Genomic DNA, 70,983 nt, shown 5'->3' with positions numbered 1-70,983 from the left:
ACAGAAGCTGGAGTGGCTGACCGTTATAAGCTGCCGCCGGATCTCTCAGGAAGGCGCGCAGAGAGCTGCCAAATCAGTTCATTACTCTGCGGAGGCTGAAAGCCATGACAGCCTAAAAGGAACGATCGCCAAAAGTAGGGCTGGAATTCGAGCCGAGTCGAGCAAGCTCGGCTCGACTCGCTAGAGCTCGTTTCATTAACGAGCTAGCTTGACTCAACTCATTATTATAACAAGCTCAAATCCAAGATTGGCTCGACTCGTATAACTCACGAGCTGGCTCGTTTAGCTTGTTAAGCTCGTTAAAAATATGAACATAAAACCCTCAAATATTATAAAAATGATTGTGTATATATTAAACATATATATATCACTAACAATAATAATTTCCTTGTAATGCATGAGTCTCCTAGGCGGTTGGGCCTTCAACAGCTAGGCCTTGTGTTGTGCGTCTAGGATATAGGGTGCTGAGTGGCTGATCTTTTTTTGTATTGGGAGTGACTGATCTTTTGTACCGAGCCTAACGAGTTACACGAGTACTCGTGAGATTGGCTCGTTTAACTTGGTCTATAAACGATCTTAAACTAAAGCTTGGCTCGACTCGTTATTCTTCGAGTTCGAGTCGATTCGAGCCGAGTCACGAGCTACTCGTTTAGCTCATGAGCTTCGAGCTTTTTTTCTAGCCCTAGCCAAAAGGAAAGGATAGCAGACACACCAATCATTGTTGGGTTTATCCTTTAGCCTTCACTTCGGAGATTGAAGCTGTATCTGTCATTTTCTCTTCTGATGAGTTCCTGCACTCCAGATTTCTTCTTCTGATGAGTCCGAACATGCTTCTGCTTCTATGTGCACCTTTGCGTTGTTTCTGTTTGTAAGGTCTCCTCCTTGCCCTGAGATCTCAAAACATGGCACCCTTTAATTTTGTTTTATAGCTGTGATGGGGTTCGGATTTTGAAAGAATGCCAGGATCTATTGGCTGCTTGAAAATGCACGTGTTATTGTAATATTGTCTGGTCATCACGTAGTCTTGCTTTTTTTAAGATTTATAATCATCTTTGTAATCTTGGCTGCTGCTTTTGTTATCAGAGACTCTTTTGTCCCTTGTTTATGCTTTGTGCCTAATAATGGAATGCAGAAAAATCTGGAGCACATTTAATAAAAATCCGAAGGTGCCACTGAAAGAAAGAGGAACTCCTCCATGAAATCGATTCCGGTCGCTAGGAAGGGAAGGGGAGCCAAGAAATGTCACATACAGAGGGTGACAAGAATCTGGAATACTTGGGGGCGGTTGCTTTTGGTTTTAGGTACTCGCCCCCACACGGTCATCTAGTAGCGCAGAAAGGTGCTTTTACTCGTCCATCACCGGCCGAAAGAGAAGAAAGACGATCGCCGGGTTCTATCTGTATACTATCATGGCCAAAAGCCAGGAATGCGATTCCTACCCTGTCCTGCATTGCATTTCTCTTTCTTTCTTGCTTGCTTTCTTTCGTGCAGCGTTTCCACGTTCTTCACGGATCAATTTCGATTAGTTAACTGGCAGCAAAATCAAACCTAAAGCGATCGGTGTTTGCTATTAACATATTGTACTTTGCTTCCTTTTCGGGAGAGAAAATGCATTCAAAGATTCGTCGTTTAAAAGTACTCAAAGTAGTACTTTGGTTAACCGGTTTGGTTCTTATATTCTTTGCAAGGGTTCGTGGTTTTAAAAGACTCAGTGTATGTTCAGAGAAGGAGTGATTTCGCTCCAGTTTTTGTTGGCCTGAACTGCACTTTCTCTTGCGACATCCATGTCTGAAATTCTGAATTTCCACTCTGGACATAAGCAGATGGGGCATGCCTCATAGAGAACCAAATTAATATGCATACATGATACATTACAGTTCGAGTAGCATTTCCTAGGTTGGAGAGCAATTTGTCAGCTAAAAGACCGAAATAATTTGATAACTGCGAAATGCAAGAATTCTGCTCTTTATTATTATTATTTATAGTACTATATCACAACAGTTTACTGCAGTTTACATCCTCCCAATACTGGTGATAGTTTTCTGACGGCTAAGACATCTGACGGTTTAGACAGCAAAATCCTGCTCTGCCAATTGCCGATAATTTTCTTGCCTAGTATACTCCCTCTGAAGAAATATAATACGTGACCAAATGCTGTGCCTAGTTCTAGCTGCGCGCGCGCGAACGATCCGATCCGATCCGATCGACGGAGCTCAGCGCCGGCGGCGGACGACCGGGGACCACCAGTACTGGAAGCACGACTGGTAGGAGATGAGCAGCAGGACGAGCGCCAGCGCCAGCGCCACGCCCCACGGCGACGACGCGCCGCCGTCCCGCTGCCGCTGGTCGTACCAGGGCGGCTGCTGCTCCCACGACACCACCGGCGCCGGGGCCGCCAGCAGCGACGACGACGACGGCGACGAGTACGAGTACGACGACCGCCAGCGCCGCCCGGTCGCGGACCAGTACTGCGCCGCGAGGAGGAGGACGAACGGGGACAGGACGACGGCGACCCGGAGCTGGTCGACGAGGCTCTCCATCGCGGACTCGCAGTGCGAGTAGAGCGACGCGGCGCCGAGGAGGCACGCTGTGGCCAGGAACAGGCACATGTGGAACGACGCCGCCGGCGATGGAGACGGCGCGAGCTGCTGCCGCGGGTACGAGTAGCCGTAGCCGTACCGGTCGCCGTGGTAGTAGCCCCCCGCGCCGCCGCTCGCCATGCTCGATCGCGTCACATGAACTCTGCAGAAACCCGCGGCTTGGGCGCGCGCGCGCGTGGCTGTTTCCTCGTCTCGTTTCGTCTCCGTCGTCGGTGTTTGACGGCGTACGTGAGGCGAGGAGCGGAGGGTTATATAGACGGGGGGAAGGAATCATGGAGAGGGAGGGAGACTGGGAGAGGGACGCTTGCGCACTGAGCCTTGCTTTGCTTTACTTGGCGCGGGGGGATGCCGGCCGGCGCGGATACCTTCACGAGGGGGTGAAGGTGGGGGCGCGGGCAAACCGCGCGGCGACGCGTGCCGTGCGCCGCCGCCGACCAGGCAGGCCGTGGGTGGAGTGGAGGCGTCGGGATGGCATGGAAAGCGTCCGCGAACACGTCGGCGTCGATAAGACGGATGGATGCCCCTCTCGGAGATCGTTATGCACCGTAGGTGGCTCAAGGCAAAATATACGGGGATCTTTGCCGTGCATATGCACTGGATATTTTTTTGCTGTGTTCGGGCCTTTTTCTCTGTAAAACTTCAAGAAATGTACATGCAAAGACGAATATAAATAAATACGGATAATAATAGAGGGGATACCCACCACACCAATGCACATACGAAGGTGCAAGGAAAAAAAATGAACATCCATGCAAACAGTTTTTACCAGCGCTTCTCGAGGATCTCACTGCTTCCCCGAGAACATCACCGAGTTCACCCACCGTGATAGTGAAGGCTATTGGCGGCAAGGATGTGGGTCTTTTTATAGTGGTGGGCGACAGGAAAAAGTGACGATAAAATTGCCACGGGCTAGCGCAGTAGGTTGATGAGGGAGGTGAAACTTTTCTCCCGCAAGAGTGGCTGGTGGATGGGGTGTGCTCGAGGCCAAAACCCACAACCTCCAAATATGGAGGCTCACGGGCTCGATATGAAGCGCCCTACATAAGTTATGGCAATTATGCTAAAGTGTCATTTTGGCACACAATCGTCAGAGTGACGGTTGCTATGGCTCCTCTGCTAGAGTTTTTCTAAGGGCATTTCCAATGCCAATTACCAAACGGACACCACCAAATGGGTGCGACTATGTGGAGGCCATCCAAGCGAAATCATCAATGTCTGCCCTTGTCCGGAATCCTCCCTTTGATAAATTTTGTCTATATCAATAACAATTCAAGCTAACGTACATTTAAATAGTTGCAAACAAATGCAAGTAGTACCAAAACCACCAGATGTTGAACAAAGTTTTTACATATATCAATCCCAAAAGCCTTTAGTCCGGCTGTCCGTGCCAAAGACCTTAATTTTCGGCATCCTTTTCACCTTCCTTTTGCGCAAAGCATTTGTACATGGTAGTACGAAAGTCTTGAACAAACTTCTCAACATTGGGATCCAAGTTTCGTCGCCTTCATGACTTTTGCTCCTCGGAAGCGGCCTTAATAGCAATCTTCCTCTTCTCTAACTTAAACTTTTTGTTTTGCATCTCCATGAACACGTGAAACCTCTCTGCCTTCTTTTCCTCCTTCATCTCATTGTGCTTGACATATTCCTCCTCCTTCTTCGCCATGACATCCTCGAACTTGTCCGACATCTTGGCCGCCACCCCTTCTCACTTCTCTTTCTCGTCCCCCATCCCCCCTCCCTCAACCTAGCCACAAGGGTGGCCGGTGCTTAAGGAGATGTGCCTCAATGGTCGTAGGTTCACATGCTCAAACAAGCAACAAAACCCAACCGACGCAAACATTGATCATGTTTTCTGCTCAAATGATTGGGAGATGCTCTTCCATGTGGTCCATATGCAAGATCTGCCTTCCTTATGCTCTGACCACATCCCTTTGTTCCTTTAGGGGGACTATTCTACATCACATGTGTCCTTTTCAAATTTAAGGAATTTTGGATTAAGGTTCAGAGATAGATGGAGATCGTTCAGGCAGCTTGGGACAAAACCACTTCCAACCATCGCCCTCTCCGTAGACTTCATACCAAGCTATGCCGCACCACCAAAGCTCTGAAGAAATGACAATATGAAAACTTGGGTACCATGAAGCTTCAAATAAAAATTGCAAAGAGATCATTTGCCGACTCAACACTACTTAGTAAAATAGTGGCATCTCCGTCTTGAGCACACCATTTGCGCCAACCTCAAAACCAAGCTCCCAGGCCTCTACACTATCCAGAAGTCTCTCATAGGCAGTGTTCCGGGATGACTTGGATTAATAAGGGGGATGTAAACAGTAAACTCTTCCACATTACCACAAGTGCTAGATGCCACAGGAACTTTGAAAGAACATGTGGTGCCCTCATGTTTGGTTTTGGTAATTGATGACAATCTCTATGGACTAATGGTTGCCTTGAGTTATATTTGAAGGTTTTGTCCATAGGCTTTTCTTGGAGTACATGTGTGGTTTCAAGGAGAGTTTGTGTCGACCAAGGTGCTATTCAAGGAATTATCCAAAGATTGGTCATGTGAGTGTTGGGCTTATTGCAAGTATGTCTTGAAGAAGAAGATTGTGTGATCATTCATGCCTACCTTCAAGGCTGTTGGGGAACGTAGCAGAAATTCAAAATTTTCCTACGTGTCACCAAGATCTATCTATGGAGAGACCAGCAACGAGGGGAAGGAGAGTGCATCTACATACCCTTGTAGATCGCTAAGCGGAAGCGTTCAAGTGAACGGGGTTGATGGAGTCGTACTCGTCGTGATTCAGATCACCGATGATCCTAGTGCCGAACGGACGGCACCTCCGCGTTCAACACACGTACAGCCCGGTGACGTCTCCCATGCCTTGATCCAGCAAGGAGAGAGGGAGAGTTTGATGGAGATCCAACAGCACGACGGCGTGGTGGAAGTAGCGGGATTCCAACAGGGCTTCGCTAAGCGCTGCGGGAGGAGGTAGATGTGTCACGGGAGGGAGAGGGAGGCGCCAGGCCTTAGATTGGTTTGCTCCTCCTTTTCCCCACTATATATAGGTCCAAGGGAGAGGGGGAGGCGCATCCCTTGCCCCTTCCTCCAAGGAAGGGTGCGGCCAAGGGTGGGGAGGAGTCCATCCTCCCCAAGGCACCTCGGAGGTGCCTTCCCCCTTTAGGACTCTCCCCTTTTTCTCTTCTCTTGGCGCATGGGCCTCTAGGGGCTGGTGCCCTTGGCCCATATAGGCCAAGGCGCACCCCCTTCAGCCCATGTGGCTCCCCGGGGCAGGTGGACCCACCCGGTGGACCCCCGGGACCCTTCCGGTGGTCCCGGTACAATACCGATGACCCCGAAACTTGTCCCGATGGCCGAAATAGCACTTCCTATATATAATTCTTTACCTCCGGACCATTCCGGAACTCCTCGTGACGTCCGGGATCTCATCCGGGACTCCGAACAACTTTCGGGTTACCGCATACTAATATCTCTATAACCCTAGCGTCACCGAACCTTAAGTGTGTAGACCCTACGGGTTCGGGAGACATGCAGACATGACCGAGACGTTCTCCGGTCAATAACCAACAGGGGGATCTGGATACCCATGTTGGCTCCCACATGTTCCACGAGGATCTCATCGGATGAACCATGATGTCAAGGACTTAATCAATCCCGTATACAATTCCCTTTGTCTAGCGGTACGATACTTGCCCGAGATTCGATCGTCGGTATCCCGATACCTTGTTCAATCTCGTTACCGGCAAGTCTCTTTACTCGTTCCGTAACACATCATCCCGTGATCAACTCCTTGATCACATTGTGCACATTATGATGATGTCCTACCGAGTGGGCCCAGAGATACCTCTCCGTTTACACGGAGTGACAAATCCCAGTCTTGATTCGTGCCAACCCAACAGACACTTTCGGAGATACCCGTAGTGTACCTTTATAGCCACCCAGTTACGTTGTGACGTTTGGCACACCCAAAGCACTCCTACGGTATCCGGGAGTTGCACAATCTCATGGTCTAAGGAAATGATACTTGACATTAGAAAAGCTTTAGCATACGAACTACACGATCTAGTGCTATGCTTAGGATTGGGTCTTGTCCATCACATCATTCTCCTAATGATGTGATCCCGTTATCAACGACATCCAATGTCCATGGTTAGGAAATCATAACCATCTATTGATCAACGAGCTAGTCAACTAGAGGCTTACTAGGGACATGGTGTTGTCTATGTATCCACACATGTATCTGAGTTTCCTATTAATACAATTATAGCATAGATAATAAACGATTATCATGAACAATGAAATATAATAATAACCAATTTATTATTGCCTCTAGGGCATATTTCCAACAGTCTCCCACTTGCACTAGAGTCAATAATCTAGTTCACATCGCCATGTGATTAACACTCACAGGTCGCATCGCCATGTGACCAACATCCAAAGAGTTTACTAGAGTCAATAACCTAGTTCACATCACTATGTGATTAACCCTCAATGAGTTCTGGGTTTGATCTTGTTGCTTGTGAGAGAGGTTTTAGTCAACGGGTCTGGACCTTTCAGATCCGTGTGTTCTTTACAAATCTCTATGTCATCTCCTAGATGTAGCTACCACGCTCTATTTGGAGCTATTCCAAATAACTGTTCTACTTGGAGCTATTCTAAATTGTTGCTCCATTGTACGTATCCGATATCTCTACTCAGAGCTATCCGGATAGGTGTTAAGCTTGCATCGACGTAACCCTTTACGACGAACTCTTTTACCACCTCCATAATCGAGAAAATTCCTTAGTCCACTAGTTACTAAGGATAACTTTGACCGCTGTCCTGTGATCCATTCTTGGATCACTCTTGTACCCCTTGACTGACTCATGGCAAGGCACACTTCAGGTGCGGTACACAGCATAGCATACTGTAGAGCCTATGTCTTAAGCATAGGGGACGACTTTCGTCCTTTCTCTCTATTCTGCCGTGGTCGAGCTTTAAGTCTTAACTTCATACCTTACAACTCAGGCAAGAACTCCTTCTTTGACTGACCCATCTTGAACACCTTCAAGATCATGTCAAGGTATGTGCTCATTTGAAAGTACCATTAAGCGTTTTGATCTATTCTTATAGATCTTGATGCTCAATGTTCAAGTAGCTTAATCCAGGCTTTCCATTGAAAAACACTTTCCAAATAACCCTATATACTTTCCAGAAATTCTATGTCATTTCTGATCCATAATATGTCAACAACACATACTCATCAAAAATTCTATAGTGCTCCCACTCACTTCTTTGGAAATACAAGTTTCTCATAAACTTTGTATACACCAAAATCTTTGATCATCAAAGCATACATTCCAACTCCGAGATGCTTACTCCAGTCCTCAGAAGGATTGCTAGAGCTTTGCATACTTATCAGCATCTTTCAGGATTGACAAAACCTTCCGGTTGTATCACATACAACCTTTCCTCAAGAAAATCGTCGAGGAAACAATGTTTTGACATCCTATCTGCAAGATTTCATAAATAATGCAGTAAGCGCTAATATAATTCCAACAGACTCTTAGCATCGCTACGAGTGAGAAAGTCTCACCGTAGTCAACTCCTTGAACTCGTCGGGAAACTTCTTAACAACAAGTCGAGCGTTCTTAATGGTGACATTTACCATCATTGTCCGTCTTCCTTTTAAAATCCATATGAACCCAACAGCCTTACGACCATCAAGTAGTTCTTCCAAAGTCTACACTTTGTTTTCATACATGGATCCTCTCTTGGATTTTATGGCCTCGAGCCATCTATCGGAATCCAGGCCCACCATCGCTTCTCCATAGCTCGTAGGTTCATTGTTGTCTAGCAACATGACTTCCAAGACAGGATTACGTACCAGTCTGAAGTAGTACGCATCCTTGTCATCCCACGAGGTTTGGTAGTGACTTGATCTGAAGTTTCATGATCACTATCATAAGATTCCACTTCAATTGATGTAGGTGCCACAGGAACAACTTCCTGTGCCCTGCTACACACTAGTTGAAGAGACGGTTCAATAGCCTCATCAAGTCTCCACCATCCTCCCACTCAATTCTTTCGAGAGAAACTTTTCCTCGAGAAAGGACCCGATTCTAGAAACAATCCCTTATTGCTTTCAAATCTGAGACAGGAGGTATACCCAACTGTTTTGGGTGTCCTATGAAGATGTATTTATCTGCTTTGGGTTCGAGCTTATCGGCCTGAAACTTTTTCACATAAGCGTTGCAGCCCCAAATTTTTAAGAAATGACAGCTTAGGTTTCTCTAAACCATAGTTCATACGGTGTCATCTCATCGGAATTACGTGGTGCCCTATTTAAAGTGAATGTGGTTGTCTCTAATGCTTAACCCATAAACTATTGTGGTAATTCGTAAGAGACATCATGGTATGCATCATATCCAATAGGGTGCAGTTATGATGTTCGGACACACCATCACACCATGGTGTTCCAGGATGTATCAGTTGTGAAACAATTTCCACAATGTCTTAATTCTGTGCCAAACTCGTAATTCAGATATTCATCTCTATGATCATATCATAGATATTTTATCCTCTTGTCACGACGATCTTTCAACTTCACCCTGAAATTACTTGAACCTTTCAATAATTCAGACTCGTGATTCATCAAGTAAATGTACTCAACATCTACTCAAATCATTTGTGAAGTAAGAACATAACGATATCCACTACATGCCTCAGCACTCATTGGACTGCACACATCAAAATGTATTACTTCCAACAAATTGCTTTCTAGTTCCATTTTACTGAAACCGAGGCTTTCAGTCATCTTGCCCATGTGGTATGATTTGCATGTCTCAAGTGATTCAAAATCAAGTGAGTCCGAACGGTCCATTTGCATGGAGTTTCTTCATGCATATACACCAACAGACATGGTTCGCATGTCTCAAACTTTTCAAAAATGAGTGAGTCCAAAGATCCATCAACATGGAGCTTCTTCATGCGTTTTATACCGATATGACTTACGTGGCTGTGCCACAAGTAGGTGGTACTATCATTACTATCTTTTGGCATGAACATGTGTATCACTACGATCGAGATTCAATAAACCATTCATTTTAGGCGCAAGACCATTGAAGGTATTATTCAAATAAATAGAGTAACCATTATTCTCCTTAAATGAATAACCGTATTGCGATAGACATAATCCAATCACGTCTATGCTCAACGCAAACACCAATCTCGATGGTAGAGGGAGCGTGCGATGCTTGATCATATCAACATTGGAAACACTTCCAACACATATCGTCATCTCACCTTTAGCTAGTCCCCGTTTATTCCGTAGCTTTTATTTCGAGTTACTAACACTTAGCAACCGAACTGGTATCTAATACCCTGGTGCTACTAGGAGTACTAGTAAAGTACACATTAACATAATGTATATAATATACTTCTATTGACAGCCTTCTCATCTACCAAGTATCTAGGGTAATACTGCTCTAGTGGCTATTCCCCTTATTACAGAAGCACTCAGTCTCGGGTTTGGGTTTAACCTTGGGTTTCTTCACTAGAGCAGCAGCTGAATTGCCGTTTCATGAAGTATCCCTTTGTTCCCTTGCCCTTCTTGAAACTAGTGGTTTCACTAACCATCAACAATTGATGCTCCTTCTTGATTTCTACTTTCGTGGTGTCAAACATCGCGAATATCTCAAGGATCATCATATATGTCCCTGATATATTATAGTTCATCACGAAGCTCTAGCAGCTTGGTGGTAATGACTTCGGAGAAACATCACTATATCATCTGGAAGATCAACTCCCACTCGATTCAAATGATTGTTGTACTCAGACAATCTGAGCACAAGCTCAACAATTGAGATTTTCTCCCTTAGTTTGCAGGCTAAGAAAATCGTCGGAGGTCTTATACCTCTTGACGTGGGCACGAGCCTGAAATCCCAATTTCAGCCCTCAAAACATCTCATATGTTTCGCGACGTTTCAAAAACGTCTTCGGTGCCTCAACTCTAAACCGTTTAACTGAACTATCACGTAGTTATCAAAACGTGTATGTCAGATGTTCGCAACATCCACAGACAACGTTCGAGGTTCAGCACACTGAGCGGTGCATTAAGGATATAAGCCTTCTATGAAGCAATGAGGACAATCCTCGGTTTACGGACCTAGTCCGCATAATTGCTACTATCAACTAAATTTTCTCTAGGAACATCTCTAAACAGTAGAACTGAAGCGCGAGCTACGACATAATTTGCAAAATCCTTTTTGACTATGTTCAGGATAATTAAGTTCATCTTATGAACTCCCACTTAGATAGACATCCCTCTAGTCATCTAAGTGATTACATGATCCGAGTCAACTAGGCCGTGTCCGATCATCACGTGAGACGGACTAGCCAACGTCGGTGAACATCTTCATGTTGATCGTATCTTCTATACGACTCATGCTCGACCTTTCGGTCTTCTGTGTTCCGAGGCCATGTCTGTACATGCTAGGCTCGTCAAGTTAACCCTAAGTGTTTTGCTGTGTTCCGAGGCCATGTCTGTACATGCTAGGCTCGTCAACACCCGTTGTATGTGAACGTAAGGATCCATCACACCCGATCATCACGGCGTGCTTAGAAACGACGAACTGTAGCAACGGTGCACAGTTAGGGGAGAACACTTCTTGAAATTTTAATGAGGGATCATCTTATTTACTACCGTCGTTCTAAGCAAATAAGATGTATAAACATGATAAACATCACATGCAATCAAATAGTGACATGATATGGCCATCATCACTTTGCTCCTTTTGATCTCCATCTTCGGGGCTCCATGATCATCATCGTCACCGGCATGACACCATGATCTCCATCATCATGATCTCCATCATCGTGTCTTCTTGAAGTTGTCACGTCATCTATTACTTCTACTACTACAGCTAACGGTTAGCAATAAAGTAAAGTAATTACATGACGTTTATGTTGACTCGCAGGTCATAAATAAATTAAGACAACTCCTATGGCTCCTGCCGGTTGTCATACTCATCGACATGCAAGTCGTGATTCCTATTACAAGAACATGATCAATCTCATACATCACATATATCATTCATCACATCCTTTGGCCATATCACATCACATAGCATACCCTGCAAAAACAAGTTAGACGTCCTCTAATTGTTGTTTGCATGTTTTACGTGGCTGCTATGGGTTTCTAGCAAGAACGTTTCTTACCTACGCAAAGACCACAACGTGATATGCCAATTGCTATTTACCCTTCATAAGGACCCTTTTCATCGAATCCGATCCGACTAAAGTAGGAGAGACAGACACCCGCTAGCCACCTTATGCAACTAGTGCATGTCAGTCGGTGGAACCTGTCTCACGTAAGAGTACGTGTAAGGTCGGTCCGGGCCGCTTCATCCCACGATGCCGCCGAATCAAGATAAGACTAGTAACGGCAAGCATATTGAACAAAATCAATGCCCACAACTACTTTGTGTTCTACTCGTGCATAGAATCTACGCAATAGACCTAGCTCATGATGCCACTGTTGGGGAACGTAGCAGAAATTCAAAATTTTCCTACGTGTCACCAAGATCTATTTATGGAGAGACCAGCAACGAGGGGAAGGAGAGTGCATCTACATACCCTTGTAGATCGCTAAGCGGAAGCGTTCAAGTGAACGGGGTTGATGGAGTTGTACTCGTCGTGATTCAGATCACCGATGATCCTAGTGCCGAACGGACGGCACCTCCGCGTTCAACACACGTACAGCCCGGTGACGTCTCCCATGCCTTGATCCAGCAAGGAGAGAGGGAGAGTTTGATGGAGATCCAACAGCACGACAGCGTGGTGGAAGTAGCGGGATTCCAACAGGGCTTCGCTAAGCGCTGCGGGAGGAGGTAGATGTGTCACGGGAGGGAGAGGGAGGCGCCAGGCCTTAGATTGGTTTGCTCCTCCTTTTCCCCACTATATATAGGTCCAAGGGAGAGGGGGAGGCGCATCCCTTGCCCCTTCCTCCAAGGAAGGGTGCGGCCAAGGGTGGGGAGGAGTCCATCCTCCCCAAGGCACCTCGGAGGTGCCTTCCCCCTTTAGGACTCTCCCCTTTTTCTCTTCTCTTGGCGCATGGGCCTCTAGGGGCTGGTGCCCTTGGCCCATATAGGCCAAGGCGCACCCCCTTCAGCCCATGTGGCTCCCCGGGGCAGGTGGACCCACCCGGTGGACCCCCGGGACCCTTCCGGTGGTCCCGGTACAATACCGATGACCCCGAAACTTGTCCCGATGGCCGAAATAGCACTTCCTATATATAATTCTTTACCTCCGGACCATTCCGGAACTCCTCGTGACGTCCGGGATCTCATCCGGGACTCCGAACAACTTTCGGGTTACCGCATACTAATATCTCTATAACCCTAGCGTCACCGAACCTTAAGTGTGTAGACCCTACGGGTTCGGGAGACATGCAGACATGACCGAGACGTTCTCCGGTCAATAACCAACAGGGGGATCTGGATACCCATGTTGGCTCCCACATGTTCCACGAGGATCTCATCGGATGAACCATGATGTCAAGGACTTAATCAATCCCGTATACAATTCCCTTTGTCTAGTGGTACGATACTTGCCCGAGATTCGATCGTCGGTATCCCGATACCTTGTTCAATCTCGTTACCGGCAAGTCTCTTTACTCGTTCCGTAACACATCATCCCGTGATCAACTCCTTGATCACATTGTGCACATTATGATGATGTCCTACCGAGTGGGCCCAGAGATACCTCTCCGTTTACACGGAGTGACAAATCCCAGTCTCGATTCGTGCCAACCCAACAGACACTTTCGGAGATACCCGTAGTGTACCTTTATAGCCACCCAGTTACGTTGTGACGTTTGGCACACCCAAAGCACTCCTACGGTATCCGGGAGTTGCACAATCTCATGGTCTAAGGAAATGATACTTGACATTAGAAAAGCTTTAGCATACGAACTACACGATCTAGTGCTATGCTTAGGATTGGGTCTTGTCCATCACATCATTCTCCTAATGATGTGATCCCGTTATCAACGACATCCAATGTCCATGGTTAGGAAACCATAACCATCTATTGATCAACGAGCTAGTCAACTAGAGGCTTACTAGGGACATGGTGTTGTCTATGTATCCACACATGTATCTGAGTTTCCTATTAATACAATTATAGCATAGATAATAAACTATTATCATGAACAATGAAATATAATAATAACCAATTTATTATTGCCTCTAGGGCATATTTCCAACAAAGGCATCATCCAAATGAAGAGAATTGGAAAGGTTCAAGGTTGATCAAGACTAAGTCAAGAGTGAATCAAGTTGATCAACTCACAAAGCGCAGAAGATGTACCGAGGGGGATCAAGTGATCCCATGGTATGGTAAGCATTGTCAATTACGCTTTGTGTACTAACCCATGGTCTTCGTGAGAGTTCTTTGTGGGGTTAGGTTGCCATGTGCAAGTTCAAGTGATGCATCACGAAGAGATCAAGTGCTTGAAGCTTGTCGTCCATTGTGGTGACAATGGACTTGTGAAGATGTGCGGAAGAGTGGCTCACCCATAGTGGAGTATGGGGGAGTGCTACCTCTTGAGCACTGCGTTGGTTTTCCGTTGAAGAGGAAAGGGTGATGCAGTAAAGTAGCGTAAGTATTTCCCTCAGTTTTTGAGAACCAAGGTATCAATCCAGTAGGAGATCACGCTCGAGTCCCACGCACCTACACAAAAAATAAGAACCTCGCAACCAACGCGATAAAGGGGTTGTCAATCCCTTCACGGTCACTTACGAGAGTGAGATATGATAGATATGATACGATAATATTTTTGGTATTTTTATGATAAAGAGAAATAAAGATGCAAAGTAAAATAAACGGCAATAGAAATAGCTAAGTGTTGGAAGATTAATATGATGGAAGATAGACCCGGGGGCCATAGGTTTCACTAGTGACTTCTCTCAAGAGCATAAGTATTACGGTGGGTAAACGAAATACTGTCGGGCAATTGATAGAATTGAGCATAGTTATGAGAATATCTAGGTATGATCATGTATATAGGCATCACGTCCACGACAAGTAGACCGAAACGATTCTGCATCAACTACTATTACTCCACACATCGATCGCTATCCAGCATGCATCTAGAGTATTAAGTTCATAAGAACAGAGTAATGCTTTAAGTAAGAAGACATGATGTACAGGGATAAACTCATGCAATATGATATAAACCCCATCTTTTTATCCTCGATGGCAACAATACAATACGTGTCGTTTCCCTTTCTGTCACTGGGATCGAGCACCGCAAGATTGAACCCAAAGCTAAGCACTTCTGCCATTGCAAGAAAGATCAATCTAGTAGGCCAAGCCAAACTGATAATTCGAAGAGACTTGCAAAGCTAAACCAATCATACATAAAAGAATTCAGAGGAGAATCAAATATTGTTCATAGATAAACTGGATCATAAACCCATAATTCATCGGATCTCGACAAACACATCGCAAAAGAAGATTACATCGAATAGATCTCCAAGAGAATCGAGGACAACTTTGTATTGAGATCCAAAGAGAGAGAATAAGCCATCTAGCTAATAACTATGGAACCGAAGTTCTGAAGTAAACTACTCACACATCACCGGAGAGGGCATGGAGTTGATGTAGAGGCCCTCCGTGATCAATGCCCCCTCCAGCGGAGCTTCGAAAAAGGCCCCAAGATGGGATCTCTCGGGTACAAAAGGTTGCGGCGGTGGAATTAGGTTTTTGTGGTGCTCCTGGATGTTTTGGGGTACGTGGATATATATAGGAGGAAGAAGTAGGTCGGTGGAGCAACGAGGGGCCCATGAGGGTGGAGGGCGCGCCCAGGGGGGTAGGCGCGCCCCCTGCCTCGTGGCCTCCTTGATTGTTTCTTGACGCCCACTCCAAGTCTCCTGGATCACGTTCGTTGAGAAAATCACGTTCCCAAAGGTTTCATTCCGTTTGGACTCCGTTTGATATTCCTTTTCTGCGAAACACTGAAATAGGCAAAAACATCAATTTGGGCTGGGCCTTCGGTTAATAGGTTAGTCCCAAAAATGATATAAAAGTGTAAAATAAAGCCCATTAACATCCAAAAACAGATAATATAATAGCATGGAGCCATAAAAAATTATAGATACGTTGGAGACATATCAAGCATCCCCAAGCTCAATTCCTGCTCGTCCTCGAGTAGGTAAATGATAAAAAAAGAATTTTTGATGTGGAATGCTTTCTAACATATTTCTCAATATAATTTTTCTTTATTGTGGCATGAATGTTCAGATCCGAAAGATTCAAGATAAAAGTTTAATATTGACATAAAAATAGTAATACTTCAAGCATACTAACTAAGCAATTATGTCTTCTCAAAATAACATGGCCAAAGAAAGTTATCCCTACAAAATCATATAGTCTGGCTATGCTCCATCTTCACCACACAAAATATTTAAATCATGCACAACCCCAATGACAAGCCAAGCAATTGTTTCATACTTTTGATGTTCTCAAACTTTTTCAATCTTCACGCAATACATGAGCGTGAGCCATGGATATAGCACTCTATGTGGAATAGAATGGTGGTTGTGGAGAAGATAGTCTCACATCAACTAGGCATATCAACGGGCTATGGAGATACCCACCAATAGATATCGATGTGAGTGAGTAGGGATTTCCATGCAACGGATGCACTAGAGCTATAAGTATATGAAAGCTCAACAAAAGAAACTAAGTGGGTGTGCATCCAACTTGCTTGCTCACAAAGACCTAGGGCATTTTGAGGAAGCCCATCATTGGAATATACAAGCCAAGTTCCATAATGAAAAATTCCCACTAGTATATGAAAGTGATATCATAGGAGACTCTCTATCATGAAGATCATGGTGCTACTTTGAAGCACAAGTGTGGAAAAAGGATAGTAGCATTGTCCCTTCTCTCTTTTTCTCTCATTTTTTGGGCCTTCTCCTTTTTTATGGCATTCTCTTTCTTTTTTTTCGTCCGGAGTCTCATCCCAACTTGTGGGGGAATCATAGTCTCCATCATCCTTTCCTCACTTGGGACAATGCTCTAATAATGATGATCATCACACTTTATTTACTTACAACTCAAGAATTACAACTCGATACTTAGAACAAAATATGACTCTATGTGAATGCCTCCGGCGGTGTGCCGGGATGTGCAATGATGCATGAGTGACATGTATGAAGAATTATGAACGGTGGCTTTGCCACAAATATGATGTCAACTACATGATCATGCAAAGCAATATGACAATGATGAAGCGTGTCATAGCAAACAGAACGTTGGAAAGTTGCATTGCAATATATCTCGGAATGGCTATGGAAATGCCATAATAGGTAGGTATGGTGGATGTTTTGAGGAAGGTATATGGTGGGTGTATGATACCGGCGAGAAGTGTGCGGTATTAGAGAGGCTAGCAATGGTGGAAGGGTGAGAGTGCGTATAATCCATGGACTCAACATTAGTCATAAAGAACTCACATACTTATTACAAAAATCTATTAGTTATCGAAACAAAGTATTACGCCCATGCTCCTAGGGGGGTAGATTCGTAGGAAAAGACCATCACTCGTCCCCGACCACCACTCATAAGGAAGACAATCAATAAATAAATCATGCTCCGACTTCGTCACATAACGGTTCACCGTGCGTGCATGCTACGGGAATCACAAACTTCAACACAAGTATTTCTCAAATTCACAACTACTCAACTAGCATGACTCTAATATCACCATCTCCATATCTCAAAACAATTATCAAGTATCAAACTTCTCATAGTATTCAATGCACTTCTATGGAAGTTTTTATATTATTCCAGTATTCCTAAAAGCAAATTTCCATGTTGTTCTAAAGGACTCTCAAAATAATATAAGTGAAGCATGAGAGATCAACTATTTCTATAAAATAAAACCACCGCCGTGCTCTAAAAGATATAAGTGAAGCACTAGAGCAAAAACTATATGGCTCAAAAGATATAAGTGAAGCACATAGAGTATTCTAATAAATTTCAAATCATGTGAGTCTCTCTCAAAAGGTGTGTACAGCAAGGATGATTGTGGTAAAATAAAAATCACAAATACTCAAATCATATAAGACGCTCCAAGCAAAACACATATCATGTGGTGAATAAAAATATAGCTCCAAGTAAAGTTACCGATGGACGAAGACGAAAGTGGGGATGCCTTCCGGGGCATCCCCAAGCTTAGGCTTTTTGGTGTCCTTGAATTTTACCTTGGGGTCCCATGGGAATCCCCAATCTTAGGCTCTTGCCTCTCCTTGTTTCATAATCCATCAAATCTTTACCCAGCCCTTGAAAACTTCACAACACAAAACTCAAAATAGAAAATCTCGTGAGCTCCGTTAGCGAAAGAAAACAAAACACCACTTCAAGGTACTGTAATGAACTCATTATTTATTTATATTGGTGTTAAACCTACTGTATTCCAACTTCTCTATGGTTTATAAACTCTTTTACTAGCCATAGATTCATCAAAATAAGCAAACAACACAAGAAAAACAGAATCTGTCAAAAACAGAACAGTCCGTAGTAATCTGTAGCTAACTCAAAACTCTGGAACCCCAAAAATTCTAAAATAAATTTCTGGACGTGAGTAATTTATCTATTAATCATCTGCAAAAATAATTAACTAAATAGCACCTTGAAAATAAAAATGGCAGCAATTCTCGTGAGTGCTAAAATTTCTGTTTTTTACAGCAAGATCAAAAAGACTTTCCCCAAGTCTTTCCAACGGTTCTACTTGGCACAAACACTAATTAAACAAAAAAAAACAACCAAAACAGAGGCTAGATAAATTATTTATTACTAAACAGGATCAAAAAGCAATAAATAAAAATAAAATTGGGTTGCCTCCCAACAAGCGCTATCGTTTAACGCCCCTAGCTAGGCATAAAAGCGAAGATAGATCTAGGTATTGCCATCTTTGGTAGGCAATCCATATGTGGCTCTCATAATAGATTCATATGGTAATTTTATTTTCTTTCTAGGAAGTGTTCCATGCCTTTCCTTAACGGAAATTGGAATCTTATATTCCCTTCCTTCATATCAATAATTGCACCAATCGTTCTAAGGAAAGGTCTACCAAGAATAATAGGACATGAAGGATTGCAATCTATATCAAGAACAATGAAATCTACGGGCACATAGTTCCTATTTGCAACAATAATAACATCATTAATTCTTCTCATAGGTTTCTTAATAGTGGAATCCGCAAGGTGCAAGTTTAAAGGACAATCATCAAAATCACGGAAACCTAGCAAATCACATAAAGTTTTCGGAATCGTGGAAACACTAGCACCCAAATCACACAAAGCATAACATTCATGATATTTAATTTTAATTTTTATTGTAGGTTCCCACTCATCATAAAGTTTTCTAGGGATAGAAACTTCCAACTCAAGTTTTTGTTCATAAGATTGCATCAAAGCATCAATGATATGTTTAGTAAAAGCTTTATTTTGACTATAAGCATGAGGAGAATTTAGCACGGATTACAACAAGGAAATACAATCTATCAAAGAGCAATTATCATAATTAAATTCCTTGAAACCCAAAATAGTGGGTTCATTGATATCTAAAGTTTCGACCTCTTCAATCCCACTTTTACCAATTTTTGCATCAAGATCTAAAAACTCCGAATTTTTGGAACGCCTTCTAGGTAAAGGTGGCTCATCTTCAGTCCCATCATTACCAAGATTCATATTGCAAAACAAAGATTTAATAGGAGGCACATCAATAACTTTTAGATCTTCATCTTTATTTTCATAGAAACTAGAAGAACACACTTTCACAAAGCAATCTTTCTTAGCACGCATCCTAGCGGTTCTTTCTTTGCACTCATCAATGGAAATTCTCATGGCTTTGAGAGACTCATTGATATCATGCTTAGGTGCAATAGATCTAAGTTTAAAAGAATCAACATCAAGATAAATTCTATCAACGTTCGTAGCCAATTCATCAACCTTAAACAATTTTTCTTCAAGCAAAGCATTGAAATACTTTTGCGAATTCATAAAGTCCTTAACACTAGTCTCAAATTCAGAGGGCATCTTATTAAAATTTCCTTAAAAATTGTTGTAGGAATTACCATAATTATTAGAGGAATTACTAGGGAATGGCCTAGAATTAAAATTACCTCTATAGGCGTTGTTACCAAAATTGTTCCTACCAACAAAATTCACACCCATAGATTCATTATTATTATCAATCAAGGTAGACAAAGTCACATCATTAGGATCAGAGAAAACACTCTTATTAGCAAACAATTTCATAAGTTCATCCATCTTTCCACTCAAAACATTAATTTCTTCTATCGCATGCACTTTTTTACTAGTAGATCTTTCGGTGTGCCATTGAGAATAATTAACCATAATATTGTCTAGGAGTTTAGTAGCTTCTCCTAAAGTGATTTCCATAAAAGTTCCTCCCGCGGCCGAATCTAAAAGATTTCTAGAAACAAAATTCAATCCGACATAAATTTTTTGTATAATCATCCAAAGATTCAAACCATGTGTAGGGCAATTACGTATCATTAATTTCATCCTCTCCCAAGCTTGTGCAACATGTTCATGATCAAGTTGCTTAAAATTCATATATCGTTTCTAAGAGAGATGATTTTAGCGGGAGGAAAATACTTAGAGATAACAACATCTTTGCACTTATTCCATGAATCAATACAAAGACGAAAACCAAGCTTTAGCACGAACTCTAAGGGAAAAAGGAAATAGCTTCAATTTAACAATATCATTGTCCACATCTTTCTTCTTTTGCATATCACACAAATCAATAAAGCTATTTAGATGGGTAGCGGCATCTTCACTAGGAAGGCCGGCGAATTGATCTTTCGTGACAAGATTCAACAAAGCAGCATTAATTTCACAAGATTCAACATCAGTAAGAGGAGCAATCGGAGTGCTAAGAAAATGATTGTTGTTGGTATTGGTAAAGTCACACAATTTAGTATTATCTCGAGCCATAGTGACAAGAAAGCAATCCAACACACGAGCAAACAAGAAGCAAGCGAGAAAGAGGCGAACAGAAAGAGAGGGCGAGAGGAAAAGAGGGCGAATAAAACGGCAAGGGTGAAGTGGGGGGAGAGGGAAACGAGAGGCAAATGGCAAATAATGTAATGCGAGGGATAAGAGTTTGTGATGGGTACTTGGTATGTCTTGACTTGTGCGTAGACTCCTCGGCAACGACGCCAGAAATGGCTCGTTGTCGGGAGTAAAATCTTGACTTGACTTGGCGCGAATCTCCCCGGCAACGGCGCTAGAAATCCTTCTTGCTACCTCTTGAGCATTGCGTTGGTTTTCCCTTGAAGAGGAAAGGGTGATGTAGTAAAGTAGCGTAAGTATTTCCCTCAGTTTTTGAGAACCATGGTATCAATCCATTAGGAGATCACGCTCGAGTCCCACGCACCTACACAAACAAATAAGAACCTCGCAACCAACGCGATAAAGGGGTTGTCAATCCCTTCACGGTCACTTACGAGAATGAGATCTGATAGATATGATAAGATAATATTTTTGGTATTTTTATGATAAAGAGAAATAAAGATGCAAAGTAAAATAAACGGCAATAGAAATAGCCAAGTGTTGGAAGATTAATATGATGGAAGATAGACCCGGGGGCCATAGGTTTCACTAGTGGCTTCTCTCAAGAGCATAAGTATTACGGTGGGTAAACGAATTACTGTCGAGCAATTGATAGAATTGAGAATAGTTATGAGAATATCTAGGTATGATCATGTATATAGGCATCACGTCCGCGACAAGTAGACCAAAACGATTCTGCATCTACTACTATTACTCCACACATCGACCGCTATCCAGCATGCATCTAGAGTATTAAGTTCATAAGAACAGAGTAATGCTTTAAGTAAGATGACATGATGTACAGGGATAAACTCATGCAATATGATATAAACCCCATCTTTTTATCCTCGATGGTAACAATACAATACATGTCGTTTCCCTTTCTGTCACTGGGATCGAGCACCGCAAGATTGAACCCAAAGCTAAGCACTTCTGCCATTGCAAGAAAGATCAATCTAGTAGGCCGAACCAAACTGATAATTTGAATAGACTTGCAAAGATAACCAATCATACATAAAAGAATTCAGAGAAGATTCGAATATTGTTCATAGATAAACTTGATCATAAACCCACAATTCATCGATCTCAACAAACACACCGCAAAAGAAGATTACATCGAATAGATCTCCACGAGAGAGGGGGAGAACTTTGTATTGAGATCCAAAAAGAGAGAAGAAGCCATCTAGCTAATAACTATGGACCCGAAGGTCTGAAGTAAACTACTCACACATCACCGGAGAGGCCATGGAGTTGATGTAGAGGCCCTCCGTGCTCAATTCCCCCTCCGGCGGAGCTCCGGAAAAGGCCCCAAGATGGGATCTCTCAGGTACAGAAGGTTGCGGTGGTGTAATTAGGTTTTCATGGTGCTCTTGGATGTTTGGGGGTACGTGGATATATATAGGAGGAAGAAGTAGGTCGGTGGAGCAACGAAGGGCCCACGAGGGTGGAGGCCGCGCCCAGGGGGGTAGGCGCCCCCTGCCTCATGACCTCATCGATTGTTTCTTGACGCCCACTTCAAGTCTCCTGGATCACGTTCGTTGAGAAAATCACATTCCCGAAGGTTTCATTCCGTTTGGACTTCGTTTGATATTCCTTTTCTACGAAACACTGAAGTAGCCAAAAAACCAGCAATTTGGGCTGGGCCTCCGATTAATAGGTTAGTCCCAAAAATGATATAAAAGTGTTAAATAAAGTCCATTAACATCCAAAACAGATAATATAATAGCATGGAGCAATCAAAAATTATAGATACGTTGGAGACGTATCAGGGAGCAATCTACTAGTCTTCATCAAGCCAACGCAATCAACAAAGGTGGTCCAACTTGAGGAAGTCAAGATCGTCTACATCTAGCTCAAGTGGACTTTGTGCAAGGCAAAGGTTTGCCCTTGATAGGTTTTCTATTTTACCGGTCTCATGGTGGTAGTTGGGAGACCGGGTTATAGGATCGATCGCTGTACTATCAAGGGGGGCTCTTGATGAGTAGCTTGATCGTATCATCTGTAGAGAGCTCAAACCATTGCATCCTTGCATCATCTTTCTTGTTTCTTGTTTGGTTCTATTTGTGAGTTTTGGAACTTATGGTCATCTTGATGACAAGCTCGAGTTCATCAAAAACGGAGTTCACTCGCATCTTCTATGATGTTTTCAACGTTGGAGGTTATGTCGGTTCTTCTCTGTTGGAGGTTTCACTCCTCTATTTGTTAGGCATACCTCCCTTGCCTCTTCTTACTATATCCAGTCGTTGTTTTGATGCTACTCGTCGTCTTGTTTCCAACGGGGCATATGTTTGGTGCCAGCGGTAGTACCGCGGGGCAAGAGTGGTAGTACCGCATATCGCCACAAGCGGTAGTACCGCTATCCCACAACGGTAGTACCGCGCATGGCCATAAGCGGTAGTACGGCTCTGGTTCCGCGCTGGTACCGCCTCGACTCGAGACGTGGTTTTCTCGTGTCGGGTTCAGCGGCAGTAGGAGCAGTTGTGTCGCTCATTGATACATCCATTTTGCATCATGCTTTTATATCAATATTTATTGCATTATGGGCTGTTATTACATATTATGTCACAATACTTATGCATATTCTCTCTTATTTTGCAAGGTTTACATAAAGAGGGAGAATGTCGACAGCTGGGATTCTGGGCTGGAAAAGGAGCAAATATTAGATACCTATTCTGCACAGCTCCAAAAGTCCTGAAACTTCACGGAAGATGTTTTCCAAATATATAAAAAATAATGAGAGCAAGAACTTCACTAGGGGGGGCACACCCTGCCCATGAGGGTGGGGGCACGCCCCCTACCTCGTGGGCCCCCTGGTGGCCCTCCGGTGGCCATCTTCTATATGGAGTCTTTTGATGGGAAAAAATCATAAGCCATCTTCTCGGACGAAACTCTGCCGCCACGAGGCGGAACCTTGGCGGAACCAATCTAGGGCTGTGGCGGAGCTGTTCTGCCAGGGAAACTTCCCTCCCGGAGGGGGAAATTATCGCCATCGTCATCACCAACGCTCCTCTCATCGGGAGAGGGCAATCTCCATCAACATCTTCATCAGCACCATCTCATCTCAAAACCCTAGTTCATCTCTTGTATCCAATTCTTGTCTCCAAGTCCGGGGTTGGTGCTATTGGTTGCTAGTAGTGTTAATTACTCCTTATAGTTGATGCTAGTTGGTTTAATTGGTGGAAGATCATATGTTCAGATCCTATATGCATATTAATACCCCTCTGATTATGAACATGTTTATGCTTTGTGAGTAGTTACTTTTGTTCCTGAGGACGTGGGAGAAGTCTTGCTATTAGTAGTCATGTGAATTTGGTATTCGTTTGATATTTTGATGAGATGTATGTTGTCTCCCCTCTAGTGGTGTTATGTGAACGTCAACTACATGACACTTCACCATTATTTGGCCTAAAGGAAGGCATTGGGAAGTAATAAGTAGATGATGGGTTGCTAGAGTGACAGAAGCTTAAACCCTAGTTTATGCGTTGCTTCGTAAGGGGCTGATTTGGATCCATATGTTTCATGCTATGGTTAGGTTTACCTTAATACTTTTGTTGTATTTGCGGATGCTTGCAATAGAGGTTAATCATAAGTGGGATGCTTGTCCAAGTAAGGACAGCACCCAAGCACCGGTCCACCCACATACCAAATTATCAAAGTACCGAACGCGAATCATATGAACGTGATGAAAACTAGCTTGACAATATTCCCATGTGTCCTCGGGAGCGCTTTACATCATATAAGAATTTGTCCAGGCTTGTCCTTTGCTACAAAAAGGATTGGGCCATCTTGCTGCACCTTATTTACTTTTTTTACTTGTTTCTCGTTACAAATTATCTTATCACAAAACTATTTGTTACCACTTATTTCAGTACTTGCAGAGAATACCTTGCTGGAAACCGCTTATCATTTCCTTCTGCTCCTCGTTGGGTTCGACACTCTTACTTATCGAAAAGACTACGATAGATCCCTTATACTTGTGGGTCATCAAGACTCTTTTCTGGCGCCGTTGCCGGGGATTGAAGCGCCTTTGGTAGGTGTAATTTGGTAAGGAAAAATTTATATAGTGTGCTGAAATTTACTGTCACTTATTACCATGGAAAGTAATCCTCCGAGGGGCTTGTTCGGGGTATCTTCACCCCGACCAGTAGAGCAAAGAGTTGCTCCTCAACCTACTGAACCTACTGAAAATGAAAATGAAAATGAAATGCTTGCTTTGAAGTTCCTTCGGGTATGATAGAAAAACTGCTAGCTAATCTTTTTTAGGAGATGGAACAAAACATCTTGATGAACATTTGATATATGTGGATGAAGTTTGTGGATTATTTAAGCTTGCAGGTGTACCCAGAGATGTTGTTAATAAGAAGGTCTTCCCCTTATCTTTGAGGGGAGATGCATCGACATGGTATAGGCTACGTGATGATATGAGGTCTTGGAATTACAAATGATTGAAATTGGAATTTCATCAGAAGTTTTATCATATGCATCTTGTTCATCGTGATCGCAATTATATATATAATTTTTGGCCTCGCGAAGGAGAAAGCATCGCTCAAGCTTGGGGGAGGCTTAAATCAATGTTATATTCATGCCCCAATCATGAGTTCTCAAGAGAAATGCTTATTCAAAATTTTTATGCTCGGCTTTCTGGTAACAACTGCACCATGCTTGATACTTCTTGTGATGGCTCTTTTATGATGAAGACTATTGAATTCAAATGGGATTTCTTGGAAAGAATTAAACGCAACTCTAAAGATTGGGACCTCGACAATGGTAAGGAGTCAGGTATGACACCTAGTTTTGATTGTGTTAAATCTTTTATGGATACCGATATTTTTCATAAATTTAGCACTAAATATGGACTTGACTCTGAGATAGTAGCTTCTTTCTGTGAATCTTTTGCTGCTTATGTTGATCTCCCCAAGGAGAAGTGGTTTAAATATCATCCTCCCATAGAAGTAAAAGTAGCTGCACCTATTAAAGTTGAAGAAAAAACTATTACTTATAATGATCCTATTGTTCCTACTTCTTATGTTGAGAAACCACCTTTCCCCGTTAAGATAAAGGATCATGCTAAAGCTTCAATTGTGGTTCGTAAAAGCAATATTAAAACATATACCCCTCCTAAGCAAGTTAAAGTTGAACCTAATATTGCTATTGTTAAAGATCTCTTGTCTGATAATATAGATGGGCATGTTATTTATTTCTGTAATGAAACTGCTAGAATTGCTAAACCCCGTCATAAAGATAAACCTAGACCTGTGGTAGGCATGCCTGTTATTTATGTTAAAATAGGAGATCATTGTTATCATGGCTTATGTGATATGGGTGCTAGTGCTAGTGCAATACCTTATTCCTTATACAAAGAAGTTATGCATGGTATTGCACCTGCTGAGATGGAAGATATTGATGTCACAATTAAACTTGCCAATAGAGATACTATTTCACCAATGGGAATTGTTAGAGATGTTGAAGTCTTGTGTGGGAAAACTAAATATCCTGCTGATTTTCTTGTTCTTGGTTCCCCACAAGATATCTTTTGTCCCATTATATTTGGTAGACCCTTCTTAAATACTGTTAATGCTACCATAGATTGCAAAAGAGATGTTGTTACTATCGGTTTAGATGATATGACTCATGAATTTAATTTTTCTAAATTTAGTAGACAACACAGTGAAGAAGAATTACCTAGTAAGGATGAAATTATTGGTCTTGCTTCTATTATCGTACCTCCTAGTGATCCTTTAGAACAATATTTGCTAGACCATGAAAATGACATGTTTATGAATGAAAGAAGGGAATTAGATGAAGTATTCTTTAAACAGGAACCTATTCTTAAAAACAATTTACCTGTTGAAATCCTAGGGGGTCCTCCTCCACCCAAGGGTGATCCCGTGTTTGAGCTTAAACCGTTACCTGATACTCTTAAATATGCTTATCTTGATGAGAAAAAGATATATCCTGTTATTATTAGTGCTAACCTTTTCAGAGCATGAAGAAGAGAGATTATTGAAAACTCTGAAGAAGCACCGTGCTGCTATTGGGTATACTCTTGATGATCTTAAGGGCATTAGTCCCACTCTATGTCAACATAAAATTAATTTGGAAGAAGATGCTAAACCAGTTCGTGATCATCAACGCCGTCTGAATCCAAAAATGAAAGAAGTGGTAAGAAAGGAGATACTAAAGCTCCTTGAGGCAGGTATAATTTATCCCATTGCTGATAGTCAATGGGTAAGCCCTGTCCATTGTGTCCCTAAGAAGGGAGGTATTACTGTTGTTCCTAATGATAAAGATGAATTGATTCCTCAAAGAATTATTACAGGTTATAGGATGGTAATTGATTTCCGCAAATTAAATAAGGCTAGAAAAAAAGATCATTACCCCTTACCTTTTATTGATCAAATGCTAGAAAGATTATCCAAACATACACATTTTTGCTTTCTAGATGGTTATTCTGGTTTCTCTCAAATACCTGTGTCAGCCAAAGATCAATCAAAGACTACCTTTACATGCCCTTTTGGTACTTTTGCTTATAGACGTATGCCTTTTGGTTTATGTAATGCACCTGCTACCTTTCAAAGATGCATGATGGCTATATTCTCTGACTTTTGTGGAAATATTTGTGAGGTTTTCATGGACGACTTTTCCGTCTATGGATCTTATTTTGATGATTGCTTGAGCAACCTTGATCTAGTTTGCAGAGATGTGAAGAAACTAATCTTGTCTAGAATTGGGAAAAGTGCCACTTTATGGTTAATGAAGGTATTGTCTTGGGGCATAAAGTTTCTGAAAGAGGTATTGAAGTTGATAAATCCAAGGTTGATGCTATTGAAAAGATGACATGTTCCAAGGACATCAAAGGTATAAGAAGTTTCCTTGGTCATGCCGGTTTTTATAGGAGGTTCATTAACGACTTCTCAAAAATTTCTCGGCCTCTGACTAATTTATTACAAAAAGATATACCATTTGTCTTTGATGATGATTGTGTAGAAGCATTTGAAATACTTAAGAAAGCATTGATCTCTGCACCTATTGTTCAGCCACCTGATTGGAATTTACCCTTTGAAATTATGTGTGATGCTAGTGATTATGCTGTAGGTGCTGTTCTAGGACAAAGAGTTGATAAGAAACTAAATGTTATTCAATATGCTAGTAAAACTCTAGACAATGCTCAAAGAAATTATGCTACCACTGAAAAAGAATTAGTAGTTGTATTTTCTTGTGATAAGTTTAGACCTTATATTGTTGATTCTAAAGTAACTATTCACACTGATCATGCTGCTATTAAATATCTTATGGAAAAGAAAGATGCTAAACCTAGACTTATTAGATGGGTTCTCTTGCTACAAGAATTTGATTTGCATATTGTTGATAGAAAAGGAGCTGATAACCCCGTTGCAGATAACTTGTCTAGGTTAGAAAATGTGCTTGATGACCCACTACCTATTGATGATAGCTTCCCTGATGAGCAATTAAATGTCATAAATGCTTCTCATACTGCTCCATGGTATGTTGATTATGCTAATTACATTGTTGCTAAGTTTATACCACCTAGTTTCAGATACCAGCAAAAGAAAAAGTTCTTCTATGATTTGAGGCATTACTTTTGGGATGACCCACATCTTTATAAAGGAGTAGATGGTGTTATTAGACGTTGTGTACCTGAGCATGAACAGGAACAGATCTTACGCAAGTGTCACTCCGAAGCTTATGGAGGACACCATGCTGGAGATAGAACTGCACATAAGGTACTGCAATCTGGTTTTTATTGGCCTACTCTCTTAAAGGATGCCTGTAAGTTTGTCTTATCTTGTGATGAATGTCAAAGAATTGGTAATATTAGTAGACGTCAAGAAATGCCTATGGATTATTCACTTGTTATTGAACCATTTGATGTTTGGGGCTTTGACTATATGGGACCTTTTCCTTCCTCTAATGGTTATACACATATTTTAGTTGCTGTTGATTACGTTACTAAGTGGGTAGAAGCTATTCCAACTAGTAGTGCTGATCATAGCACTTCTATTAAAATGCTTAAAGAAGTTATTTTTCCAAGATTTGGAGTCCCTAGATATTTAATGACTGATGGTGGTTCACATTTTATTCATGGTGCTTTCCGTAAAATGCTTGATAAATATGATGTTAATCATAGAATTGCATCTCCTTATCACCCTTTGTCTAGTGGTCAAGTAGAATTGAGTAATAGAGAACTCAAATTAATTTTGCAAAAGACTGTTAATAGGTCTAGAAAGAATTGGTCCAAGAAACTTGATGATGCATTATGGGCCTATAGAACTGCATATAACAATCCCATGGGTATGTCTCCGTATAAAATGGTCTATGGAAAAGCATGTCACTTACCTCTCGAACTAGAACACAAGGCTTATTGGGATATTAAAGAAATTAATTATGATTTTAAACTTGCCGGTGAGAAGAGGTTATTTGATATTAGCTCACTTTATGAATGGAGAACCCAAGCCTACGAAAATGCCAAGTTATTTAAAGAAAAAGTTAAGAGATGGCATGACAAAAGGATACAAAAGCGTGAGTTTAATGTAGGTGACTATGTATTATTATAAAACTCTCATTTAAGATTTTTTGCAGGAAAACTTCTCTCTAAATGGGAAGGTCCTTACGTTATCGAGGAGGTCTACCGTTCCGGTGCCATAAAAATCAACAACTTCGAAGGCACAAATCCGAAGGTGGTGAACGGTCAAAGAATCAAACACTATATCTCAGGTAATCCCATAAATGTTGAAACCAATGTTATCGAAACCGTAACCCGGGATGAATACATAAGGGGCACTTTCCGGAACGTTTCAGACTTCGAAAAGGAATAGGTATGTGGTACGGTAAGTAAACCGACTCCAAAACAGATTTTAAGGCAATATTTCTCCGTTTTGGAATATTTAGAAAAATAGAAAAATAAGCAGCAGTCCGGGAAGGACACGAGGGCTCCACGAGGGTGGAGGGCGTGCCCTACCCTACTGGGCGCGCCCCTACCTCGTGGGCACCTCGTGTGCTCTCCGGACTCCGTTTTCGTACATGACACGTATTTTGGTTGGTAAAAATTCATTATATAACCTCCCGGGGGTTTTGACTCCCGTATCACGCAAAAATCTCCTGTCTTTGTTTCGAGCTATTTTCTGACAGATCTAGATTATCATGACGTCTCCAAGTGCCACCAAGGACAAGTTCTTCGAGAAGGTCATCAACCCTTACCCCGCGGAGGTGCAGCGACACCCTCAAACCATTGAGATGCGTGATGGATTGCTGCACATCCGTGATGCTAAGGGACCGAAGGGGACCGGAAGCGTGGAGGCGAGGCTCGAAGCAATGGAGCAACAAGTTTTCAAGTGTCAGGGGATGGTGGAGCGTGGACTCAACTCCAACCACATTATGATCGCAGAATTCACCAACAAACACAAGCTGGATGCCAACAACATCGGGGAGACCATCTTCAAGCTTCATGAGAAAATTGAGCACCTTCAAGCTCAAATCTATGACCTGCAAAACCAAAACTGTGAGTATGAATATAGATTCAAAAGGATGAGTTTGGCTGCAGATTTGAGGATCCCGGAGACTCGGTCATATTTCTATGATGGTGAGCCTATGCCTTGGAAGAGGGATGACAAACCTACGCCATCAACAAAATCACCACCGTCTCCACCAACAAAGAAGAATTGAGTATCTGGTATGGGCACTCCACTTGGCAACTGCAAAGCTTGGGGGAGTGCCCCGGTATCGTATCACCATCACTTTTATCTTTACCGTTTTTCTTAGTTCGATCCTTTTGATAATATCTTGATCTAGTAGAATAAAAGTTCTTAGTATGATCTAGTCGTGAGTTTTGCTTTATTATCCTTCTATGTAATCGAGTTCGTGAGCTATATAATAAAGATTAGTGTTGAGTCAAGGGCTTGATTATTTTGCCATGATCCTAAAGGAATAAAAGAAAAGAGAAAGAAATAAAAAGAAACAAAGAGATCATATGAGTCTTATGGAGAGTAATGAGCTCACATAGAAAGAGTATGATGAATAAAAGTTGTTGAGAATTGACAAACACAGTTTTGGTCATCGTTGCAATTAATAGGAAGTAATAAAGAAAGAGAGGTCTTCACATATAAATATACTATCTTGGACATCTTTTATGATTGTGAGCACTCATTAAAATATGACATGCTAAAGAGTTGACATTGGACAAGGAAGACAACGTAATGGGTTATGTTTTCTTACATCTGAGATAAATTATATTGTCTTGGATCTTCCAACATGATGAGCTTGCCTTTCCACATCATGCTAGCCAAATTCATTGCACCAAGTAGAGATACTACTTGTGCTTCCAAATACCCTTAAACCAGTCTTGCCATAAGAGTCCACCATATCTACCTATGGATTGAGTAAGATCCATCAAGAAAGTTGTCATCGGTGCAAGCAATAAAAATTGCTCTCTAAATATGTATGATTGATTGGTGTGGAGGAAATAAGCTTTATACGAGCATGTGATATGGAAGTAATAAAAGCGACAGACTGCATAATAAAGGTCCATATCACAAGTGGCAAGATAAAGTGACGTTCTTTCACATTAAGATTTTGTGCATCCAACCATAAAAGCGCATGACAACCTTTGCTTCCCTCTGCGAAGGGCCTATCTTTTACTTTCATCTCCTACATTGCATAAGAGTCATGGTGATCTTCACCCTTCCCTTTTACATTTTATCCATGATCCTGGTATATATGGCTAATTGGATGTGAGTTTTCATGAACTATTACTGTTGACATTACCCTTGAGGTAAAACGTTGGGAGGCAAAACTATAAGCCCCTATCTTTCTCTGTGTCCGATTAAAACTCCATACCCATAAGTATTGCATGAGTGTCAGCAATTGTGAAAGATTATATGATAGTTGAGTATGTGGACTTGCTGAAAAGCTCTTATACATTGGCTCTTCCCTATGTTATGATAAATTGCAATTGCTTCAATGACTGAGATTGTAGTTTGTTAGTTTTCAATGAAGTTTACGATTCATACTTGATATTGTGATTGAATTATTACTCTAGCATTAGATATTATATGAAAAAGAATTATATGAGTTGTTGTTCTAAGAATGATCATGATGCCCTCATGTCCGTATTTTATTTTTTATCGACACCTCTATCTCTAAACATGTGGACATATTTTTCGATTTTGGCTTTTCGCTTGAGGACAAGCGAGGTCTAAGCTTGGGGGAGTTCATACGTCCATTTTGCATCATGCTTTTATATCAATATTTATTGCATTATGGGCTGTTATTACATATTATGTCACAATACTTATGCATATTCTCTCTTATTTTGCAAGGTTTACATAAAGAGGGAGAATGCCGACAGCTGGGATTCTGGGCTGGAAAAGGAGCAAATATTAGAGACCTATTCTGCACAGCTCCAAAAGTCCTGAAACTTCACGGAAGATGTTTTCCAAATATATAAAAAAATATTGAGAGCAAGAACTTCACCAGGGGGCCACACCCTGCCCACGAGGGTGGGGGGCGCGCCCTACCCCCTGGGCGCGCCCCTACCTCGTGGGCCCCCTGGTGGACCTCCGGTGGCCATCTTCTGCTATATGGAGTCTTTCAATGGGAAAAAATCATAAGCCATCTTCTCGGACGAAACTCCACCGCCACGAGGCGGAACCTTGGCGGAACCAATCTAGGGCTCTAGCGGAGCTGTTCTGCCGGGGAAACTTCCCTCCGGGGGGAATCATCGCCATCGTCATTACCAACGCTCCTCTCATCGGGAGAGGGCAATCTCCATCAACATCTTCATCAGCACCATCTCATCTAAAAACCCTAGTTCATCTCTTGTATCCAATTCTTGTCTCCAAGTCCGGGATTGGTGCTAGTAGGTTGCTAGTAGTATTAATTACTCCTTGTAGTTGATGCAAGTTGGTTTAATTGGTGGAAGATCATATGTTCAGATCCTATATGCATATTAATAACCCTCTGATTATGAACATGTTATGCTTTGTGAGTAGTTACTTTTGTTCCTGAGGACATGGGAGAAGTCTTGCTATTACTAGTCATGTGAATTTGGTATTCGTTCGATATTTTGATGAGATGTATGTTGTCTCCCCTCTAGTGGTGTTATGTGAACGTCGACTACATGACACTTCACCATTATTTGGGCCTAGAGGAAGGCATTGGGAAGTAATAAGTAGATGATGGGTTGCTAGAGTGACAGAAGCTTAAACTCTAGTTTATGCGTTGCTTCGTAAGGGGCTGATTTGGATCCATATGTTTCATGCTATGGTTAGGTTTACCTTAATACTTTTGTTGTATTTGCGGATGCTTGCAATAGAGGTTAATCATAAGTGGGATGCTTTTCCAAGTAAGGACAACACCCAAGCACCGGTCCACCCACATACCAAATTATCAAAGTACCGAACGCGAATCATATGAACATGATGAAAACTAGCTTGACAATATTCCCATGTGTCCTCGGGAGCGCTTTACATCATATAAGAGTTTGTCCAGGCTTGTCCTTTGCTAAAAAGGATTGGGCCACCTTGCTGCACCTTATTTACTTTTGTTACTTGTTGCTCGTTACAAATTATCATATCACAAAACTATCTGTTACCACTTATGTCAGTACTTGCAGAGAATGCCTTGCTGGAAGCCACTTATCATTTCCTTCTGCTCCTCGTTGGGTTCGACACTCTTACTTATCAAAAGGGATACGATAGATCCCCTATACTTGTGGGTCATCACTCATGTGTGGTAGTACCGCTGGGCCAAGCAGAAGTACCGCCGCTGCCAACGGTAGTACCGCTGGCCCCAGCGGTAGTGCCACTCATACGGCTCTGCCTCGCCCTCTGTTTTGCTCCGCTCTCTGTGTTCTACCGCCTGGGCGGTAGTACCGCTCCCCTGAGCGGTAGTACCGCTCGTGCGCGGACTGAGCACATAACGGTTGGATTCGGGAGCTCCTATAAAAGGGGGTCTTCCTCCCCATCGAGCCTTATCCTTTGAGCTCGTGTTCTTCCCCCATTGTTGACCTTCTTCGAACTTGCTAACTCTCAATCCCTCCATGGATTCTTGCTTGTTTTTGAGGGAAAAGAGAGAGGAGATCTAGATCCACATTTCCACCAATCACTTTCTCCTCTATGTGAGGGGAACCCCTTGGATCTAGATCTTGGAGTTCTTGGTGTTCTTCTTCTTGTTCTTCCTCTCATTTTCCTCCCTAGCATTAGTTGCTTCGGTGGGATTTGAGAGAGAAGGATTTGGGCACTCCGTGTGCCCTTGCCATTGCATTTGGTGCATCGGTTTGAGTTCTCCACGGTGATACGTGGAAGTTACAAGTTGAGAAGCTTATTACTCTTGGGTGCTTGGTACCATTGAGCTTGTTCCTCTTGGGTGCTTGGGCGCCCTAGACGGTTGGTGGTGTTCGGAGCTCAATCATTGTGGTGTAAAGCTCCGGGCAAGCGTCGGGGTCTCCAATTAGGTTGTGGAGATCGCCCCGAGCAATTTAACGGGTACCGATGACCGCCCCAAGGGTTGCCAAAGTGTACGGGTTCGGTGACCGCCCCCAAGGGTTGCCATTTGTACGGGTTCGGTGACCGCCCTCAAGGGTCCCTTAGTGGAATCACGACATCTTGCATTGTGCGAGGGTGTGAGGAGATTACGGTGGCCCTAGTGGCTTCTTGGGGAGCATTGTGCCTCCACACCGCTCCAAACGGATATTAGCATCCGCAAGGGTGTGAACTTCGGGATACATCACCGTCTCCGCGTGCCTCGGTTATCTCTTACCCGAGCCCTTTACTTATGCACTTTAATTTGTGATAGCCATATTTTTTCTTGTCATATATCTTGCTATTACTTTGTTGTTTATCTTGCTTAGCATAAGTTGTTGGTGCACATAGGTGAGCCTAGTTGTTGTAGGTTTTGTGCTTGACAAATTAACCACTAGGTTTATTCCGCATTTGTTTCCAGCCTAAACCGTAATTATTTTAAAGCGCCTATTCACCCCCCTCTAGGCGACATCCTTGTTCTTTCAATTGGTATCAGAGCCTCGTCTCTCTTTGTTGGGCTTAACCGCCTAGAGAGTAAAGATGTTGACTAGGGGATTAGGATTCTCTGACACTCTTAGTTTCGATGGCACAAATTTTGATGTTTGGGTAATTCGCATGCTAAATCTCTTTAGGGTCATGGACCCAAACTTAGAGCGAATTTTAGATATGGGTTTTTCTCGTCCGATGAGAAAAACTCTTATCTCAATGCTCAAGCTTCTAATGTGTGTTTTCGATGCTTTGAGCAATGTAGTTATATTTCAACTCATGCCGTTCCGGGATGCTCATGAGTTGTGGACAAAGCTTCAAGATAAATATGGTGTGCCCAAGATTTGTGAGGATGATTGTTCTCCCTCCACCTCCGGTCGTGTTGCCTTCTCAACTTCTTCTACTTCGCCTACATGTGGATTGCCACAAGGTAATGCTATGGTGAGTAGTGTTGGTCATTGCAATGATGATAGTGTGCTTATAATTGATGACTCTTCTTCACTATCTTGTTGCAATGCTCCATCTTTGGACTTTAGCCCTTCGAGCACTCCAAATGTCTCGCATGCTTGTGTTGATAGTCCTTGCATATCATGTAGAAATTTCTTGACTAAATCTCATGATGATATGCTTGCTATGCCTTGTTGCCATGATAAAAATGTATCTATTTCCTCGAGTTGTTGTGCTAACAATGTAGAGGAAACCCAACACTCCATGGAACAAGATGTGGTCTTGAACGGTGCTTCAAGGGATCCTACATCATCATCGATTGCTTTTTGCCTTATGGCTAAGGCTTCAAAGGTATCTCCCACTTTGAATCCCAATATATCTTATGATGATATTGATGATGGCAAGAATGATGATGATGTTGATTATGATGAAGAGAATGATAATGTTGCCTCCTTAAAAATTAAGGGGGAATGGTTTTTAAAGATCTTCATAAAAATAAAATTGCTCATTCCAACTTCATGGAAATTATGTCCATTGCCATTGAGGGCAAGAAATATATTGAGGAGTTGGAATCTCATCTCGAGGAGCATGAGGTCACCATTGAGAAAATGGAAGGTCATGAGCGTGATTACGCTAATGAGATTGAGGACCTCTCTCAAGCTCTTGAACTTGAACAAACCACCAAGGAATCTCTTGATGAGACTTTTGCTCTAGAATTATCTAGAGTGAGGGAATCTTGTGATAGAGCTCTTGAGGTGGCCAATGATTTTGAAACTAAAAATGAGGAGCTTGAAGTTGCGCATGCTAAACTCCTTGAGGATTTTGAGCACCTCGAAAATGGCTCAAGGGTCATTAAGAGTAAGCTCATCAAACTCACCGAGTCTCATGCTCAACTTAAAGCTTCATATTCAAAAGAGCTTGCCAAGTTGTCTTCTCCTCTTGTTGCTAATGATGATGCTTATGCTACTAACTCTATCTCTTGTGAAGCATCCATATTGAAGAAGAATGTTGAGCTAAGGGCTCAACTTGAGTTGCTATCTAGCAATTATGGGATGTTGGAAGAAAATCATGTAAAGCTCACAAGCTCTCATGATGATCTTCTAGTATCCCATAATGTGCTAAATTTATCTCATGAGGCCATGCTTGCTAAGGTAACATCTAGTGAGCCTCATGTGGATGCTAGCACTACTTTTATTCAAAATGCTATATTGCCTTGTGTTAGTCCTCATGATTCATCCATGCATAACATTGGTACATCATGTGATGAATTGCTTTCCTTGCCTTGTTGCTCTAAAGATGAATCTTATACTTCCTCTAGTGCTTGTGTTGAGACTAACCATGTAGAGGAAATCAAAGAGCTCAAGGCCCAAGTCACTTCTTTAAAGAAAGATTTGGAAAAGTGTCATGAAGGGAATGCCACACTCAACAATATCTTGAGTGTACAAAAATCCCCCAATGACAAAGGTGGACTTGGATTCAACTCCAATAAGAAGAAGAAGTCCAAGAGCAACAACAAGAAGGGCCAAAAACAAGTCAAGAGTTCGGCCAAGATTATTTGCTTCAAGTGCAAAATTGAAGGGCATCATGTTAGATCTTGCCCATTGAAGAAGAAGGCCATTAGTGACAAGCAACCAGGGAAGCGGCTACAAGTGCATTCTCATGCTCAACCTCAAGTTGAAGAAAGGCCTCTTCCCAAGAATACTCAAGCTAATGCTTCTCAAGTTGAGAAATCAAGTGAGAAGAAAGTGAAGAGTAGACGTTGCTACCTATGTCATGAGAAAGGTCACCTCGCTTCTTCATGCACTAGTGGTAACTTATCCAACCCAATTATTATTGATGATGTCTATTCTCTTGGGAAGGATAAGGTTGGCAATGTGGTTGCCAAGTTTGTTGGTACTCAAAGTGGTTTGAAGCAAAGAACCATTTGGGTAGCCAAGCCTATTGTGACTAACCTCTTAGGACCCAACTTGGTTGGGGACCAACAAGCTCAAACTTGATCAATAGGTGATGTTGGAGGTCATTGGAGACTTGGCTACATTATGAAGAATTAAGGGGACTTCATCATTCTTATTGTCTCAAGCCAAGTCATTCAGATTATCAAGTTTCTATCTTATATCCAATGGTCCTCCTTGCGGTAACTCATGCTTAAAGTGTTTACATTGATAGTTACTTGCCCCTTTGCATGTTTGGTTTCGTTCCTTGCATGTGTTTGTATATGTTGTGCTTCTAACTTGATTATCTTGAGCAATCAAGTATGTGTGTGTTGGTTTGCACATCATGTACGTGTGTGTCATACGTTGAGCCTTTTGCATCTTGTTTATTTCTTAGTTGGCTCTTGTGAGAGATTAATGGAATATCCCATTATGGGGGAGTGATGTGCTTTGTGCACCTCACAATCCTATAAATGTGTGTACATGAGTAATACCATCTAGTATTGATATTTCAAGATTATCTAGTCGCGATGTGGTATGTCTTCTCATGAGAAATTCAAATTCTAAATAGTCCATTAATTATCTCTTGTTGGATCCTTTTATTTGCCTCTTGTTTATCCTTTATTGGTATCACATTATGGGGGAGTAATATTCTATGTGTATATTACTAGCCTAGAAAATGTGTGCATTTGAGATATTGTCACCTAGAGCTGATATTGTAAATTATCTTGTTCCTAGGTGGCATGTTAGCTCTACAAGTTGCAATTTGCTTTTTGTTTGGTGTGAAGATGATGTCGGATATCCTTGCTATCTACCACCGGGAATTATTTCCATTTACTTCTTGTCTTTTGACAGTTTGTACTCACTTGTGTGGTAGAATTTATTGATCATCTTTACATTGCTTTTGCTTTTATTTGCCTTTTCTCTTGCCAAGGAATGTATCAACTCCCTTTGTCTTCCATACCACTTGTGGATCTTGTTTATTTCTTGATCTTGTCTAGTGTTTTCTAGATATAGTGAAAGTGGTGATCCTACCTTGTGCATTTTGTATTCAAATGCAAATTTCTCTATAATGCACTAGTCTTGGGGGAGCTATCCTATTTTCTATAAAACACTCATCTTGTGATCCTTATCAAGTGTGTGTTGGTGGAAGGCAAGTCGTTTCTTTTTGGTACTTTGTGCCATCATGAAACTTTGTAGAGAGCTTGGTTTGTTTGGAACCATCCTCTATTTTGGGGGTTTGATATCTTTTATTTAGTGGGTATCAATGGATATCTCATTCCTTGGTGTATCTCTTATGGATATCCTCCAAGTGATGTTTTATTCATTTGGTATCTCTTCTTCACTTGGTATTTCTTTGTCAATTGGTATCGTTCTTGAAGGTCTTGAGCATGCGTATTTACTTCATGTAGTCTCTGTGGCATGCCTTTTTTTTGACCCAATATATAGGGAAACTCCACCAAGTCTCAAATTGGATGAGATGTGCATGAAATTCATTTCCTTCTCTATATGCACATATTTATGTGGAGTTTGTCCTATGTATATTGGTGTTTCTAACTCTTTGGTCCCAATGAGTTTGGGTACCATTTTGTTTGTGTTGTTGTTCTAGGAACAATTGGAGATGCATTGGATGCTCGGCTCACTCACAAGGAAGGTGGTGTCACCATGTGCTTATTGGAGTCAAGCTAGGATGCTCAATGAACTACTATCTACTATCTACTATCTTCAATTGGTTTCTTCTACATCCTTCCAATGATATCTCGGTAACAAGTATCCATTCATGCATTGTTTTCTTGCATTCAACCTTGTGTATGTTGCATCTTGGCATGCTATTTATTCCATCTTGTGATACTTGTTTCCTTTCTCAAAGCATATCAATGATGATCTCATGTTGCTAGCTGTGATGTCTTTGATGGTTGTATGGTAGGAATATACAATAAGACCATATCTAGCCATGTGCTATGCTTCCAAGCAAATATCTTATTGGTATCTTTGGATATCTTGTTCCTCATGTTGTAACTATCTCGGTGTAAATCCTTCTTTGTAGATATATATCATCATGATTTTGTCTACCTAGAATCTTATACACTTGAGAGAAGTTGCATATCTAGTTGATATCCTTTCTTTCACGTCCACCTTGTCTTTCTTATGTTATTTCTTTGGTGGCTCCGTGAAAGCTTTTGCCTTGAGTGCGTGTCTTCTATCGTTGCATCTTGATGCACTCTTGTGTGGTGAAGATTATTTTCCTCATGCTTATCTTTTCGAGGTGATACGTCTCCAACGTATCTATAATTTTTGATTGCTCCATGCTATATTATCTTCTGTTTTGGACATTATTGGGCTTTATTATATTATTTTTGGGACTAACCTATTAACCGGAGGCCCAGCCTAGAATTGCTGTTTTTGCCTATTTCAGAGTTTCATAGAAAAAGAATATCAAACGGAGTCCAAACGGAATGAAACCTTCGGGAACATGATTTTCGGAATGAACATCATCCAGGAGACTTGGACCCTACGTCAAGCAACCAACAGGGAAGCCACGAGGTATGGGGCGCGCCTACCCCCCCCCCCTCCCCAGGTGCGCCCTCCACCCTCATGGACCCCCTGTTGCTCCACCGACGTACTCCTTCCTCCTATATATACCTACGCACCCCCAAACTACCAGATATGGAGCCAAAACTCTAATTCCACCGCCGTAACTTTCTGTATCCACGAGATCCCATCTTGGGGCCTGTTCTGGAGCTCCGCCGGAGGGGGCATCGATCACGGAGGGCTTCTACATCAACACAATAGCCCTTCCGATGAAGTGTGAGTAGTTTACCTCAGACCTTCGGGTCCATAGTTATTAGCTAGATGGCTTCTTCTCTCTTTTTGGATCTCAATACAAAGTTCTCCCCCTCTCTCGTGGAGATCTATTTGATGTAATCTTCTTTTGCGGTGTGTTTGTTGAGACCGATGAATTGTGGGTTTATGATCAAGTTTATCTATGAACAATATTTGAATCTTCTCTGAATTCTTTTATGTATGATTGGTTATCTTTGCAAGTCTATTCAAATTATCAGTTTGGTTTGGCCTACTAGATTGATCTTTCTTGCAATGGGAGAAGTGCTTAGCTTTGGGTTCAATCTTGCGATGTCCTTTCCCAGTGACAGTAGGGGCAGCAAGGCACGTATTGTATTGTTGCCCTCGAGGATAACAAGATGGTTTTTTTTATCATATTGCATGAATTTATCCCTCTACATCATGTCATCTTGCTTAAAGCGTTACTCTGTTCTTATGAACTTAATACTCTAGATGCATGCTGGATAGCGGTCGATGTGTGGAGTAATAGTAGTAGATGCAGGCAGGAGTCGGTCTTCTTGTCTTGGAAGTGATGCCTATGTACATGATCATACCTAGATATTCTCATAACTATGCTCAATTATGTCAATTGCTCAACAGTAATTTGGTCACCCACCGTAAAATACCTATGCTCTCGAGAGAAGCCACTAGTGAAACCTATGGCCCCCGGGTCTATCTTCATCATATTAATCTTCCAACACTTAGTTATTTTCATTGCCTTTTATTTTACTTTGCATATTTATCATAAAAATACCAAAAATATTATCTTATCATATCTATCAGATCTCACTCTCGTAAGTGACCGTGTAGGGATTGACAACTCCTTATCGCGTTGGTTGTAAGGATTTATTTGTTTTGTGTAGGTGCGAGGGACTCGCGCGTAGCCTCCTACTGGATTGATACCTTGGTTCTCAAAAACTGAGGGAAATACTTACGCTACTTTGCGGCATCACCCTATCCTCTTCCAGGGAAAACCAACGCAGTGCTCAAGAGTTAGCACGAGGCTTTTGCCATCTTAATTGGTATCCCTCGTCTTCATGAGGCTTTCATCTTCTATCTTCACCATGGGTTGTTACAAGCATAGGTTCTTTATATGCTTATTAGTAAGCTTGTGAACCCATTTGCTAGTTGTGTGTGGGAATGATAGGCCTTGCACCATGTGCCTCATTCTTTCAAGACTTTATTGATGCTTAATGCTCATCCGTACTTTAGTCTTCTCAAGTGCATTGCCTTGACTCACACACATCATTTTGGTTGAGCCCATTCTTAAGTTGCCTCTTTTACTTGTTTCTCAACCATGTGTTTGTTGCAAGTACTAGGCTTAGTTTCCTATATGCTCACTTGCACTTGTTGTTAGTTTCTATTGATTTTGGGGGAGCTATGATCCTATTTTGTGCACTTTGTATCCAAATACAAATATTCTTATGTATGCACAAGTCATGGGGATCTTCTCTAGTTTCTCTAGAACACTCCTTTGCTCATATCATAATATCTTTTATTCATGTGGCTCGTAGGATCTTTGGTCAAGTTGGTTCAATTGGTATCTTTCGATAGCTTGCTTCAATTGGTATCTTTTGTTTGCTTGATTGCTTGTGTCTCTCTCGGTTATGTCTTTGTGGCATATCTTCCTTTAGCAATCTTGGTGCCTCAATATAGTTGGTCTTCCTCCAAGTATTACCTTTGGATATGTGTATGGCATTCCTCTCTCTTGTTGAGAAATACACAACTTTTGGAGGAACACCTTTTATATTGGTCTTCTTAGCTTTTCGCCCATTTTGGCAATCGATGCCAATGGGGGAGAAGTTTCAGAGAGTTTTGTGGAGAAGTCTTTAGAGTTTTCTCCTTGCTTTGGTTTTGTTCCTAAGCATTTGCATCTCATACGCATGCATTATTGGTTGTTGCATTGCATGGTGATGCATAATTCCTTGTATAAACTCTCTTGAAAGTGATTGTCATCAATTACCAAAATGGAGGAGATTGAAAGAACATGCGGTGCCCCCATTTTTGGTTTTGGTAATTGATGACAATCTCTATGGACTAATGGTTGCCTTGAGTTATATTTGAAGGTTTTGTCCATAGGCTTTTCTTGGAGTACACGTGTGGTTTCAAGGAGAATTTGTGTCGACCAAGGTGCTATTCAAGGAATTATCCAAAGATTGGTCATGTGAGTGTTGGGATTATTGCAAGTATGTATTGAAGAAGAAGATTGTGTGATCATTCATGCTTACCTTCAAGGCATCATCCAAATGAAGAGAATTGGAAAGGTTCAAGGTTGATCAAGACTAAGTCAAGAGTGAATCAAGTTGATCAACTCACAAAGCGCAGAAGATGTACCGAGGGGGATCAAGTGATCCCATGGTATGGTAAGCATTGTCAATTACACTTTGTGTACTAACCCATGGTCTTCATGAGAGTTCTTTGTGGGGTTAGGTTGCCGTGTGCAAGTTCAAGTGATGCATCACGAAGAGATCAAGTGCTTGAAGCTTGCCGTCCATTGTGGTGACAATGGACTTGTGAAGATGTGCGGAAGAGTGGCTCACCCATAGTGGAGTATGGGGGAGCAATTTACTAGTCTTCACCAAGCTAACACAATCAAGAAAGGTGGTCCAACTTGAGGAAGCCAAGATAGTCTACATCTAGCTCAAGTGGACTTTGTGCAAGGCAAAGGTTTGCCCTTGATAGGTTTTCTATTTTACCGGTCTCATGGTGGTAGTTGGGAGACCGGGTTATAGGATCGATCGCCGTACTATCAAGGGGGGCTCTTGATGAGTAGCTTGATCGTATCGTATGCAGAGAGCTCAAACCATTGCATCCTTGCATCATCTTTCTTGGTTCTTGTTTGGTTCTCTTTGTGAGTTTTGGAGCTTATGGTCATCTTGATGACAAGCTCGAGTTCATCGAAAACGGAGTTCACTCGCATCTTCTATGATGTTTTCAACGTTGGAGGTTATGTCGGTTCTTCTCCGTTGGAGGTTTCACTCCTCTCTTTGTTAGGCATACCTCCCCTGCCTCTTCTTACTATATCCAGTCGTTGTTTTGATGCTACTCGTCGTCTTGTTTCCAACAAGCTTGAGCTCGCTCGATTCAGAGTGGCAGTACCGCGTATCGCCACAAGCGGTAGTACCGCTGTCTCACAACGGTAGTACCGCCCATGGCCATAAGCGGTAGTACGGCTTTAGTTCCGCACTGGTACCGCCTCGACTCGAGACGTGGTTTTCTCGTGTCGGGTTCAGCGGCAGTAGGAGCGGTTGTGCCGCTCGTGTGTGGTAGTACCGCTGGGCCAAGCGGCAGTACCGCCGCTGCCAACGGTAGTACCGCTGGCCCCAGTGGTAGTGCCGCTCATACGGCTCTGCCTCGCTCTCTATTTTGCTCCGCTCTCTGTGTTCTACCGCCCGAGCGGTAGTACCGCTCCCCTGAGCGGTAGTACCACTCGTGCGCGGACTGAGCACATAACGGTTGGATTCGGGAGCTCCTATAAAAGGGGGTCTTCTTCCCCATTGAGCCTTATCCTTTGAGCTCGTGTTCTTCCCCCATTGTTGACCTTCTTCGAGCTTGCTAACTCTTAATCCCTCCATGGATTCTTGCTAGTTTTTGAGGGAAAAGAGAGAGGAGATCTAGATCCACATTTCCACCAATCACTTTCTCCTCTATGTGAGGGGAACCCCTTGGATCTAGATCTTGGAGTTCTTGGTGTTCTCCTTCTTGTTCTTCCTCTCATTTTCCTCCCTAGCATTAGTTGCTTCGATGGGATTTGAGAGATAAGGACTTGGGCACTCCGTGTGCCCTTGCCATTGCATTTGGTGCATCAGTTTGAGTTCTCCACGATGATACGTGGAAGTTACAAGTTGCGAAGCTTATTACTCTTGGGTGCTTGGTACCCTTGAGCTTGTTCCTCTTGGGTGCTTGGGCGCCCTAGACGGTTGGTGGTGTTCGGAGCTCAATCATTGTGGTGTAAAGCTCCGGGCAAGCGTCGGGGTCTCCAATTAGGTTGTGGAGATCGCCTCGAGCAATTTGACGGGTACCGGTGACCGCCCCCAAGGGTTGCCAAAGTGTACGGGTTCGGTGATCGCCCTCAAGGGTCCCTTAGTGGAATCACGGCATCTTGCATTGTGCGAGGGCGTGAGGAGATTACAGTGGCCCTAGTGGCTTCTTGGGGAGCATTGTGCCTCCACATCGCTCCAAACGGAGATTAGTATCCGCAAGAGTGTGAACTTCGGGATACATCATCGTCTCCGCGTGCCTCGGTTTTCTCTTACCCGAGCCCTTACTTATGCACTTTAATTTGTGATAGCCATATTGTTTCTTGTCATATATCTTGCTATCACTTTGTTGTTTATCTTGCTTAGCATAAGTTGTTGGTGCACATAGGTGAGCCTAGTTGTTGTAGGTTTTGTGCTTGACAAATTAACCGCTAGGTTTATTTCGCATTTGTTCAAGCCTAAACCGTAATTATTTTAAAGCGCCTATTCACCCCCCCTCTAGGCGACATCCTCATTCTTTCAAACTTCGTACAAACCCTTCAAACCTCTGTTGGCGATATTGCCATCTCGAAGGAGGACAAGGAGGCAGAGCTTTTCAACCATTTTCAGACCCACCTTGGCACTAGCTGTCTAGATAGGTGTGCCTCAACTGGGAAAGCCTGGGATACGAGCCTTTCAACCTTGCCATCCTCGACACACCTTTTGATGAGTTGGAGATTAAAAAATCCATTTTTCTCTTCATTTGGTCAAAGCTCCTGGGCCTGATGGCTTCATCGAAGCCTTTTTCAAGTACTGTTGGGAAACCATCAAAGATGACCTTGTTGTCACCATCCTCCACTTGGCTAGCCTAATGAGATGTCAATATCATGAATTCAGTGAATATTGTCCTCCTTCGTAAGATCGTAGACGCCATAAGTTGATTCACAACATCTCCAAGATCTTCTTCAAGTTGTTTGCCAATCGGCTCGCGCCTCTATCGCGCAACCTTGTATCCATAAGTCAAAGCGCTTTGTGACATCATGTCTTAATATGAATGATATAGACTACTCATATCAAAAGGAATTCCTTCTTTTGTGGAGTCCATCCACAGGGAACCTAAAAATTAAGCATACTTGGTTGGAGCAATTTGAGGATGGGTCAGTGACCGGGAAGTTGATCCCGGGTGTGCACAAGTGAAAGATAGAGTGCACATGAAAGATTAGTGTTGGTTTGTGGGGTTAGTCTAGATCCCAGACGTAACGACAAGGAACCAGTGATTGTGGTTGAGGCGTTATAGTGCTTTCATCCATATTCCCAGTCCGACATAACAATATAGTATATCGATCACATGATCATCATTATAGTTGTACGCGTTCCAAGCGAAAGACCATCTGATCGCTGGCAATCTTGAAGAAGTGCAACCTCAATATTGTGCCTTACTTCATGAGAAGTGCATCGATGCACGCAGCGGCAGATGCACGCACGGCATCGACGGCAACAACAACTTTGCGATTCGAATCAGGGAAGCATGTAGTTAGAGTATAGACGAATGTTGGCTATTGTATATGTGTATTGAAAGGACCACGACTGACAGCATGACCTGACACAAGCGGACAAGCCGCAGGGTCTGTGCAGCACATGCCCCCAATTCATTTTATCACGTAGTAGACCATAGTACCAGCAAAGCGCAGCAACGGCCAGAGGTTGCCCAAGTCCACATATATCATAATTTCTCCCTGACAAAAGCTTCCCCACCAGATAAATCGAGGAGACTACACAGCGAGCTAGCAATCTTTGCCAGCTTTTCAAATTGCCACGAACAAATCTATCAGATGAAAACAGGGTACCAGAAACAAAGATTTATTACCACAAATTGCCACGACACACTATTGCCACTAACAAATCTATCATATTTTGTACGCGAACCTGTCAGTAAGTAATTTTCAACATTCATTCTTTCTGTCGATCCCTTTTTTCCGATCATTACCACACTGATATGTGTGCACTGGGCAAGACGGCGGACGAACTGATTAGCACGAGAGAAGATGGAGGAGAGGAACAACACATCCCATATGCAAGACCGCGTCTCCCAGGCAACTTTACAGAAAACAGTACCCTGCCCTGCAGAGTAAAAAATAGAGGTACCTCACTGCACACTCTGCGGACAGGCTTCTTTTGCGTCAGAAGTGCACCCCACGAGACCAACGTGGCCAAGGGTATTCGCATGTATCGGCGATGTATGTTCACTTTCCCCATTTCAACGAATTTTAGTGCACGGATCACCTCGTCTGGACCACCGGTTGGATAGCTACGATCAGCTGCCGCTGTGTGCAGGAAGACCGCTCTCCTTACATCATATGCATTTCACGAACAACTTTAGTCCAGTTCTTATAGATCAGTGATGACCCATCCTTAGCTTTCTTGATGTAGAATATATATAAGTAGGACGAGGGAAGTTATTTGGTGTTGCCATAAAAATCTTCGTTGGCCAGCAAATGCTTTGAGATGTACTCAATGTGCTCTCTTGAAAAGCACTGATCAAAGAGAAAATTATACACTGCGTTATCCAAACATTCAATTTGCATAGTAAGATATGAGGTAATACATCAGTTTGTTTTGGCATAAGTTAAGAACTAGTCCCTCTGTAAACAAATATAAGATGCAACAGACGGGGAACCATAATTTCTATTTGGCGGAGGGAGTATCTTCAATGCGTTGTCCAACCATCAGTTTGTTTACAGAGGGAGTATCTTCAATCTGTTTGTGTAGCCACAATTTCTATATTTTTTGCAGGGAACCATAATTTCTATTTTTTTAGGGGAGCCATATTTTCTAGAGAAAAGTATGTTTTGGTCCCTCAAGTCCCACAAAAGTATAGGCTTGGTCTAAAGATTTTCTTTTTTGGTATACATTGGTCCTTCAAGTTTCAAAACCAGATAAATTAGGTTCAAAACCAGATTTTAAGCACATTAACCGGGTTTAACCACGGTGACCCGATTCGGCTGATGAGCAGTAAATTCAACAGCAAAAAACTTTTTCAAAAAAACTGAATTTTTATGGTTTTACTGTTAATCCGTACATAGCATTTCATGCTTCGGCTACTTCATCCATGAGAGGAAAAATATCTAGTGCTACCAAACTTGAGGTGCTACCATGATACAAGCTTCTAGGCCGTTGGATTCTCGGATCGGACGGCTCATAGAGGTTCTGCAACATTTGCAAAAAAGCCTCCTAAAAGTTTAGAAATTGTGCATAGGTCCAGCAGATCCAACCACTCCTAGATGCCATCCATCTGAGAATCCGACGGCTCAGAAGTCCGTATCACGATAGCATCTAAGGCTTGGCAGGAGCAGATATTCTCCCGTCCACGAGATCCATGAAAACTCAATCAAGAAAGAGAAACGGACTGCATTGTTCACACCATAGCCGGAGAAGCAAGTTCTCTCGCCGGTTAAGGCTACTCAGCAGACTCCGTGGACACGTCCGGCCGCGTCCCCATTCTTCCTATTCACCAGTCGGTTGAGCTTGAGTGAGAGCAAAGAAATGTGGCCGGCAGCTGGGATGAGCTGCTGGCGCCAGAAGCTGATTTGAAGCAGAAGGAGACGTAGAGATAGCATGGCGGAGGAGAGGAGAATTCCAATTCGAGCTTCCCGAGCGGAACAGCGGGGAGGCGGAGCACGCACGGCAGGGCCACACCTCACCGGCCTCGCTCACCGATTATGTCAGCCATGATCCTCCGTACTGATCGACGACTTGTTTAATCGCTCTCCGGAAAAGCCCATCCTCATCGCAAAAGAATACTACCACTAAATTCCAGCCGCATGCTCCGGCGATGCCGCGGCGGAAGCGAAAGGCAAGCGCGACTGCGATGGTGGCGCCACTACATTCCGATGCCCCATCCCCCTCGTGCCCCGGCTCCGAGCGGTGCTGCTACCACTACATAGCCACCGACCAGGAGCCGCGCCGCAGCGGGTCAAGAAAGCAGCGGCGATGGAGGCGGACGAGCTCCTGAAGAAGATACGGGCGCTGGAGGAGGGGCAGGCGGAGCTCAAGCGGGAGGTGGGCAGGCTCATGCCGGACCGCCGCGCCGCGGCCCGGCGCCGTGCCCTCCGCGCGCTGCCGCCGCCGCCGCGGCCCTCCTCGTCGTCGCGGCGCGTCGCGGCCCGCGGCAGGCTGCCCGACAGGCACTGCCACTGGATACTGCAGTCGCTGGGGCAGGCCGTGCACATCATCGCCCCCGACGGGAAGCTCCTGTACTGGTGAGGCTCCTCGGTCATATTGTTCACCAAGTGTTTGATGAAATGCTGACCAGGGCTATTCATAGTCTTTTTCCCCCTTTTTTCGCAAAGTGAAAACTTTTTGCAAAAACTGCTGCAAGGTGACAGAACCTGGCAATTTGCCTAGTGCAAAGTGCATTTAGCTCTTTATTTTTTATGGAAATACATAGTGTTCTTGATGCATGTAGTTAGTGTAGATCCCATTCTCTCGACCGGTCAAGTTGGCTAAAGAGGCATATCAGATTCTTTTTGCCATAGGCATTTCTACACACAATTGACTCTGCTTGGTTCTCTGAACACATGTCTTACCAAACTCTATGTTGTTTTTGTTCTGTGATCTAGGAACCGGTATGCTGAGCATATGTATGGCTATACTGCAGCAGAGGCAGTTGGTCGGAATGCCGTTGAATTAATTGTTCATCCGACTGACTTCGATTCAGCAAAAATCGTCATCCAGAATATATTTATGGGCAAGTGTTGGAGAGGGAAGTTTCCTGTTAAGAACAAAGCAGGAGAGAGGTTTTTCATTTCTGTCCACAACACCCCTTTGTACGATGACGATGGTAGTTTGGTGGGCCTTATCTGTCTCTCGCTTGATGTACGGGCATTAGAGGAGATATTTAGTCCCTCGGACTCAGCGGAATCCTATCCAAGTACAGCAAAGCACCGGTTTCATGCTAACAACCGGCCTACAAGTGGTTCAGTAAACAAAGGTTCTGTTCACTCCCAGCAACCTCCTCAATCTGGTGTCACCTCCAAGATAGTAACTTTGGTAAGTTGCATCGCTGTTTAATTTCAAATGGGGACTTACTCTTCTGGTACTTATTCTTCATTTATTTCTTAGTGTATTATTTTCTTGTTGGAATAACAATGCAGGCTACCAGCGTTACAAGTAGAGTTCATTCTCGGATAAGGACAGGTCAGAATAGCGACAAACAGTATGGTGGTGACTGTGAGGACCAGTATTCTCAACTTGATCTCCAGGCCGAGGTGGCATCAAGTGGAGAGAACACCCCAAGTGGGGATGTAATGCATGGTGCCTTTGTGGCCCAAGAGAAATCCCGTGGCAAGTCGAGCAAAACAAGTAGTGATGATCCAGGAGAAGGAAAAGTAGGGTCCTACAAGATTTTCCGTTCGAAGGTTGAGGCATTATTGGCAAAGAAGGGCATATCATGGCCTTGGAAAGGGCATGCAAATGATGGGGGTTCTGGAAAGAATAACGTGAACTCAACACAGTTGCAGGATAAGCAGGAGAATGACCAGAGTCAGCAGAGAGTTCCAGTTCTAGAGCCTATCATAATTCCAGACTGCCAAAACAGCGAAGACACTTGGGCTACGAAATATGAGGTCTCAGGTTCCTGGTGGGATTTCAACAAGAATTACACGAGTAGCATGAGCAGCAGTGGGAGTACTGATAGCAGCGGTATCGAGAGAGTAGACTATGAAGCAGACTGCCTAGATTATGAGATTCTCTGGGAAGACCTAGTAATTGGAGAACAAGTAGGTCAAGGTATTACTTCTCCCTTTGCAATTACTCCATTTGTAGGAACTCAGATCTCTTGTTAACATGCACTCCAAAAAATTTAGGAGTAGCCATAGCCATAGCTTGTAATTGTAAGAACTACTTAGGCTGTTTGTTCTTTGTCAGTAATTCCTCACTATGCATGCATCTTAATAGCTCACAAGCGTAGTAAAAATCAGTTCTTTTCAGTAAAATTCCTCGCTCTCCATGCTTCTTAATAAAATCTTGTGTATTATCCTCTTATCTTTGGCATAGTCCAAATCGGTTCTGTTTCTTCTAATCTTCAGGAGTCATAACAGTTCAGTCAATTTCATGATTTTACTATAGTCCTGGTGGCGTGGATGTCTATTCTGAGATTCTAAGTTGCAAGTGTTACATTTCCACAACAGTGATGGCAATGTTTGTTCGTAAGGTTATGCATGTACTGTACTTGTTTACTGCTGAAAGTCCATGTAGATAATCACACAGAATTGTCACTAATATCCCGATTCTTAGACTGCTGTATGCAATCTGGTATTGTCCTCCTTTTTAACAAACGTACTCATTTTTGTTATTTTCATATTTGGTGCATACAGGTTGTTGCGGAACAGTGTATCATGCTTTGTGGTATGGCTCGGTATGTCATTTCTGTCACATGATTATGAATGGAGCTTTACATCTTAACAATAAATCTTAAACCCTCAGTATCTATCAATGTTCCTGTAGGACGTGGCAGCTAAAGTATTCTCCAAGCAGGAATATTCAGAAGAAATGATCAATACCTTCAGACAAGAGGTGGACATCTATATCTACATACAATTTCTGTTGACCTTCAATTGCTCATGAATTTGGCTATAATGGCAATGAAAGCACGCGATATCTACTGTATTATTGAGACAGATACTCCATTATTGAAATAATTACCCATTTTCACTATTCTATGTTAATTTAACTATGTGGATAAATATGAAAAAATGATATGGCATTGACAAATTAATCTTCACTTTTGTTGATTTTGTGGGTCAATGAGCACTACATTGATAACTTTCTAAATCATGTTCTGTGATTCCTTTTCCATAGTTTGTGGCCATGACCATATTTGTATCCTTCAAATGTGTAGGTATCATTGATGAAGAAGCTACGACATCCCAATATAATACTTTTCATGGGTGCAGTTGCTTCGCAGGAACGACTTTGTATTGTTACTGAATTTCTGCCACGGTATGCTGTATATCTTCCTACATGTTTTTTTATCGGTACTAGTAAAAACACTTCAAAGGATTGATGGGTGGCTCAACTGGTTCTGTAAGCAACCAACCATGTTTTATACTTGCCTCTTGTTGAAGAAGTTGGGAGTGCTAATACCCTGGTTCTTTTCGTTTGATACTAAAAAGTAAAAACACCTCTGACATACCATGCATTGATTTTGTACTAGGTAGAGTTGTTTTACTTGTTCTGTATAACACTTGACTGAGTCCCATAATGCAGCGGGAGTTTGTTTCGGTTGCTTCAGAGTAACATTGGCAAGCTGGATCCAAGACGGAGAGTTAACATGGCTATTGACATTGTGAGTGCATTTTCTCTTAACAGCTGGTTAAGGATTCAGGAAATTTCAAGCCAAATAAACTACATGGAACTTTTGAGAAATGAGCATGTTGTAGCAGAAGACCTGATAAATATTCTTCAATTGAAGATGTCAAGTATTGTTTTGAATAGATACAGAATTTACCTTTGCAAACTGCCCAAAAGCGAAGTTGAACTGCATGTCAGCTAAGCCATATCTGTAGCTGCAGTGTATGGAAGAATGAAACAAGAAAATAGGTGATATCATGTACTTGCCATCTAACATGGTATCTTGTGCTATATAACATATTATGTTTCTACGATCATAACTGAAGATTATATCGCCAAAATTCAATGTTGATTCATGTGATTATGATGTGCAACATGCCGACATTGTTACCTAAACCCTCCAACATGCGTGTTCATGTTTGGGCTTAACTTGTGGAGATAGAAGTTACTTGATATTTTCTTTGCCAAGTACTTATTTTTCCATGTGAATTCTTAGAAGAATAATTTAATATTGTTGCAGGCAAGGGGCATGAATTATCTTCACAGTTCCATCCCAACTGTTGTGCACCGTGATTTGAAATCACCAAACCTGTTGGTTGATAAGAATTGGACTGTAAAGGTAATTATGAAACTTTATTCTCCATGCTTTATGTTGCCTCTTCTCACTTGGTTCTATTAGGTTGCAGACTTTGGTCTTTCACGTCTGAAACACGAAACATTTCTGTCAACAAAAACTGGAAAGGGAACAGTAAGTACAAGCAAACTTAACCTTTTGACATGGACTCTCCAGACTGACAGGATTGTCATAAACTTTAATCTAAGTACCTGATAACTTGGTTTCCACATCCAGCCGCAGTGGATGGCTCCGGAGGTGCTACGGAGTGAACCTTCAAATGAAAAGTAAGCTCAATCTGGAGATTCTTGAACAACAGATGTTCTTGTTACCTACGGATGTTTACTGATTTCTTCCTTTTTTATTAAGTATAGGTCTGATGTATTCAGCTATGGAGTGGTCCTGTGGGAGCTTGCTACTCAGATGATCCCCTGGGATACTCTCAATACAATGCAGGTACATGGGGATGACTTTTCTACATACACTCCATTTTTGTGGTTTCTTAGAGCCAAAAAAAGATTCTTGGAAAATACTAGTAGCTTACTGGTGAATGGTGAATCTTTTCCAAGTGTAATCACCGTCATTGCAGTTTAAGAAAGCCTAGTTTCTTTTTTGCTTCTTCTTTTTGACGTAACAGCACAAGCATTGCCATTAATGCCAAATCCCTAACGGTGGCCCCCTGTGTTGCAGGTCATCGGAGCCGTGGGTTTCATGGATCACAGACTGGAAATACCAAGCGACGTGGATCCTCAGTGGGCATCGATGATTGAGAGCTGTTGGGAAAGGTATATATACATCACCATTTTGCAGGCTAGTGAAGGAGTACCAAATAGCCGATTTCCGATCCCACTAAATCAACTATCCCCTCTGTGCAGTGAACCGCAACGCCGCCCTTCGTTCCAAGAACTTCTCGAGAGGCTCCAGGGGCTGCAGAAGCAGTACACGGTTCAGGCGCAGACGGAGCGGAAAGCGGCTGGGAAAGGTGCTCGAAAGACAAGCGTCAAAGATGATGGCTGAGGTAGCTTAATGTTCTGATGGAGGATTATGGAGCTGCCATCTTGGGGAACAGTTTTCCATGATACTTCTAAAGAGGACTACCAGTACCAGAGAGGTGGTACATGGCTTCTCAAGTTGCAACCTTGATGCTTTGGAGTGCTGTTTGCCTCTAGAGGACACTGGTGGCATGACATGAGACTGCCAGTCGTTTCAAGGTTAGTCCGGATTTTCACAACCTGGGCACATCTGACCATGATACGTGTTTAGATACGATTGGTCTAACAGCTAGTTGTGCCTGTACCGCCGAAATGTGTCATGGCATAAACAACACTTTCCACATCGGACATGGCTTTTCAATTACTTTTAATTTTAATTTTCCATTTTACGTTTACTTTTTATTTTCGTGATTTATAGTATTTTTAATTTTATTTTAATGTTTTCATTTTCTTGTTACTTGTGGTTTATTTTTATTTTTTTCATTTGAAAAATACACATACCCTTTCTACAAAATTATGAATATTATTTAGGTTCACATGAACATTTAAAAAATGCACACTTTTTATTACATAAACGGTTCTGAAATACATGATAACCAATTTTAATACATGATAAGTATTTTTAATTACTTTATGAATTGGTTTTAAGCACGAGATGAACATTTTCTAAATACACGATGAATGATTATTTAATGCGTGATGGATATATCTTCTTAATGCATAATGAAGTATTTTGGAAAAATCAATTGATTTTTAATACACATCATACATTTTTTAAATAAATGAAGAACATTTTATTAATACACAATGAAATAATTTGGAAAGCATGTCAACCTTTTTTAATACGTAACAAACATTTTCCAATACGTGATGAACATTTTTTATTCACATGAACCTTTGGGAAAATACAAGGAATAGTTTTAATAGGCAATACACTTTTTTAATATGTGATGAACATGGTTTTAATTTACAATGGACCTTTTCATAGTACACGAAAAACTTCTCAATACAGGATGAACCTTTTTTAAGTACTTTGTACATTTTATTAGTACGTGATGGTTTTTTAATGCATGATGAATTTTTCTTTAAAATGTTCGTCTTTTCTATAAACATTAATGTATTTTAAGAAAGTTTTCACACGTTTTACAGGAAATGATCGTGTATTCATTTAAAAACTATATAAATATTGAAAAAAAAGAAATGAAAAAAATGGAATACAGAAAATAAAATTAGAAAGAAAAAAGGAAAAGAAACCCATAAAAAGAAATGGAAAAGGAAATATAAAATGTTAGGAAAAAGCCAAAACAAACCAAGGCTTGCGAGACCCAATGAAAACTGCAGGAGCCACCCAAACACAAATCGCGCGTAAACCACCAAACCTTCTTACTGGGCTACGACCCTGTTTGGTGCATGGGCGGGATATAGCATATGCGGCTAAACTATGGACTACACCTATAAAAACGGCTAAATTATGGACTAAATTTATAGAAGAAACGTACGTAACATAATTATAAGATGACAAGATCATGTTGGAGCGGAAGGAGGCCAACCTTAATACTCAGAGGATTATTGAGGAGTTAGTGGAGGGAGGAACCTATAGGATGGGTCAGTAAGGGCGTGTTTGAATGCCTGCACGCTCCCTATGTACCCTAAAAATAAAATCAGTTGCTTGGTTACCCACGCATTTGGATGGGCTTGCATGGCACAAAGCTCAAAGCGGCCTTGAGTCTGACTCATGAGGAACGGTTGACTTGTTAGATTACATGGCAATTCAAGTTCTCACTTGTCTACAATCAGCACTCAGTTACTTAGCTACATATGTGATATGAAAGCATACACAACTGATGTGATGAAACACATCAGTACAACAAATTGCATCACATTCCTCTTCTTCTGCACTTGTAAATCGACGGTCTTCTCTAGCAGTAGTTCATGGCTTGAACTGGCCGGGGTTACCATCGGCTTGAAAGCATACATGGGATTGATGTTGAAGAAGAAGACCCACAGGAATGGCTTGAACTGGCCGAGGTTGCCACCGGCTTGAACTTGCTCCAAAATTTATCATCACCGTCACTTGTTCATGGGTCAAGGGTGTAGCCTAGCCAGCCATCGCCCCGCCTAGGTCGCCACCACGGCCGTAGCACACCTCGGTGCCCAGCCGCCGCCGCCCAGGATTGACCTTGGTCAATGTCGCAACCCTCATGCCCTGTCAGCCACCGCCGCAGCGGTCGTGCTCAGGTAGCAATTGTCGCGCCTCAATCACCAGCAGGCCATGTCGCCACCGTCGCCGATTCCGGATTCGTCGGTGAGAAAGGGGTTCGAGAAATGAGAGAGAGAGAGAGAGAGACGACATGGTGTCCTTAGCCACTTAATTGACGTGATAGTCAAAATCAGGCCACTTGGCCGTTTTAGTCAAAACAGGGTCCATGACATAGTAAAACCACCTTAAGGCTTTGTACAATAGGAGGTGCTTAGGGGATGCTTAGTAAAATAACCCAAGTTCTTCTTAAACATCGGTGCTTTAAGCGTCTGTCCTATAGAAATAAGCACCGGTGCTTAGAAAAAAACTGATTTATTTCTCTAAGCACCTATCCCAAGCATCTTGCATTGTACATGGCCTAAGTGTTACAAGGGACGAAAAAAAATCCGGTTTAATTACTTTTTTTAGCATCAGTTTAATTAGTTGAGTGGCCGAGTTTTGAAGCTGAGAAATAATTTTTAAACTTTAGCAAGAGTTGAAGACGAAAAATATACTTATCCCTTTCCTCTGCTAGGCTAAGGCTCCGTATGGCTCGCAGAGAACACAAAAATGCTGCAACGAGAGAGGACTGAGCGTAGGAACTTTTGCCCGTCACGGACAGCCCAGGTGTGCCGGAGATTTCCTTGAAGTCTCCAGCGACGGCGCCATCGGTCTCGCCTCGCGCACGCATGGCGCACCTACACGCACGGCTGCACGCCTGCACCCCATGCCAATGCCAGACTGATTCGCCCATGCAGATGCACAGGACTAGGTACCCAGCCGCCAAACGCTCCCCAACACCCGCGCTCGTCTCTTCAACTCGATCACTCCTCCCTGCCTAACACTAACTGATCACCGATCTCCAAAATAGATGACTCAACTTTATACTAACTTTAATACGAAGTTGGGTCATCTATTTTGGAACGGAGGGAGTACGTCCGATGCATGTGTTGGCGGCGGTCATGGGCGGCGCCGCCGCGGCCATCTGTTGCGTGGCGATGGCGGCATACCTGTACGTCCACAAGAGGAACAAGAAGAAGAGGAAGGGGGAACTCAACAACGCCGAGTGGCTGCCGGAGTACCGCTCTCCCGCCCCCCGCGGCGGCGGCAGGTCGTTCTCGCTGGCCGAGATCAAGGCGGCGACCCAGAACTTCAGCGAGGCGCAGGTGGTCGGCGCGGGCAGGCAGGGGAAGGTGTTCCGCGGCGTCGTGGACGGCGGCACCGCGGTGGCCATCAAACTGGCCGGCCCGTCGCCGGGCCGGAGCGCGCGCGAGCTCCGGGCGGAGATCGAGGCGCTGTCCGACCTGCGGCACCGGCACCTCGTCCCGCTCCTCGGCTTCTGCTCGGACAGGGAGGAGACCATCCTCGTGTACCGGTACATGCCGCGGGGCACGCTGCAGGAGCACCTGCGCGCCGAGCCGGCGATGCCGTGGTGGCGCCGCCTCGACGCGTGCATGGGCGCCGCGCGGGGCCTGCACTGCCTGCACGCCGGCGGCGTCGTCCACGGCGACGTCAAGGCCACCACCGTCCTCCTCGACGAGAACTGAGTCGCCAAGCTCTCGGACTTCGGCCTCTCCAACTCCAAGGACGCCACGATGAAGTCCGACGTCTGCTCCTTCGGCGTCGTGCTCTTCGAGGCGCTCATGGCGCGGCGCCCGGAGATGCTGACTGGGGACCAGGCCGTCGGCCTCGCCGAGCACGCGCTGGCATGCCACCAGAGCGGCACCCTGTCGGACGCCGTCGACGCGGCGATCAAGGACCAGGTCGCGCCGGAATGCCTTGAGAAGTTCGCTGAGACCGCCGTGGAGTGTCTCGCGCACCAAGGCACGGAGCGGCCGGCCATGGGCGACGTGCTATGGAACCTAGAGTTGTCGATGCAGCTGCAGCTGATTAATCCCAATAAGACGTAACAACGAGCCATATTGGTGTACAGCAAAATCAAATTATTTTCCCACTAGCAGTAGCAGCACAGCCAGGTGCGCCCGCCATAGTTCATGCCCTAGAAGAGCTCTCAGATGAAAATGTAAATCATTGCAAATTGCAATGCGATGGTTCGGGTTTTTGAGTTAAAAGATGATGGATATGAAAGAGAAAAAAAAGATGTAGCAGCACAACATATGAACTTATTTGAGCAATGCCATGAACTTTGTCAGCTCTAACTTATTTGAGCCACTTGAACTTGTCATAAAACAATCTGTCGGGTGTAATAACCATCCGGACAACAGCTACAAGCTCTGGATACCAAATGCATATCTACATTGGTAACCTTGGTCTTTGAGGAGATCTCGTCAGCAGGAACTGCTCAACACATGATGCAAAGCAAAGTGATCCTGAAGATATAAATCATATGCCACCCGTTTACGTTGCCATGAGCATGGGATTTCGTGGTGAGTCTTACGGGCACTTTTCTGATCTTGTGATGCTTGGTCTTCAGTGTGTCTCGACGGAGAAAGAAACCTACGGGTGCCAATGTCTGAGGAAATTTTGCGCGGAAGCAGGGCATAAAGTGTTTATCTATGCAAGAATAGGTCATTGAACCCGATAAGGCCCCTGAGAGAGAAAATGGGCAAATAGTGGAAGAGGACGTTTTGGCTCCCGGAAGCATTTCTGAAATTATTTATTTTGATGTTTTTGTTAGTGTCGCAAGCATGCTTGACAATTTTCATACGAAACAGAGCAATGGTGTTTCGTCAATGAAAAAACAAATTTGGGGTAACATTTGGTGTTCAAATTAATTTATTTTTTGCATAGGCCAAAATGTTTAACCTTTTTTGCCTAAAACTTTGAAGGTAGCATTTGGATGTTAATACATAAAAATGTTGTTGAGATTTCTTTTGACATTACAAAATTCATTTTTCACGCATGAGGCAAATTGGATTTCCAGAAAAGAGTATCCTTTTGTTCTCCCCAAAAGAAGGCGATCAACTGTGAGAATGAAGGGAGAAACTCACTAGACGAAGCAGTGCTCCATTCGATTTCTATGTTGTCAGCGTGTGTTGAGGGGATAAGTTCTTCCATGCTTCTGGTGCGAAAGCAGAGGCCCTTTTCGATTTCTGTATCAACAGCGTGTCATGAGAGGATGTCATGCACGGAAATTTTATAGCTTTCGTGTGTGAACTCGCAACCCCATGTTCATATGTGACTGGCAAAGTGACAATGCACTTTTACATGAAAAAAAATAGCACAGGAGCTTGGTGATCAACTCGCTGATAACACAGAAAACCAACTGGTAGAGTGGAAAAGTGGGAGGTGGCCGTGAGCTGAATCATCATTGGATTTAGTTCATCTACACCACGTCCCTTGGCCCCTGCACCTCAACAAGCCTTCCTCAAAGGAGCCCCTTTTGCTTTCATCAAATCGTCTAATCTAAGTTTTACATCATATACACCAAGGAAAACAAAACAGTGTCGTGGCAAATGAAAGAATCGGTATATGAGGGTTCGTCAGTGCAAATCTCCCAGTCTCTGAACGAGCTGCTCATGCGCTGGTGACACCCGACATCCAGGGCACAACAACGGGGGCTCTCGGATGAGAATCTCTGTAAGACTCGGAATACTTGTCTTTGAAGTTCAGTTTAGGCTGGTCAGCCTGCAAAGCATCGCAAGATAATTAGCCCGTGTGAAGAAGAAGAATCAACAACTCATGTCATCTTAACAGAAAATAAAAGTTAACAATGTGGAGTACATCACTTTAGATCTAAATGAATGATTTGACTATAGAACAAAGCCTTGTGTGTAGGTCAACATTGGCAAAAAAAATACACCGGTAGTGCATATCGCAAGAGTATTTGCCTGGCCATGTAGCAAGAGCAGCAAGGCGAACCATACTCCAAACAATCAGATGGTCACAAACCAGACTTGTGCAAGCAACAGCAAGAAATTACAACCAGTATAACATGAGAGGACAAATGGCTGTTACCAGAACTGAAGTTTCAACAGCTTGTGCATTGACAGTTGGTAAACATAAAGCAATCAGTATCAGCAACATGTAAAACGAGGAAAGGTGCAACCATACACCAGCACCATTTATGGCATGACATGTTTTGCTGTATATAGATTTATATTCTTTATATTTAGCCCATTAAGAATGTACCACAAACTTGTCCAATGCATCATCCTAAATCATTACTGAGACTAGTTAAAAAGTTCAACACAACAAAGGGAGCTTGGCTAAAAATAAAATAAAACGCACTTGAAAGTGTACAGGCTTCAGTCAGCTGCAGGAGCAGAGTTGACTACAATCTCAAGAATTATAGCGGATAACTAATGTTGCTGTTTAAACCATTAGAACAGGATTGTTGCATCACATGTAGAATAGTAACCCGTGTATAAGCATGATCCATATTTTGTTTTTGTTATTCAAATCACTAACGATCATTCATAAACACTGGTTTCCCTCCCCATTCCCGTACAGTAAGGACACACGTACACACATGACCTATGTTTTGTTTCCGCTATTAAAATGACTGACGACCATTCATAAACACCATTTTCTCCCCTAATTCTATAATAAAGTGCTCCTAACTAAACAGTAAACTGTACCATTTCACATATACAATATTCATTAAAATATCAGATGCAGGTCCATGAAGCAGGAAGAATCAGACAATTCTAACACCGCTCCGAACAAGATATGGTTAAAAATGCACATATAGGGCAATCGATTCAATGGTTAGACACAGACTCGCAAAAAGGCAGGCGTACCTGTTTCAACCAGCACTCCTGATGTTTATGCTCATATTTATCTGGTGAATAGCAACCAAACTCTGAAGGGCAATATACCCATATATTGCACTTTAATTCACCCAGCTTGGCATTCCTAGCCTGGTCTAGACATGCTTGACAACAATCAGCAGCAGATTCTTTGTGGTGCGTTAAGCCCCATCTCACAGCAGCGCCACCATAATCGGCATGTAGCTCAGTGTTGCATTGTGGATGCAAAGGTGGACCAGCTATTATTTCTTCTTCTGCAACAATTTATTTGAGACTCAATCTCTTTGAGAAATACGAAAGCTATTCTGTAACTATAATTCTAGCACAATGGGTCAGACTTTGGCACCACGGATGCATGGAGCTTCATGAAACATAATAAACATAGGCAATGGTAGAGAAGCAACCTTCTGGTTCATTCTCAGGTTTGTCATCATGCTCGGTGTGTGGGATTTCTGGTGAAATCCAAAGACCAATATCCTCCAACAGCGCATGCCAGTTGAACTCCAGGGCTCGCTTTAACAATCCTGTAGATAAGGGTGAAACCAAACTATTACAGTTGAGAATTGTGAAACAGAAGAAAAACAAAAACCTTTAGAAGCGCCCAATATGTACCAAATTATTATGAAGGAATTTGAACACATAGAAGTGAGTATATATTGTTTAACAGTAAAACTCACATGTACCAAATTATTATGAAGGAATCTGAACACATAGAAGTGAGTATATATTGTTTAACAGTAAAGCTCACATACGTGCTTCCTCACTGGAGAGGCCCAAATTTGATGAATTCTGAGTAGATGCACTTTTTGCTTCTTTTAGAGTCTCAACACGCCATGATTCCAGAGCTTCTGTCATATGTTTGGGAATAGAAACATAAGCACTTCAATTTATCACTAATCAAGACAACAAATAATCCATGAACTGTATCTCTAACCGATGTAAAATAAATCCAGATTTTATATGCCGCAAAAGCAAGTAACAAACAGTAAAAACATGAATTCACTTTTAGTGTTAATTTATAACGTTGCACAGAACATAAATGGAACAAAATAATGGCAACTCCAGATAGCTGATACCATCAAGGAGACAGACACACACAAATAGAATATACCCTTTTTTCTCCCAAACAGGTCAACCAATATGCAGCACTTGCTCATCAAATTATCACAGCTGGCATCAGTGCTAGGTTGATACACCAATTGGCCAGTCACACACACATAAGTAAAATATATGACAAGTCGACTAAAAAGAGGGAATCGTCTCATGTGGTTGTCATATGTTCAGTTGTTTCAGTCACGAGGGTTGCTTTTCCTGATCATGGATAGAATGTCTCAAACTTGTACTCCCTCAGTTCCTAAATACAAGTCTTTGTAGAGATTCCACTATGGGCTACATACAGAGCAAAATGAGTGAATCTACACTCTAAAATGCATCTATATACATCCGTATGTGGTCCATAGCGAAATCTCTACAAAGACTTATATTTAGGAACGGAGGGAGTAGTATTCAAATCCTGCAACATTACGCCTATCTAAGACTATAACAGTGAAAAAAAATCTACTACAGAAGTTCACGCTTGCAAGAAAGCACTTAGCAATGCAACAAATATCTGACAAACTAGTCGAAATAAATAGTACTATTAGATATCCTCCAGACAAGCTATTCAGCCCTCTCTGGACTGAACACGTCAAACGGCATGCTGGCAGAAAATAGCCGGTGTGTGTCAGGCTGTCGACCAATAACAAGACAAGATAAACATACAAGTCCAAGTTATGCACACATATATGGAATATTACAGTTCAAATTACTGGAGGAAAGCAGGAGCTCACTTCATTCTACACAAAACAGTAGCAGTACACTACAATTACTAATTCGAAACTAGATATGCAGATATACCTCGTTGCTGGATGGCACTGCCGTTATCCCCTAGGCCGTTCAGCCGCCCCACAAGCTCATACGATACCCTCAGCTTCAGCTCGAGAGGCAGCTCCTTCCGCCTCTTCTCCTCCCGTGCGAAAACCTTGCGCAGCTTCTTCACCTTTGGCACCCAAAATACTCGGGGATTAGATCGTAAAGCCATAATAACAAGTTTTACTAATCAACTAGACAAAACCATCGAATTCTGCAATTCAAGAGCGGTACCGCCTGGACGAGCTCGACGGGCTCGGCCTCGCGGCGAATCCGGATCGACTCCTCCACCCTCCTAATCTGCTCCTCCGTGTACTGCACCACCTCAACCCCTAACAAAACAAATCGAAAAAATAGCACAGAGTCAGATCGCGGATACTGCCAGAGTCGTCGCGGGCACGACGAGGGGGCGGGAGACTGGGCGCCCTCACGTTTGGGCGCGGGGGCGAAGGAGGTGAGGGAGCGGAGCACGAGCAGCGCGGCGACGAGGTTGGCGAGGCAGACGGCCACGGTGATGCGCCGGTACGAGAACCACCCCGCCGCAGTCGCGCGGCCGCCGAACGACGCCGCCCGCGCTATGCCCCTCGCCATGCCGCCGCCGTCTCCGCTGCCGCCATCCCTACCGCCGACGGCGCGGCATTGCGCTCCGCCGCCGCCGCCCCCGATTCGCGAGCTCCCCGCCTGCTCGATCTCGCCCGCGGCCGCAGGAGCGCGCGCCGCGCGGGCCGCCACGCCGCGCTACAGCCCCGAGCCCCGGCGCTCGGGTGCTACAGCGCTGGAAGCTTCTGGAATCCCGGCCGGGCAGGAGCCTCTCTCCGCGTTCGCTTGGGCCTTCACGTTGCCGCAAATGGAAGTTGGGGAGCAACTTGAGGGGGGGTTGGGGGTGGAGAGATGGCATGGATAGTGGAGGCGTGAAGGTGGTAGTGCGGGATTTTCCTCCTCTCTGGCGCGCGGGCCCCGGCACGTGACAGCGCCGCTGGGCCCAGTTCGCAGTGACAGAACTGCCGACAACGCGTAGGCTAGGGTAAAAAAGTCGAGCGGTTGTGGCAGATTTGTTGTGTGGTCGGTGAGATTACAGCGGATCGATGGGGCTACGTGGAGGATTGCCATTGGGCGCCGTAATTCTTCCAGCTTTTAGCAGAACACGCATAATATGGCAAGAATGCCAGAATGGTTTGCTCTGATTGCAAGCAACTCTGATTCTAATCACAGACAGAATAGAGCAATTACAGACAGAACAGAGCAGAACAAATAGCAAAACAGTTGCTATAAATACATATTTGTCCTTTTTTTTACGCCACGTATGTATAATGTGATGAAATTTTGCACATACATAGTACACATGTGTATGTATGTCTGTAAAAAAAATCAAAAAAATTCAGTGTAGAAAATGATGTTTCGAAACCGAGCTCCATGGAGCTCAGCCTCCATTGGTCATTAGCGTTAATGTCCGGACCTTCATAGAAATACATAGCACACATCCTCCCATCCCCCCATCCCCCCCTCTTGTTCCGGAGAGCGACAGCAGAAAAGTTTTGATTGATGAAGCAGCATCAGGCTGATAATCAATCGCGGAGAAGTATCAATAAAGCAAAAGCAGATCTTCATTTCTTTCTGCCAACAAATGCGGCAAGACATGGCTTTCATCAGCCCCAGAACCAACCAACTCAATCAGAATCCAGGCAGTCAATCAGAATTCAGGCCTACTCGCAACAACCAAGGGGGCTGATCTGATCTGCAAGCTCACCCTATAATCCCAACAACAATGCAAAACTTTGTATATAATCTATGCATCAACCTACTGACGTATCGAGATAGATAAAAAAGTGTAGTTTTGCACTTGGAGTTTGATTGGACCATGTGTAGTTAGAAAAAAAATGCAGGTACTGTCCCAGCCACCCAGCCTTTCACTCATTGACCTCTTTGTTCTCCGGCTGGGCTTAACACTGTGTCAGTATTTCCACGCCGTCTTCGGTGATCAGTAGCGTGTGCTCAAACTGCGCTGACAGGCTCCCGTCCTCCGTCACCGCGGTCCAGTCGTCGGACCATATGGTAGAGTTTGTGCTCCCTATGGTTAGCATCGGCTCTGAATTGACACACGAATAGGCAGGCGAATCTGTTAGTGTTTCATATATGCTTCTTATGAAGGCTAGTGATCCTTATAAGTTATACGAGTACACTTGACTGAAGCTATGTCTACAAGGAACACAGTTCCGATTTATGAAGTATAATCAAAGCTAATGTGTGCCAATCTTATCTATCTCAATCTAACAAGCATGCAGACTCTTTAATCCCTAGATGATTATTGAAATAAGGAGACACTATGTGCGCAGACTGTAGCGACAGTGGAAAAATGTACCTATGGTAAATGTTTGGTTCAAAATCATGCGGCCCTTTTCATTATTGCCTGTAAATTCAAGAGACGTCAGTCCAGGGCAGCACATATATTCCATATCTATACTGAAGTAGAGCAAATCCAATGGTTTCTCATGTTGAACTCACGGAAATGAAGCACTGCAGGCTCAGCATGGAACACTTTCCCTACCCCATGGCCCACAAATTGTTGAACTACACCATATTTGAATTTGTCTGCATGATCCCTTGAAAGTTTGAAATCTTCAGTAAGGTGGTGCGTTTGAAGAAATGACGACCATATCCAGTAAGCACAAAATATAATAATTACAAGTCTATAGAAGGAATAAAAGTTTGATTTAATTATGTCCAACAAACTCAACCAGCATTCAGTCTACCTCTGTCAGTGTATCACTGTATAGGGTACGGGCACAAAATATCCAAATTCTAAGCCAAGTTCAGTGCAACACAAGCTAACATGGTGAGGAAAGTACGCTTACGCCCAGTTCTTTTGGGCTGCAGCTTGTGCAGAAACAGCTTCTCCAGAGTTGCCCAGAGAAACTGCGGTGGGAATAAGCTCTAGAGGAACCAAAATAGTTTGTTTCAGGACACAATTAATTATCGCTTTTGAAAAACAAGCAACCATTCTTATTCCACTGTAATCGAAGTCCAAGAAAATGGGTACTATCAAGTTATGTGCTAGATGCAAAGGAACCAAACAGCACCAATTTCTAACTTTTGCCGCAAAAGGTTTCTGAAATATAGAATCCTTGGTTACAAAATCAACATACTGCGGAAGAGTAACGAGAAAAGTACAAATGTGCAAGCCTCCCATTTACTTACTGTATGGTTCTACCAATGCGGTTGATCTCCACACCTGGAGCACAGATTGAAATAGCCTTGTCAAGAGATTCTTTTGTTACCTGGTTGGGGAAAAGAACATTCCATAAAACTTTGAACGAAATAATGCATAGCAAAGAACCTTTAGCTTCTCTAATGAAAACTTATGTGATATTATTGCATCTGACTGAAAATAAAGTGACTTAGTATGTTTACATCTCTAAAATGCAAACGAATTATGTCCAGATTGCATTTGTACTTATTCCCCATTGTATAATATACAACTGCTTAAAGAGGACCACCTGTGGAAGTACAAGCATATCGCTAATGCCAGCAAACAGCTGAAGTTCCTGCCTTCATAGACTAATGCATATTTAGAGACAGAGTATATTAGACCAAATATTCTTACGAGAACTGAGATAACCTGAACTAACTTCTTAGCTTCATCATCAACATCACCACAGAGAAATGTAGCAGATGTATCACCATGGTAACCCTGGAGTCAAATATGCATAGACCACAAAAAAGGGAATGGGTCAATTTAGATACCAACTATAGCTTCAGCATTTATAAAAAAAAATCCAAAATACTCCATATATATATAAACAGATGGAATTAAAGTAATATATCAACTGAATCTGCGCCCAACGTAGATTTTGCATTCTCTCATATAGAAAAAGGAATTTTGGGTGTTTATTCACAACAAGCAAGAAACCACTAGAACAAAATATCCTCTAGAAAATGATAAAAAAGGATATCTACCACAAATAAGCACTTCAGTTTCTTTCTTTACTTGTACTTTGTCTGTGAGGGAAGCACAGCGACTAAACAATAGTCAGTTCAGGAGATGTATAGAGGGCTTACATTGAGATAGACAGTCACATCGATGTTGATGATATCGCCATCCTGCCCAAAAAAGGATTAACTGTAAATTGATTGGTATGTATTGAAAGTCATCATCTCCAGATGCTGGATGGCTTACCTCAAGTGGACGAGAATCTGGTATTCCGTGACAGATGCATTCATTCACTGAAGTGCAAACACTCTTCGGAAATCCACAATAACCAAGAGGTGACGGGTATGCACCGTTATCTATTATCATTTGGTGCACCGCTTTATCTATCTCATCAGTTGTGATGCCTGGCTGTAAATAAGAACCGATCAATTTCTGACACTGATCTATGGGCTAAGTTTCAGAAATGCAGTGCTTTATGAGAAGGGACTTCTACTTCCCAAACTACCTAAAAGGTGTCTAAAATGTGTCCTGCACCTTAACCTTTACCAGAGGATCCATTTGCTCGGTGTGCTCTTTTCTCTTAACAAAGTATTGGATGAATGGAATGAGATTTCCATTGTGAATGTAATGTTCCACAACTAAAATAATAATCAGGTACCGATGCCAATAATAACATTACATTTACAAGTGTTCCAGCAAACTTCAAAACTTGTGCGGCAAGCTTTCCAGAAGCTCTCATGCATTCAATCCCTTTTTCATCATGTATTTCAGGTCCATCATTCATCTGAGGTCTTTGACGGGAATTGACATAAGGAGGCCGCTGTATATGACTGGGGACGGTTAGACGAGGAGACACTTTCCCAGGTCGTAGGCGTCTAGGGTTATTTTCCAGTGAGTCATCCCGACTTCTGTGGAAGTCCAAAAAAAAACGTAAATGTGAATCTACATGTATGCTCCATACAACAGTAAATGTATCAGAGATCTACAAACAATGGACACAATTTAAAGGCAGAGGCCAATTCAACAGTATTCTCCACACACTATAAGCCAATTCAACAGTATTCTCCACACACTATAAGTAATATATGTAACAGGCCCAGCATAAAGTATGCCTTGATTTTCACCATACAAACATATATGAGCAGCACAGAGTATACAGTACAGACAGGCACAATCCATATTTCATAAGATCAGTAAACTCAAGGAACTTTGTACCCGTTTATCTAACGATACTTCAAATACTGTTTATCTAACTCTGGTACAAGCATTATCTCACTTCTTTGCATTCTATCTTGTTGAAATGAAAGCATTATCTCACTCCTTAGCATTCTGTCTCCTACTACTGTTGACAACAGTAGTACTCCCTCCGTCCCATAATGTAAGACGTTTTTTGGCACTACTAGTGCCAAAAAAACGTCTTACATTATGGGACGGAGGGAGTAGTTCCCTGTCGGACCTTGTGTTCGAAATGACTTCGTGAACCATGTAGTTCACCCTCTTGAGTTTTTGTTGCAAGGGCACATTATGTGCAACTTTTTATGATGATCAACATGCATGATGCATCTCAAAACATCTCCGTGAGTATGATGATATGACCAATTTTGATGGTTCCATGGATTGGCACAAGCCGCACGACATCCCTGATCGGTACTCACACATACGGAACAGTACATGTAAGGAGGCACCTATGCGGCTATGCGCCAGGTGCCTGAAAAAACTTTGTAAGGAGGCACATATGAACCAGGTGCCTGAAAAAACTTTACTTCCGGTCGAATTTTTAGGTTCCCCCGCCGCCCCAACCCGAACAAGTCAAGGTCTCTTCCTCCGCTCCGTCTCGGCAAGCCCCATCGTCCCACCTCCAACGAGGTCCTGACAAGCCCTCGCCGGCGACCCTGGCTTGAGCGTGGGCACTTTCTAATCTCTCTCCCTCTCAGGGGGGGGCACCCCTGGCCGGCCGCAACGGCCTCCGGCTCGAGCTTGTTGCTGCACTGCTGTCTTTCACCCAAAATCGACTGATCTGATTCTTCTTTTAAGTTGCCTGATGAATAGCAACTGCGTATATGTAAATGTTGTATTGAACCTTCCAAACCTTAACGAAACTAGCAATGCATGGTAGTGGGGAAAAGGGAGCCCCTGGAATCAACAAGCAACAAACATATCTGCCTGTGTGGTCAATGCACCAAGTTGTGGGTTTGCGTAGCCATGTACTGAATAAAGGCAATCAGTAAACTGGCATTTCAGCTTCAGCTTCAGTTTAGAGCGGTTGGTATAAAAGATGGGAAATACATGTGTTCCTCCAAGATAGCCAGAATCAGGCCATCATGTATCACTACAAAGGTGTGTTTATCTTAACCCTACGCATACCAGGTTGCAAATGACCACTCTATCTGCCCAAAAAGAACAGGATCGCAGTCGCAGGCTCGCGGCTAATCTAGTGTTGTCGTCACTATCCAACAGGCAGGGCAGGGAATGGCGACCGGGGAGCTCACCTCCTGTTGAAGAGGGCGTCCACCAGGCTGGAGAGCGTTCTCGTGGCCTGGCACGTCACCCTCGCGTTCCCTGCAAGAGGAGACCCGAGCCATCTTCTCAGCGAATGTTTCCCCCGGAGGAGCTGACGCGGCAAGTGTTTGAGCCGAAGCGCGAACGGGGGAGGGGCGCCTACCTCTGCCTGGGGCGGCGGTGCGGAGGAGCGGCCTGGCGGAGAGCGCGCCGAGGCGCTCGCCGAGGAGGGCGCAGAGGAGGCGCGGCGACGGCGGGCTCGCCATGGGCACTGCGCCGCACGCGCGAGCGGGGATATGGGAGCGGACGAAAGCGAGAGCTGTGGTCGAGACGGATCCGGTCCAGACTTGGATCATAGATCCGGTAAACCGCCGTCTCGCAAATTTTGTTTACCGTAACGAACCGGCCGAATAAATCTCGTAAACATCGCCGGAGTTCTTACTTAATTTGAAACTACTAGTTCACGTCATGTTAAACATCATTAGAGTTGCACAATATAGTTCCGTACATACCACGTCACTTGCTAGATACTTCCACTGCAGTCGGTCTCGATAGTTAAATATACGATTAAACTTGAATCTCGAAAAACGGTGGACGCGTTACATTGTGGACTGAAAGGAGTAGTTCAAACTTAAACTTAAACTAGATTAGATCTAAAATTTAAACATAAACTAGACTAGATGCATCACCGGAGTTTTACTCATCTTCATCCTCGCCATCATCGGAGAGCCGGACTTGTCGTGCCGAGGTGGTGCTCCATGAGGGAGTTGCAGAGCACGTACGCGAGGGCGTACTCCTCTCGAAGCGTCGGCACCCATACCGCCACGACTTCATCCTTGGCAGCGGGCGCCTCCTTCGCCTCGAACCAGGCGTGCTCGGCCGCTCGGTGGCGCTGCAGCGCCGGATCGAAGATGTGGTGGAAACAGTTAAAGTTCGTCCACGCCTGTGCGCCCGCACTGCAGGCCCGCGCGTCGTGGCAGCGCGCCTGCTCCTTTCCTACACTGAAGGTGAAAATGCAACTATCCCTGGGTGGTTTTGGTAATTTCTAACAACATATAGCTCATTGAGCTAATGCTATTTTAAGATAAATATTTCAGTAAAGCTCAATGATTGACATGGCATGGATTAGAAGGTGGACCCCTCAAAATGCTAAGGACAAAACATTGGCTCAAACTCAAAGCACAAGACTCTATATTTTATTTTTAGTCATCCAAGATCACATTGAGTCCATTGGAAAAGCCAATACTATTAAAAGGGGTGAGGTGTTGCTTAATGAGTTACTTGCTCAAAATGCTTAGTGATATGCTTTAAAAACCCTCAACTACTTTCTCATATCCACATATGTCCCAAACCAAAAATCAAACTCGGCCCCAGCGAAATCTTCTATCCGGCGCCACCGAGTTCACTTGACATAGCCACTGCCACAAACCCTAGTTACTTCGGTCTCACCGATAGGGATCTCGGTCTCACCGAGATGGGATTGCAACCTCTCTGTTTCCCTTCGTAACGTTTTGGTCCAATCGAGATGAGCGATCGGTCCCACCGAGATTGTAATGCAAACTCTCTGTTTCCCCTTTGTAACGTTTCGGTCTAGCCGAGATGAGCAAATCGGTCCCACCGAGTTTGCCTGACCAACTCTCTGTTTGTCTATTACCAAATCGGTCCCACCGAGTTTGTGTAATCGGTCTCGGAGATTACGTTATGCCCTAACCCTAATGGAATCGGTCCCACCGAGTTGACATGTCGGTCCCACCGAAAATCCTAACGTTCACATTTTGAACTAAATCGGTCTGACCGAGTTTTATAATTCGGTCCCACCGAGTTTGGTGATTTGTGTGTAACGGTTAGATTTTGTGTGGAGGCTGTATATACCCCTCCACCTGCTCTTTATTCATGGAGAGAGCCATCAGAATATGCCTACACTTCCAATATACATTTTCTGAGAGAGAACCACCTACACTTATGTTGAGGTCAAGATATTCCATTCCAACCACATAAATCTTGATCTTTAGCCTTTCCCAAGTTGTTTTCCACTCAAATCATCTTTCTACCAAATCCAATCCTATATGAGAGAGTTGAGTGTTGGGGAGACGATTATTTGAAGCACACGAGCAAGGAGTTCATCATCAACACACCATCTATTACCGTTTGGAGAGTGGTGTCTCCTAGATTGATTAGGTGTCACTTAGGAGCCTCCGTCAAGATTGTGGAGTTGAACCAAGGAGTTTGTACGGGCAAGGAGATCGCCTACTTCGTGAAGATCTACCCTAGTAAGGCAAGTCCTTCGTGGGCGTTGGCCATGGTGGGATAGACAAGGTTGCTTCATCATGGACCCTTCATGGGTGGAGCCCTCCGTGGACTCGCGCAACCGTTACCCTTCATGGGTTGAAGTCTCCATCAACGTGGATGTACGATAGCACCACCTATCGGAACCACGCCAAAAATCTCCGTGTCTACATTGCGTTTGCTCCCTCCAAACTCCTCCCTTTACCTTCATATGCAATTGTTTTACATTCTGCCGCTATACTCTTAGAATTGCATGTGTAGGTTGATTACTTGAATTGTGCTAAGTTGCTAAAATCTTCCAAGACTTAAAATTGGAAAAAGGCTAGATTTTTATTTGGTCAAGTAGTCTAATCACCCTCCCCCCTCTAGACATACTTTCGATCCTACAAGTGGTATCAAAGCTTTGGTCTCCATTTGCCTTGATTTCCATAGCTTTTGGTGATCATAGCCTTGGTTTCACAACCTAGGAGAGTATGGCGTCTAGTGAGGTAAATTACCATCGTAGAG

General features: G+C 43.2%; 4 protein-coding genes and 3 pseudogenes across 8 annotated transcripts in view; 4 read left to right on the top strand and 3 right to left on the bottom strand.

Moving 5' to 3' along the window:
- Positions 1–247, top strand: part of LOC125514753 (F-box/LRR-repeat protein 14-like) — a 2,351-nt pseudogene extending 2,104 nt beyond the window's left edge. The window contains exon 2 of the transcript XR_015608757.1: positions 1–247. This exon is cut by the window's left edge and continues 1,237 nt beyond it. The product of XR_015608757.1 is annotated as an F-box/LRR-repeat protein 14-like (transcript).
- Positions 248–1,949: 1,702 nt separating this feature from the next.
- LOC125512586 (uncharacterized) lies at positions 1,950–2,839 on the bottom strand. Its single transcript, XM_048677680.2, has one exon. It carries the CDS (start codon positions 2,718–2,720, stop codon positions 2,214–2,216), a length of 507 nt encoding a protein of 168 aa, XP_048533637.1. The 5' UTR covers positions 2,721–2,839; the 3' UTR covers positions 1,950–2,213.
- A 44,500-nt stretch (positions 2,840–47,339) lies between these two features.
- LOC125514758 (uncharacterized) lies at positions 47,340–53,297 on the top strand. Of its 2 annotated transcripts, XM_048680112.2 has the most exons (13): positions 47,343–48,208; positions 48,569–48,998; positions 49,103–49,736; positions 50,324–50,364; positions 50,454–50,522; positions 50,848–50,948; positions 51,216–51,294; positions 51,820–51,918; positions 51,979–52,047; positions 52,150–52,199; positions 52,287–52,368; positions 52,603–52,697; positions 52,788–53,297. In XM_048680112.2, exons 1-13 carry the CDS (start codon positions 47,940–47,942, stop codon positions 52,927–52,929), a joined length of 2,160 nt encoding a protein of 719 aa, XP_048536069.2. In that variant the 5' UTR covers positions 47,343–47,939; the 3' UTR covers positions 52,930–53,297. The 2 variants fall into 2 exon arrangements, 1 of the variants encoding a protein (XP_048536069.2); XR_007286594.2 differs by lacking the exons at positions 52,603–52,697; positions 52,788–53,297 and having other exon boundaries at positions 47,340–48,208; positions 51,986–52,047.
- A 197-nt stretch (positions 53,298–53,494) lies between these two features.
- LOC125512587 (receptor-like protein kinase FERONIA pseudogene) lies at positions 53,495–57,280 on the top strand (annotated as a pseudogene).
- On the top strand, positions 56,739–57,053 carry LOC147966126 (receptor-like protein kinase FERONIA pseudogene; annotated as a pseudogene).
- A 1,093-nt stretch (positions 57,281–58,373) lies between the features above and the next one.
- LOC125514757 (dimethylallyl, adenosine tRNA methylthiotransferase) lies at positions 58,374–62,653 on the bottom strand. Its single transcript, XM_048680111.2, has 7 exons — positions 62,195–62,653; positions 61,998–62,095; positions 61,752–61,893; positions 60,608–60,703; positions 60,260–60,379; positions 59,847–60,109; positions 58,374–58,731 (listed from the first exon to the last, which is right to left on the bottom strand). Exons 1-7 carry the CDS (start codon positions 62,352–62,354, stop codon positions 58,621–58,623), a joined length of 990 nt encoding a protein of 329 aa, XP_048536068.1. The 5' UTR covers positions 62,355–62,653; the 3' UTR covers positions 58,374–58,620.
- Positions 62,654–63,349: 696 nt separating this feature from the next.
- Positions 63,350–68,554, bottom strand: MAP1D (methionine aminopeptidase 1D). Of its 3 annotated transcripts, XM_048680109.2 has the most exons (11): positions 68,354–68,554; positions 68,181–68,250; positions 66,371–66,599; positions 65,938–66,099; positions 65,820–65,861; positions 65,390–65,451; positions 65,258–65,309; positions 64,959–65,038; positions 64,266–64,363; positions 64,123–64,170; positions 63,350–63,849 (listed from the first exon to the last, which is right to left on the bottom strand). In XM_048680109.2, the coding sequence occupies exons 1-11, from the start codon at positions 68,544–68,546 to the stop codon at positions 63,704–63,706; spliced, it is 1,182 nt and encodes a 393-aa protein (XP_048536066.2). In that variant the 5' UTR covers positions 68,547–68,554; the 3' UTR covers positions 63,350–63,703. The 3 variants fall into 3 exon arrangements, with proteins under 3 accessions (XP_048536066.2, XP_087384794.1, XP_048536067.2); XM_087528668.1 differs by lacking the exon at positions 65,258–65,309 and having other exon boundaries at positions 65,365–65,451; XM_048680110.2 differs by lacking the exon at positions 65,258–65,309 and having other exon boundaries at positions 65,380–65,451.
- Between the last annotated feature and the right edge of the window lie 2,429 nt (positions 68,555–70,983).

This window comes from Triticum urartu, chromosome 6A (assembly GCF_056163025.1).
Source record: "Triticum urartu cultivar PI428250 chromosome 6A, HENAU_Tu73, whole genome shotgun sequence".
NCBI lineage: Eukaryota > Viridiplantae > Streptophyta > Magnoliopsida > Poales > Poaceae > Triticum > Triticum urartu.
Note: the sequence above shows the minus strand (reverse complement) of the source record. Positions and strands in the feature narration are given on the sequence as shown.

Bases quoted from the DNA above. Each gene is read 5' to 3' on its own strand.
- LOC125514757 (XM_048680111.2), bottom strand. From the start codon at position 62,354: ATGGCGAGGGGCATAGCGCGGGCGGCGTCGTTCGGCGGCCGCGCGACT. The intron at 62,096-62,194 runs GTGAGGGCGCCC...TTGTTTTGTTAG, and splicing joins CTTCGCCCCCGCGCCCAAAC to GGGTTGAGGTGGTGCAGTAC. The intron at 61,894-61,997 runs GTACCGCTCTTG...TGGGTGCCAAAG, and splicing joins CCGTCGAGCTCGTCCAGGCG to GTGAAGAAGCTGCGCAAGGT.
- LOC125514758 (XM_048680112.2), top strand. From the start codon at position 47,940: ATGGAGGCGGACGAGCTCCTGAAGAAGATACGGGCGCTGGAGGAGGGG. The intron at 50,949-51,215 runs GTATGCTGTATA...CCCATAATGCAG, and splicing joins GTTACTGAATTTCTGCCACG to CGGGAGTTTGTTTCGGTTGC. The intron at 52,698-52,787 runs GTATATATACAT...CCCTCTGTGCAG, and splicing joins ATTGAGAGCTGTTGGGAAAG to TGAACCGCAACGCCGCCCTT.
- MAP1D (XM_048680109.2), bottom strand. From the start codon at position 68,546: ATGATCCAAGTCTGGACCGGATCCGTCTCGACCACAGCTCTCGCTTTC. The intron at 66,100-66,370 runs GTAATGTTATTA...TCTTATTTACAG, and splicing joins TTGCTGGAACACTTGTAAAT to CCAGGCATCACAACTGATGA. The intron at 63,850-64,122 runs GTACATTTTTCC...GTGTCAATTCAG, and splicing joins GAACCAAACATTTACCATAG to AGCCGATGCTAACCATAGGG.
- LOC125512586 (XM_048677680.2), bottom strand. From the start codon at position 2,720: ATGGCGAGCGGCGGCGCGGGGGGCTACTACCACGGCGACCGGTACGGC.